We start from the raw sequence: 71,453 nt of genomic DNA, 5'->3' as shown, positions 1-71,453 counted from the left end.
AGACCCATTTGCATCCTATTAAGATCATATTGGGAGAAGGAGGCACTAATTCCCAAGTATCATTGTGAAGCAATGCAACAAATTCAGTGGCCATAGCATCCCTCCACCGGGGTTCTTTGTTGGCTTTAGTAAAGCAAGAGGGTTCAACAAAACTCATGGTCAAGGGATGAGCAGAAGCCAAGAATGACTTGGCCTTGAAAACACCAGCCTTAGCTCAAGTGATCATAGGGCGAGCATTCACAGGTACAGAAGGCATAGGCAAGGGAGGGGTAGAGGAATTACCATTAACAGTGGATGGTGACAGTGGTACAAGTGAGGATTCATCATGAGAAGGTGGATGGGGAGCTACAACGGGCCCAGGTGTTGAAGTGGCTTGCACAAGTGGGGTCGGGGAGCTCAAATGAACGGACTGAGATGAAGTTGAACCAATAGGCGAACCTGTAGTAGTCTTGACATTACAACTAGGCTGTAGCATTATGTGCTCAGTGGTAGGTGACCCTAATGGACCCAACTGATCTTGTTGTAGTGAGCTTGAACAAGTAGGTGGTTCTACAGGAGGCTGTAGATGGCAATTCTTCTGAGGCAATGACAGAACAATTGGAGGTGGCCCAACACCTGAAGTCACAGGTCCTTATGGTTGGTATGATGCCAGACGTTGTGTCTTGTATGAATAAGTATTTTCATCAAATTGCACATGCCGAGATATGAATACTCATTGAGTGGATAAATGCATGCATTTGTAGCCTTTATATTCATTATAGTAGCCTAGAAAGAGACAAGGTGCTGAGCGAAACTCCAATTTGTTAAATGTATAAGGGCGAAGCAATGGAAAGCATAAGCACCCAAATGTTCTGAGCATGGAGTAATCAGGTGGTGATCCATGTAAGATGGTCCATGGTGACTGCATGTTAAGAATAGGTGTAGGCAATCTGTTGGCAAGGAATACCACTGTATGAAAGGCTTCCCACCAAAACTCAGGGGGAAGCGAGGAACGGACTAAAAGTGTAAGGCCCATTTCCACCACTTGGCGATGGCGCCTCTCAACTGCACCATTTTGCTCTTGCATATGTAGACAAGAAAGGCGATGTTGGATGTCATACTAGGAGAGAAGTGGCTTAAGCTTCCGATATTCACCTCCACCATCGGATGCAAACATTTAATTGTGGTGCCAAATTGATTTTCAATCAGTTTCTTGAATTTAATAAAAATTGGAAGAGAATCAGACTTGTTGAACATGGGATATATTCAATGGTATTTATTGAATGCATTGATAAAAATAATGTAATACTTGAAACCATTGATGGAGGTTACAGGTGCTGCTCCCCATACATCAGTATAAATTAATTCAAGTGGACTACTAAAGGAAGAAGAGTTAGAGCTGAATGGCAATTTGTAAGCTTTGCCTAAGGCTTAAGTTCGGAAGGAGTGCAAATGCAAATGTATACAGTACAAATATATACAAAATAATATGAAATACAAGGTTTTGCACTCTACAAATTTGTATTCGTACTCCTTCCAAACTGAGCCTAAGGGACAAACATCACAGAAGGAAAACTGCTTATTTGAAGAGAGAGGAAGATCAAAATGATGCGCAAGATGCTTAATGATCCTTGGAGAGGGATGGCCCAATCTGTCATGCCATTTATTGATGCTAGTAGAGAGCTGCAGCATGTGCTTAAGGTGAACTAATTACTTCACTACAAGAGGGTGTCACCTGCAACCTGTAAATTCCATCATCACTCAGACCCTGGAGCAAGATTTGGTCATTTTGTGAATCCTTCACCAAAAATTCCTTAGGATGAAGTTCAAAGTAACAGATGTTGTCCTTAGTAAATTTATGAACAGAGAGCACGTTCTTGGCAATGTGAGGCACATACAAAATGTCTCATAAATGAAAGGAACGATTAGATGAAGAAAAAGAAGAAACCCTATTGTGTAAAATATCCAGACCTGAACCATCTCCGATTTTGATTTGTTTAGGACCAGTATAATCAGAGTGCAGCTGAAGATTTGCAAGTTTTGAGGTCATGTGATGGCTACCGCTTGAGTCCGGGTACCAACTATTGTCAAGAACTGGTGAAGAGGAAGCCATGTAAGCAGATGGTGATTCAGGTTTGAAGTCCCTGATAAATTGTGCTCTGCATTTATATGCAGTGTGATTCATCTAATGGCAGATTTGGCATTTAATGACATGATACGAGTTGGGCTTCCTAGGCTTAGAAGAATCACCGGGTTTGGATTTATCTTTGGCTGGATCAAATTTGCTGAATGTTGGCTTCCGTGTTGCCATATTGGCCTGAGGAGAAAATGATTAGAAGAGAGCTTTGGAGTGCTCCCTCCGGACCTCATGGTTCAGAAGGGATGGTTGGATCTCCTCAAAGGTGTAATCAGGTCCCAATCCACTGAGAATGGATTGAATGAGTTCAGCATCAGAAATATTTTCACCAATATGGCAAGATTATCAGAAAGCATTCTTGCCCTTTGAATGTAATCAGCCATAGGAAGATTGCCTTTCTTAAGATGAGAAAGCTCAAATCAGAACTGCATTATACGAACTCGAGATTTTCCAGCAAACAAGCGACAGAGAGCATCCCATACACCCTTGGACGTGGTGTGCCCAATAACCTAGGCTAAAACACCTTCAATGAGAAGAAAATATCCAGCTGAGAAGCAGGTGGTCTTGTTGTTCCCAGAGTGCAAAATCTGGATTCAAAGTTTGAATAGAAGAGTTCTCAGAGGAAAGAAATTCTTTGGTGGTAGTGGTGTAGAACCATCCATGTAACCCAGTGCCTTGAATCCTTTGAGAACGGCAATAAAATGTGACCTCCATAGCAGAAAATTGGAACGGTTAAGTTTCATTGAGATCGAATGGCTCACAGTAGGAGGAAGATTTAAGTTGATGACAGCAGAGGTAGTGGACAGGTCAGTAGTTTGAGAGTTTACCGTCAACATGACTGAAGAATTGAGGTGGACGTCGGTCCTTTGAAGCTCTGATACCATGAAAACAGTAAGAGTTTAAGCGAGGGAAAATAACTTTCTGAAATGATGATTTGTTTATGATTGTACAGAATATTTATACTTGTTTATACATTGAGATAACAAAGCATACAGGTGTCAGTGTATAGTAAGATTTATAATACAAATAAATTGATTGAAAGCTCATATCTATTGAAGTGGAGTTGAACTAGAGTCCTTCAGATGAAGTAGATATACATAAGGTACGAGAGTCATGCTTATCAAGCCAGAAAACTGAACACTTGGCACATGGATCAATTCTTTCAGAAGAAGAATTCATTATGGGAGGAATAGTAAAAATTGCACAACTTGCTGCGGTTTGACAATTGACAGAGTTGGAAATTGGAAATTGGAATCAGCCAACCTATGACCTGGAAATGGTGGAGCTTAGGAGCTGGAGCAGATCCAGATGGGTGCCCTTAAATTTGTCAAATATTATTCTCTGCTTAATTTGGGAGATGTAACAGAAATGTAAAACAATGCTTACAAGACAAAAATGGGTAAGAGTAAAGACAACTTAAAGTTCCGTCTTCCAAGTTGCTCCACTTCTCCTATTTGCGATTCTTCGTCATTCAACCAAGTGTGCTTTACCGTCAAGGACTCCGACTCTTGAATGTTTAATTGATGGCATTGGATCCAACTTGGCCCCCGAACTGACTGACTTCGCATGCAAGGTGCCTCCCGATCATTGCCAGTGACAGGTGATTCGGCAACCAATGGAATCGGCCGGAGCTGGTGTGCTCAACGAATTTGGCACATTAGTTGTTTCAACCCTTTTCTCAGGCATGGCTAGAGCTATTACGAGAGTATTTGCAAAGATTAAGCAAATAAGAAGCCTGGACATGTTGAGTTTTCAGAATGGGGCTTCTCGAAATGGATATATCTAGTTCTGGGTCTATACTCTCTCTTGAGCTTGAGCAATGGTGAATGGGTGAGTAACTGAGTATTATTATTATGTACAGTATATATATATATATATATATATAGGGTTCCTATTGTTGGATTTTAGGAACCGCGCGTTTTCTTAATATTTTGAATTGGGAAGGTGATATTAATAAATGTTAATTAGTTTTATGTAATTGTCGGGTGAGTAGGGAAATTAAGGGGAGATACATGCATCATTATTCCCTGTACGAAAATACAACTGGGTTTTCAAGACACATGTTTAACTCTTAACGTCAGTTTGTTTGTAGACTGTACTTGTCATACATTAATGGTTTCCCACTAATTTGTATCAAAGAGAAGGTAACAGAGAGTACTTGGTTTTATTAATAAACAGTTGGAGATTAATAAAATAGTGATACTGATGATCCTAAATGGTTCTCACTAATTTGAGCTTTTGTACGTGGTAATTTTAGATGATAAAAATAGTAATATATGTCTAAATTATTTTAAAATTTGTATATATTTTTATGTGTATAAAATAATTTTATATTAGAGATGTCCCAAATGTTTTTTACGAATATTATGTATTTTTTGTATTCTTATATTTCTTTAATTTATATTATTTAATTATGACATCATGGCTTTATCCATTTCACCCAAATGGTTGACCTTACCCACCACCTAGATAAAAGGACAGTTTCTTTTTTTTTTTTGTTCAATTGTGGAAATAAAAAGTTATATTGTTAAAAGTATTATACATATAGATCTAATAATAGAATTTATTGGTGAAAAAACATCTTAAATATATCATTTAATGAGAGAGAATGGACGTTAGCACATCAAATGTATGACTTAATGAGAGGGCTTTGAATGAGGTGAAAAATAATAGTTCAAGTAACATTTTTTACCCTCACAACTAAAAAGGGACTAAATTACATCTTTACATTTTTTATATTTTCATGTGTATAAAAATAATTCTTATTTATGACGCTTGTTTTTGTTTAATATGATGAATAGACAATATTAGAGATGCACCCAAATGTTTTTTCTTACAAAGCTTATGTATTTTTTTTATTTTTTGAGCTTTTATCATGTTTTAAATTTTTATTATTTAATTCTGACATCAAATATTGACACATTGACCTAAAAGTCGAACTGCTGACCCAAACCAGATAGGAAATCAATTTCTTTTTTTGTTGGTTTTACAATTTATATTTCATTTGCATTATCAATAAAACAATTCTTATTTATGATACTTATTTATTCTTTAATATGATTAATATAAAAATATTAGAGAAATGGTCCATTTTTTCTACATTCTTTTATTTAACTATGACATCATGGATTCACCCAATTGGCCTAGATGGTTGAATTGGCTTATCCACCACTTGGATGGAAGAATGATTTCATTTTGTTTTTGGTTAATTTAAAAAAAAAAAAAGATAAATTGCTGAAACATCCCTTAAAGTTTCTGACCCTTGCTGAAATTGGTAATTGCAATCGCCTCCCTTGATTTTTCTAATACAGTTGCAAGTAGACCTCCCTCTCTTAGAATCCTCTAACAAGAGGTACATAAATGTCTAAAACACCCATGCAATTATTATTGAAACGGAATTTTACATAACAAACAATACAAACTTTAAACAACAAAAAAAAGAAATAAATAACTACATGCAATTATTATTGAAAGGAAAATTTATAAAATAAATCAATTTCAGAAAGAATTAGAAGGGTTTCGGGTAGTAATTGATATGAAGGGAAAACTTGGAAAATAAACATTTTAGCCAAAGTAACTACATTTTCATGCCTCTTGTTAGAGGATTATAAGAGAAAGGTTCTACTTACAACTATGTTGAAGTTCAGGGGAGGTCATTGCAGTTACCAAACTTCTAGGGAGATTTTTAGCAATGGTTAGAAACTTTAGGGGATGTTTTATCATTTTACCCTTTAAATATGTGTTTCTGTATTTGATAAAGATCTAATTATTAGTATTATTAAATAAAAATACCTTGGGTAGTTTAGTAAAGTTCCACACTGTCATCGTTACTTTTAATAGTATAAATAAATATACTATATGTATATATGTATAAAATAAAAGTAAATATACACAAAAATTCATGGATTGCATATGAAAATTTTAAATTATAATAAAAACTATTATTATTAAATTTTGTATTCCATTTCCATCATAAATACAAATAAATTTTATTTTAACAATTGAGTTTCTTTATGTTGCTGCCCGGATTAGCCGAGGGCAACGAGGTAAATTCGCTCCCAAGTTCCAAAGGCAGGCTGAAGGCTTTGAGGATTCAGAGGAGGGTAGGCCGAGGCCGAGGACTATAGGCTGAGGCGAGATGCTCCCTTCTGAGTACGGTAGAAGCCGAGGACTGCGGGTCGTCGGCTTGGTGACGAGGTTCCTGGAGATCTAAGGTACTACAAAATAAGAAATGTCAGAGGCCTCGAGTGAAGACCCGAGGTGAAGGCTCCAACGCTCAAGTTAGTATGAGGTGTGAGGTGGGGGAAGGTGCAGACGAGATCTCGATGGTAGTCCTCGGATGAACTGGGTCCCCGAGAGTAAAATGCTAATGAAGCAAGGTAGGTGCAAGACTTTAATTCAAGGCACTAGAAGTAAATGCAGGAGCTAGATCAGGATTCCGGGATCTAGATCCCTTGTCAAGGGAGAATTACCTCATATTTATACTTGACCGAGCTGGAGGTAGGTGGAGATGAACGCACTAGATGAAAGTCATACGACGTCAAGTGACAGGTCCTTGCGAGTACGCCTAACTGCTCCGCGGTTGAATACATACGGAGGCAGTAGGGCTCCCCCCTACTGTGGCTAGCGCTGTTAGGCATTAGTGGGTCGGGCCTCTCAGCCCGTAATGGACTGGGCCTAGCTAGCCCACATCACTTGCCCCCCACTCTCGAGGTTAAGGTGAGGTCTTGACTTTGGCTAGTAATGATAGTCAAGGTAAGGCCTTGGCTTCCGTCGTCGGGAGTAGCGACTGTTATGCCTTCGGGTTCGTCAATTGAGGGGTACTCTGCAGTGGCGTCGCTTTCACTTCATATGCATCTTCCCTCCTCATCGGTTTGGAGATGCATGTAGCATGGATGCCTCAGGTTAGTGGGGATGGTCCCATGTCACGTACGGTCAGGTCACGTCAGGGGTCCCCCGTGAGGAGGACGATTACCCAGATAGGCGCGCATTTGTCGGGCTGAACGATTCGCCCAGTGGGTCGCAATGGGCGGACTCCGTGGTTCACCCGGCGGGTGAGCCTCACGATTCGTCCAACGTCATTTCGTCTTCTGAGGGCACGCGCCGAGAGGTGCGGTGTAGCTGGTTCGCAAAAGCGGAGGGTCCTTGTGACCATTGGATCTGTAGTGATCTGAGTCGTTGCTTGGACGTCGTTTCGTCTTTCGAGGGCGAGTGTCGAGTGGCGCATTATGGTTGGATGGTGGAAGCGGAGCTGCCTCAACCGTTGGATCCAGCGAGATCTAGGGCATCCGTTTTCCTTTAAATAGGGGCCTTAGTGGTGACTTTCCCCGTCATTTGAACTTAGGCGCTCTTGCTGTCGAGTGAACTCAGCTCCCAGGTTCTCAATTCACAATGTCTTTCTCAGACTCCAGCCCTGAGTGCCATGAACTCCCGAACACCTCGGGAGGGAGCTCTCCTCATACCCCATCCCCTCTCTCCTCGTTAGGTTCCTTGGCCATTGTCCCTCTTCAGCAGAAGATAGTTGTGCTGAGGGAAAGAGTAGCCTCTGAGGGCACCGAGGGATGCCATAGAGGCGATGACTCTCCCCGTGAAAGCGTCGCATTGGCGTCGCAGAGGGAGCCCGAAGGGTATCCTCAGGCCGAGGGGGAAGATGCTGCAGAGCTCACCATTGGACCGGTGGGAGGGAGCGCTGCCCGAAGGGTGGCTGATGTTGGTGTCCCACACTCGGAGTTTGATAGCTCCTTGGAGGTGGGCCAGGTCAAATCCTTGGCAAGGAGGTTCTACATACCTCGGTCCTACAATCTTAGGGTTCCTGACGTAGGTGATCGGCCGTGGACCCCTGACGAGGGGGGAATCTATATTTACTAGCATTTTTTAGAGTCTAGCCTTAGGTTTCCCCTCCCTCCTTTAGTCTTTGAGTTACTGGAGTGGTACGGTATCACTATCAATCAACTCGTCCCCAACGCCCTTAGGACCATAATAGCGATGTTGGTGTGGGCTCGTCTTCGGGATGTGGAGCTGACATCAAAAATGTTTCGTGCCATGTTCGCGCCGAGGAAGAACGCTTCTGAGGCCAACATGTACTACTTCCATCCTCGGAGAGGGAAGCCGGTGCACAACCCCTTGTCCGTCCATGGGTGGAAGGACAAATTTTTCTATGTCTCCTGCCCCGAAGGCTGGAGGTTCAGGTCTGAGTGGGGGAGGCCTGTATAGTTGTTGAGAAATGTCCCCCTCCGCTACGAGATGAGGAGGTCGTTGTCATGACTCATTTACTTGTGATGAGGACAGTCCAGGTGAAGCCATTGGTGGAGGAGGAGATTCCCCTAGTGTTTGCTGGGATTAGCCCTACCCCCTCGGTAGGAGAGGTTTTGTAGTTACTTTGCACGCCTTCCACGTCTTCGGCTAGTTGTGCTGACCATTTTCCTTTGTTGTTCGCAGAGATACCAATGGATGCCAAGCAGTGATTGCTTGAGAAGGCTCACGTGAATCTGGCTGGGAAGAAAGCAGGGGCATAGACGCCGAAGCGGCCCGGCGAAGTGGTTGCCCCCCTTGTTTCAGCGAAGCAGGGGCACAGACGCCGATGACCCGCAGTCCTCAGCTTCTACTGTAGTTAGAAGGGAGCATCTCTCCTCGGCCTCGACTTACCTTACTCTGAATCCTCAAAGCCTTCGGCTTGCCTTCGGAACTTGGGAGCGAATTTATCTCGTTGCCCTCGGCTAATCCGGGTAGCAACAATTTAATATGATGAATATATAACATTAGAAAAGTTTCCAAAGGTCTTAGACAAAATTCTATATTTTTACATTTTTGTGTTTTATCATTTTTTTAATTATTTATTACTCAATTATTGATACCATGGGTTCATTTAAAAAGTTGGATCATTAACCCACCATCTAGAAAGGAAAATAGCTTTACTTTTATATCAATTTTAAATTATATATTTCATCTACATTATATAAATAATTTTTACTTATTACACCTAATCTTTGTTTGATATAATTAATACATTAGAGATGTGTACAATTTTGTTATATTTTTTATATTCTTTTGATTATTTGTACTTTTTACTTTTTAAATATTTATTATTTAACTATGACATCGCCGGTTAATCAATTCCATCATTGATAAAATTAATTCTTATGTATAATACTTATTTTTTATCAATATAGTGAATGTATAATATTATATATGTACCTAATATTTTATTTTTATAAATATATAGCATTATATATTTGCCCAAATTTTTCTTTAGTTTCTTTTTTATTTTTGTGATTCTTTTTGTTTTCTATTTTTAAAAATTTTATTATTTGACTATAACATCATGTCATTTCTAGGTTGATTTTAGATTTGGCATTCCATTTTCATCATTAATAAAAACACTTCTTATACTTAATACTTACTTTGCTTAATATAATGAATATACAATATTAGAGATATGCCCAATTATTTTTGTTTTTTATATTTTATATTTTATTTATTTTAATTTTTTATTATTAAATTATGGCATTGTTGATTAACCCATTTAACCCCAAATGAATGAATTTCTTATCCACCATTGTGAGGGAAGAAAATAGTTATGTTTTCAAATTACTTTTCAAAATATTTTTATACTATTAAAATTAATGTTGTGGATTTAATTAGTAGAATTTAATGATGAGAAAAAATATATCTCAAATATAGGATTTAATGAGAGAATATAACTTGGATATAAGATTTAATGAAAGAGAATATGAAAATAGTTTTATTTCCAATTGGTTTTAAATTTTGCATTCCACTTCCATCATTAACAAAAAATATTTCCTATTTATCATAATAATTATTGTTTAATATGTTGAATATATAATATTAAAAATGTTCCTAAATTTTTCTATAATTTCTATATTTATTTTGCATTTTATCTATTTTTATTTATTTTTTATTATTTAATTGTGGCAACATGAGTAAGCCCATTTGACCCAAAACGGTTTGCTTTCTTACCACCACCTAAATGAAAGCACTATTTTTTTCATGTAGATTATAAAAGTATAAGTTTTTATGTTATTGAAATTATTAATTTATTATGTATGGATTTAATTAGTGGAATTTAGTGATGAGAATAAATAAAAATGCTTTAAATATATGATTCAATGAGGGTGAATGGGGTGAGTGGGAGTTAATACCTTTAAGTGTGTGATTTAATGAGGGAATTGGATGCATTGAATAATACTAATAGTATTCAATTTACAATTTTTACCCTTATAATAAAGGGGACATATTTTAAGAAAATGGAGTATTTTAGTCTAGAAAAATTCTAAAAAGTTTAGAGACTATTCGTACTTTTTATAATAGTATAGATATAAATATAGATCTCTTAGTTTTAAGTGTAGTTCATATGAAAATGGCTAATGGAACTGTTCAGATTTCAATCAACTGATTGCTTTGTGTTTGTCCCCTGCCTCTTTAAGGGGTCTAAGTCTAATCAATCTCCTATTAAAGGGTCGCCACTCGCCACATGGGTATGGGGCTGTATTTATAGTGTTTTAGACCTTTATTTTTTGAAATATTTTTATACTCTGTTGCTCATTTAATTAATGTACATTCCCTTAATTGCTATTGTAGAATATTCCTAAATGTTATAATCCCAACTTTTGAATTATTTGCTGCTTAAATAGATAATCAATCTGTATCGGTCTAGTCTGACTCGGGACTCGGGTCTATGCTAGGTCATCGCAATTTACATACTTATATAAATCAATCCACTGTCTCACACTTTGATTTTAGGGTCATGAAAGAAATAACCCTTGTATATGAGTATGGAGGACATATTTTCAGATTAAGAATGCCATAAAAACACTAGATGCCTGAAGGTTGCCATATCTCTTGGCATACATATATCCACACAAATTATAAAAGAAAAACAAATGCATACGATGGTGAAAATTGGGATTAGCTAATTACCAAGGATGTGTAGCAGGCATTGAAACCAATTCAAGTTTTCAACAACATACAAACTACACATCTTAATACTTTCGCTGGGCAAACATACATGCATTTTTCCATATTTAATTAACTTTGTCACAGGATTAAGGAACACCCGTCCAAGTTAATATTGATTGATTGCTTAAGATCATTGAGATGTGTACTTGAATATCATTCAAGAACGCATGACTTGAGACTAGAAGCTATATGTTTGTTTCAATATGTGAGCATTAGTGCTCCAAGAGAACCATTCAACATGGAATGCTTTGGAAAATGGAGACATAATTTTAAGTTATCATTTCTTTAAATAACAGGGTTCTTTGTTAATGTGGCGGATACCCATTTGCCCATTAGACCTAGATGGGAAAAAGGACTACATAGAATTAGAAATTGTTGATTGTCAACCAATTCAACCCAATGCTATGCATTCCTTCCTCTTTCGATGGCCAAATAGCTTTGCCTAAAAACCTCCTCTTTCCCTAATGTTGTAATGTGAGGTTTATCCAAAAACGTCCCTTCACTTTTACTGACAATGCTATCTCTCGACTCTTAGTTAATGAAGATATTTTTCTACCAAAAAGAGACTTTTACTGACAATGTTAAAACCTCCCTTCAAATAGCAAATGAACAATGTAATATCGTTTTTCTACACTTCATTTTATACAAAACGCCAACAATCTCAACTAACCATTAACAAACGAAGGAGCCAACTGACTCAGTTGGTAAGCTCTCTGACTCTGGCTGCTTGTAGCAGACTTGGGATCGGTACCAGCCTTCAACAAGCTTGGGGGGTTATGGGCCTTATGGCTATGGTGGCTATGGGCATTGCTTTAGTGCTCCCTGACAATGGAGATTCCAACCATCTTGAGTTATCTCGAGCTGCATTCCATACAAGCTCTTTACTCTGTAGTTGCGAATATATTTCTTCACTATATAATGGAAATCCAAATAAGCTACTAAAATTGAAAATTGAACAATCTATAATGTAGCTGAACATTGAACAAAGATTCAGTTGTATAACAAGCTTACATTCATATCCGAATAAATGAGAGAAAATAACGAAATTGGAAAAACAATACAGGATCAGTATTCAAAACAACTTCATCAGTCAAAGCCCCTAGAAAAATCAATAACGAAGTTCTGAGAGGCCCATCACACCGAAAGGAGACTGCATTTTCTCTTAGATTAAGAGCTTTTCAATGGCATCCTGCATTACCACAAATAAGTCATGAATATAAAGCATGGGCCTTTAATAAGAAATAAAATGGAAACGAATATAATGTAAAATTTAATGAGAATACCTTCAATTGCTGTATTTGGGATTTCAACTGGCTTCCCTCATTGCTTGTCACAGAGCAAGCAATGACAGGTCGTGTGACTCCACAAGCTCGTCCAAGGGCTTGTTTCGAAGGCACAAACACATAGGGCACATTCTGTGACGATCAGAAGTCAGTTTACTTGGTTATAACACATAGGGCACATTCATCAAACTTATTAAGTTATAACAAAGGGACTAAAAAAGAAAGTATCCACGTACACCAAAGCCATGTACAATGGGATTTACAAGCATTACTCATTAGTTACAAATTATGAACAAGTTATTTGGTTCTCCAAAACCACTGGACTTGGAATTATTTTATGGCCAACCAGGAATTGCAGAACAAACAAAAGATCCACCAAAATATACAAGAAAATTATTGAAATATTAAAAAGATAATAAATAAAAAAAGCACAGATTCAGTTATCTAGTATCTGATTTTACCAGAAAATCTTGTATGGGTTTCCAAGAACTAGTACGATGCATACTTTATAAAGGTTGGATATAATAAACAGGGATAAAAACTCTTCATTTCCTAAAATCTAAGTACCATTATTTAAATTTTGGATTTTTAAAATCAAGAATCTATACCAAGTTTTTGATCATGCAAAATTTGATTGAAATACAATTTGCTCCAAAATGCAATATTGCAATTATCAGCAATTGAGCAAAATTGAAAGTGCTTTAAGTAGCTATATTTTATCCACCAAATGGCACCTCCCAATCCCAACCTAGAGGGTTCAAGCCTGGAATTATTCAGAACTGGTGATGCACACCTTTTAGACTCTTGGCATTTCATTTTAATACATGTCCAGTTGTCCAATATTTTACCAACCCGTCCATCCCAGAACTGGTACTCTTCTTTTTCTTTTTATATTAACAACTATTGCTCTCATGTTAATTTTAACTTGTATTTTTTCTTATAGGGTCAATTTCACAACCCTATAACTATTTGGCTTCTGATTCTGACACGAGTCTCTGACAAATGAAACCTGTTTTGAAGCAGATACTCGTGCCAAGTCAGTCATTACTGAGTACACTAATGAACAGCACATGTACATTCTTGCATATGGTTTTACAAAGCATTTAATATTCTTTATTACATTTTGTCACAGTTATTTTGCTATCTGTGCATTTGGGGAGATTAAAGAATCCTTTGTATTCAGTAACTTATCTAACAGATGGAAGAAATGATGAGCCTTGATGACAACTGCGATGCAAGCCATCACAAAAATCAAAAGAAATGAGATTATATGATCAAGTCGCTAGTATTCCAAAGTTTTACATGCCAATATGATAAAGTAGATTTTAATAATACCTATATTATATCATGTATCTGATATTGTTAACTGAACTTGGTAGTAGCAACTTTCATAATCAATCATCAAGAAGATAAGAAAGGGTGAAAAATACATGTACTAAATTATAGCTTTGACATTTGAGTGACAATTACGATGTATGAAAAATATATGTTCTACCAAGGCTCAACAAATTATGCAATATCCACACCGGATATTTTTGGAAGCAAATCCTTTTCCATGACGAGGCATTCACAAAACAAAGACATGGGCTTTCTGCATTCATCCAAAAAGATAGAATCTTTGGCAAGATGTATTTAACATATCATCTTCCTGAAATAAACGAAGGAATCAAAACCACCCTGAACTTGACAAAAATTGAGAACCATCAAAAGTAAAATATCTCCATCCATTTCATTTTCTTGTTGTCAATCTTCTTAGCAATGATATATATTTCAAACAGTTTTTTTATCTTGAATGTTACTGTTGTCCAATCCTTTCCAACAGTTAAGTAAATTCTCTTCTCAGTTAATGGTATACCCATCCTTGAGAATAAACACAAAGTCAGTCTTTGTTGTCAGTTATAATCCTTTATTGACATTAGTTCTCTAATTTTGGACAGGGATTCCCATCTACTGCAAGAAATAAACAAGAAACAAGCCGTTCACATATCATACATCTAGAATACAATACTATAACAAACAATAACAATTCACCCCCACCCCCACTTCCAAGTTTTCTTTCCCACTCTGGTGGGCAAGGGATTGCGAAACTGGTACGTTAAATGGGTGAAAACATGTTTTGAACACAGGTCTGTGGGGTACCAGCATTCAAAGAACCATCAAGAGGAAAGAGAGGACCCTAATAATTTTATGATTCAGAGTAAAAGGTAATATATCCCGTCATTAGTAGTTTCAGAAGGTTAATGCATAATCATATTATATTATGAAACAATCAGACTGCTTTAGCTCATCGTCTATTCAAACGCAAATCAAACATCAACTGATTAAAGAAGAAACTAAAAAGAAACATATCGAAAAGAGAAGTTACCTTATCTTCCGCAAGCAAAGGAAGGTGTAGAAGGATTTCGAGCGGCTCTGTATCAGCGGCCATCACTATAAACTCCGAAACACCCCTGTTCAGCGTCTTCGTTGCTGAAACCAGAAGGAAGAAAGAGGGCCCATTACAACACTAAAAACACCCCAACAAACAAAGTAGAAGAAGTACGAATATAAAAAAGAATATACATTAACCTTCATTTGCACCCTTTTTGAGCTGCTTGTAGTTAGCAGCTTGCTGAATAAGGTCCAGTATTGTAATGGTGAGCTGCGCATCTGCAAGTGGGTATGCCTTTGGATTCACAGCTTCGGCAGTCTTGCATCAAACAAAAGAATAACACAAAACCAAGTAAGAACGAGACCAGTATCTGAGCCCAAGAACAATAAAAGAATATCCCAAAACACAAAGAACAGAACAGAGCAGGAATTCTAAATAGGGAGAGGGGAAGAGATACAGAGATACAGATAGAGGAGTTACCATTTTCTTTGATAGTAGAGTAAGCACCCGACAAAACTAGGGTTTTTGAGCAGCGAAAGGAAGCAACAGAAGGGTTTAAACTTTAAAGCGAGTGGAGGGTTGAAGAGAATTCGAGAGGCGACGGATTCTGCAGGAGCTGTTTGGTTACTATTATCTAGAATGGATTAATACCGTGACCAAACAGATCCCATTCTTGAAAACATTGGCTCCTGTCTCCTGAGTCCTGAGACTTGACTGACTCCCACAGTCCCTGTTGAAAAGTATGCGTAATCAAACGATTGAAAATCATCTGATCACGCTGATCTTTTTTCTGCCATATAGTTAGTGGGTCCTTCACTTAAATGTATTGAAAATATAGGGTCAATTACAAATAACACCTTGTACAAGGCTCAGTTTGAAAGGAGTATAAATATAAATACGTGAAGTGGTATCTGCATTCAATCGCTCTGTAAACATTTGAATGTAGTGTAAAACGTCATAGGGATAAAATGTTACTGTCAGTTCGATTTTGTCGGTGTTTGCATGGAGATGAGGTTTAGATCATAAATAAACGCAAAATGTCACTTATAGTAAGGTTTTACATCGATAATCACCTTTTTCGATGCTCCCCTTTTAATGGTTTAAAAAAATTCGAACGATTCCGTGTGGAAACTCCATCGACTGAATTTTACATCCATCAGGTTTACACTGCAAACAAATACTTACCCTTGAACTTTGTTTTGCAATAATGACTCTCTTAACTTCTTGATTCTAGCACTTTGCTCTTGTTGTTAGCATATTTTCAATGAACTTCATGTAATTCATTTTAAACGGGTGTTGATTTTTTAGATTTTGAGAGATGAGAAAGTTGGTAAATGTGATTTTGATTCCCATTAACCAAGATATTCATGTTTTTTTTTTTAATTTTATATGGGGTACATTTAAAAGTTGTCAACATTTGGGTGTGACAAGATACTAATTTCCCATGTGGGTTAGTTTACTTTCCCAATAGGGGGAAAGGTTGTCGACACTTAGATGGAACAAAATTGCCCCTTTTGGTAATATGTTTTTAGGGCTAAAACAGTGTTTATCTTATTTATCTTGGAAATAAAAGAATATGAGACTGTTTTATCTCTTTAACTTAATTTGTTTAAAATCCTAATTTCCATATATTTTTCTGAACTTTTTTTCAAGTTTATCTTGAAAATGATCAACTTATCAATGTTTTTGTGAACAATTGTATTATAGAATAGTTATTCTCATCATTTTGATTTTTGTTGCTATCACACCATAGGATTTCAAATAGGCACTTTGATAATTGGGTTCAACTATGATATGGGAAAGATATGATATCTGAAAAACTTCTCACCAGTTAATTGGAATCATAAGCGTGGTAGCCAATCAGGTGTTATTTATCAAAATTCATGGGTGGGTTTTGATTGGTCAAAATTCTTCCCATGCAATGTCTTTTTTGCACCATAGGTTTTCCCTTGATAATTTCATTTTTTATCAACTCCATTTAGCAGAGCCAGGACTAAGATGCAGGAATTTATAAATTAAGGGGGTGGGCCATTCCCCCGAAACAAAGTTGAGGGGGCTAAGTGTTATCACCCCCTAAGTACAATGTGGCTATCTACCATGGTGTTTTGATGCGTGGACGCTTTTTGGGACTGATTTTTAAGAAAAAACGCACATGCTTCCAAGACCTGTTTTTCACAAAAAAACGTTTCTGCCACGTAGGCAGTGAGCAATACTATGTTGTTTGGTAAGGCGATTTTCATCATCACTTTTCATGTATGTGCTCACATGTAAGCACCACATCAGTCAACCATTAGGGGAAATGGTTCACTGATGCATGAAACGCCAAATTTGACGTTTCATGCATCGGGGGGGTCCTGATTTTTGAGGCATGCCTAATTTTTTAATAATCGGCTGAACCAAACAATGAGATACATGGGCATTTGTTAAAACGCCTATGTGGATCTAACGTGGCACCATTTTTTTAAAAAACAGCCACGGTTCCAAACATCCCCTACATTTTATCCAAAAATATATTGAGAATTACTAATTTATTCCTTGTAGCTTATCAAATTCTTTTTGGATCCGTTTGGTTTGCAAGTATAAGGGTTCGAAATCAGATCCTAATTGGAATGGTCCAACTATTTGGTTGAATGGAATTGGAATCTCATTCTTATTCTGGTGGAATGGCATTCCCCCCACTTAAGGAAATGATCCTTTCCCTGGGAATGAGAATCCATTCCAGCCAATTGTGATTCCAATATGAACCAAATGGTGAGAGGAATAGACCATTCAATTTCCAAGGGATTCTAATTCCTATTCCAATTCAAATGTTAACTGTTAACAAAAGAGACCCTTATTTCTTTTTCCTTGACAACATACACAATATATCTAATGAGTAATGACTTGAGGAAAATGTATAAAAGGAAAAATTGTAGCACAAATTTAATAATAGAAAAACTGATTTTTTCTTGCAATTCTTTTTGGTAGCTTTTATTGCACCTCTTATCAAATGCCACAGTGTTTTTTTTTTTTTTTTTGGAAACGTTGCTTCCAAATAGACGTTTCCAAGAGCAACAACAACACTTTCTGTTATCCATTATAGGAAGTCCATGTCAATGCTACATCATGTCCTTGTTGGCATCAACGAGTTGCAATTTGAGAAAATGTCAAATTCGGCATTATTCCAAACCACGCCTTCTCGATTTCCAAGACGTGGCTTGAAGCACCGTTTTTTATGGAAAAATAGTTTCAAACATATTGGTGTTAGCATTGATGCTAAAAGATGATCCGGCCTTTGATTCAACAAGAGAGAGAGAGAGAGGTTATGCTTTCTAATTATTTAGCGGTTGTTTGGCATCGTTGTCGTTTCTTGGAGCAACAATGCCACATCAGTGCTACGTAGGAAAAAACGGTGCTCCAAGAAACAGCTGTCTATTTGGAACCATTTTTTCATAAAAAACGGTGCTCTAAGCCATGCCTTGGAAATCGGGAAGGCATGGCTTGGAGCAACGCCAAATTTGGCGTTTCCTAGAGCTGCAGCTCGTTGCTGCCAATAGGACAGTGATGTGGCACTGGATAATGGGTAAAAGTGCAGAAAATGTTTCTTGAAGCATTGGTACCAAACAAAAAAACTTGTTGTTGCTCCAGGAAATGTCCTACCTGGCAGCAACGATTCCAAACAAAAAAAATTTGAACCCACACATCAGCAGCACCGTTTTTACAACTGCAGCATCGATGCCAAAAGTACACTTAAAAATTTAACTAGTTTTATTAATTAAGATAATCCATACGGACAAACAGAGAGAGGTTTGAATTAAAAAAAAAAAAAAAAGTGGATGAATGAGCTTCACTACACAGATGATGTTTGCAATAAACACAGTGACATCAAGCTCTCCCCGCCATTACAATGATGAAAATATTCCACGACTATAGCGAATTTGAGAACACTTTCTTAATTGGTGGGGAGATCTGAATATATAGCAATTGGACTTCTGACCCTATGAATTCCGTCAGACCAAACCAATGATCCAAACACTGCAGGATGTTTTAATGATAGCTCACCTACACTGACAGTCACAACAAAAGACTTCTTCTCGTTCAATGCCTTAAACGACAGAACACTGGGTTCGACGCTGATTTTCATCTCAGGACCTGAAGAAGTTACTTTCGCCTTGTATGTGGAGTTTGGGAAGCCAACGTTGGTAACAGTCCGCGTAAAGTTAGTCTTGAATGGCTTCAAGTCTGGAACATAACGTCCCATTGAAGGGTAATTGAGATCCTTAGCTTCGCCTGTCCTCGCCTTGGGGCAACTGCTGTTGTCACCTGATATAAGCCTAACCTTCCTCGAATCGTAGCCCATATTGCACAGCATTTCTATGTAGTTTTCTTTATGGGCATCATAAACCAAACCAGGGTTCTTAGCTTTCACTGGATCAATATGGCCAGAACCATAAGCAAATACAGTGTCTTCATTTTTAACAGCACTCATACGCCGAGCTATACAAATAAGGAAATTTTGCGTGTGTATGTGTTAGAATTAAGTTTTAACATATATAATACATGAAGAAGCTCAGAATGAAATTAAAAGCTATATATGTTTGATTATCAAACTTAGAGAGAGAGAGAGAGAGAGAGAGAATGGGTACCAGTAGTCATAAGAGCAGATTTAAGGGCAGCAGGCGACCAATCAGGGTGGAAGCTTTTGACATAAGCAGCTGAACCAGTAACGTGTGGGCAAGCCATGGAGGTCCCAGACAATATGCTATACTCCACTGATCTTGTATCCCCATCATCATTAGATGGTGAAGCAATAGGCGAAAATGCTGCCAAAATATTTACTCCTGGGGCACTTATATCTGGCTGCAATATATTTTCCCAGGAGATCGATCGAAATTAATAGAACTGAAGACAGAGAGTGGAGAAGTGAGAGAGGGAGAGAAGAAACAATAAAATATACAAATAAAGATGAACCTTAATAATGTCTGGTATGATTACGCTTGGTCCACGAGATGAAAATGAAGCTACTACAGGAGCACTTGAATCGTGAATTGCTTCACTTTTCAAAATCTTTGCCTGAGGATTTCTGAGGATAAAACATAAAAAGTGATTGTTTGGAGTTTGGACAAGCATATTATAAGTACAATCTCAAAGATGAATTGAAAGCATTACAATGGCTTTAGTTTAATTAATTTGATTAAATTACATTAACTCCATTATTCAATTTTATTGTGAAGTTTGATGGTGATTTTGCTCTGACTTAATGACATCAAATTCAAACACAATTTTGTTCTGAAAGAGTAGTTCGCAGTTAAATTAAAAATAAGAAAAGATAAAAATATAGATGAATTGAGCTAGGGTGGCTTACCTTGTGGAATTCAGATAAAGCTTGAGCTTCTCCCCATTCTCGGAGGATAACAGTACTGCAGGAAGAGGATAAGTTAAAGCAACATCATTGAATACTCTATCTATCATGAGTACCCCAAGAGCACCGGCTCGCATAGGTTCCGCTCCTAATGAGACCTTATCACATAGCACAATCTTCCCCTTTACCAAACGCCTATCTAAACAACCATAACTGCAACGTCTGAAATGAAGCAAAACAATATCTTAGCTAGTTTCAATTAAGTAGTCTTTCTCTGAAAGAAACTTGAAATTAATTCTATCAATTTAATCCGGCCACAGATGAAATATACCGAACACTAGTAAAATCACATAGCGTTGAAGCAGTTGTGCCATACACAAGATCAACTTTACTTCTTCTTCTTGAACCAAATGAATTAACAGATCTACCCTGAACCCATTAAACCAAATGTAAGTTTGGAATTCTTGAAATAACTGATGATGACTTACAGTACTAATTGATTAAAGAAAAAACGTGATTGGTATATATGCTTAATTAATTACCACAAGCTGTGTACCATCCCCTAAAACAAGTCTGTCAATAATTTGACGGTCTATACTACTGGCTGCTACAGAAAACATCCATGGTGCAACACTTGAAGTTGACCCTCTCTCTGGACCAAAATTCCCAGCAGAACTGGAGGTTAGGATGCCTTTGGCCATGGCATGAAATGTACCAATAGCAAGGGAATCTGCAGATAACTCAGCTGCTGCACTATGTCCCAATGAAAGGGAGATTATATCTACACCATCAGCAATGGCATCGTCAAAGGCAGAGAGGATATCTTCTTCAACACAACCTATATAGCTGCAGACCTTGTACACAGCAATTCTAGCTGATGGCACTCCTCCCCTTGCATTTCCTCGAGCCATTCCATAAAAGCTCACACCCACCACTCTGTTCCCTGCTGCTGTTGAGGCTGTGTGTGTGCCATGTCCTTCCCTGTCCCTTGCAGTTTCCTCAATCTCAGTGTAAACTCGAGCGCCGATCAGCTTACTGCAATAATAATTACATTAATTAATACATTATATTCCAGATTGCTGACACGTACACTGTGAATGCATGCATGAAAGACATGATCAATGTTAATTTGACATCTCAAGATATATAAATAAATAAATGAAGAGAACATTTGCCTTCAACCTATACTCAGTATTCAATTCCTATATAAATACTAATTAACACAACAAATTTAATCTCGTTAGAAGAACCATTATATTAGGCCAGCCAGCCATGGTCCATGGAGTGAAGAAAATTACTTGTTGCAGGTGAAATTGGTGCCACCATTACAAGTACCCTTCCATTTCTTGGGAGGAGGGCCGAATCCTTTGTCACTGAAACTTTCAGACTCCGGCCAGATTCCGGTGTCAAACACACCAACTATCACATCACTCTCAGCATTCAGTTGTCTTTTCGTTGCCGCAGTTAAACCCATGAAATTCCAGGATCTCGTTGTATGAAGCTGGAGGGTTCTACTTGGAAACACCGATACAACACCATCCATGCCTGATGAGAAAGACTTAATAATATATAGTAATTTATATAGATGAGAAGAAATCAAATTTTCTTTTAATTAGCTAGCTAGGCGTAAATTAAATTAATAAAGGAAATAAAGGGTCTTGCATTACTAACGGGCAAGTTTTTGTCTCTCGCGCTCGTTTAGCTTGGCTGCAAACCCATTAAAACTTCTCTTATAGCTGCGTACGAGGGACTCAGTCGCCGAGCTTCAAAGGAAAAATATATAATAGTCCATTAATTGATCAGAAGCACGAACAGCAATTATCAGAGCAGAGCCATAAAGTTGAAGCAAGAATTAATAATACACAGCCACTGGATGTATAATACAGACCTTCCCTCAAGAACTTGTTGCAGAATGCTAAGATGCTGAGATGAAGGTGAATATCCATCCTGATCAGGATTAAGGGCGCCCATGTACACAATGTGAACCTAAACCATTATCATCATCGGCATCATCACCATGATATTAATTATATATATACAGCCACAATATTAATTATATATTGATCAATTGTTAGACGGACCAAAATAATATATATATATATTCTTTTAACTTTGCATGCATGCATGCATGAACCAAGAGAAATCCATGTATTATATATTGGAAGGTCTATGTTCTGGAATCTGAACAATATCATCAGCCATTCATCGCCAACTGAAGAAGCTAAATGGCCCATCAACATAACTAGAGAATCCATATTAGCTGCTATTCATACAGATCTATATACTCAGCATAGAATATAGCACCAGATTAACAAAAGATTAATATCGATCTAAACGCACGTAGTAGCTATATAAAAAGCGAAGATGCATGACTTGCCTTTCTATCTTCCTCATCAGTAGCATTAACGACGATGGCCATGAAAACTACTAGAATAATGTGAGAAAACGAGAGAGACTTCAAGGTAGCCATTCTTGGATGCTGATGGCTGATGAGTGAAGATGATCAGGATTCAGGAGGCCTACATTTATATGGCCGGGGCGGGAGAGATACCAAATCAAGAAACTACTCAATAATATTATATATTTACTAGAATTCTATCCAAGCACTGAGCACTTATAGAAATACAACTAATTAATCTATTACTAAAACTGAAACCATTTACAGCAAGGTAATTTGAATTTTGATTTCATTTCACACTCCACACTCCGCAGAAATGAAAACCCAAAAATGTGGGAATATCAATAATTAATTATATTAAACAAAGATGATCCAGTCAGCGGTTCAGTTTGGACTTCAAAATGATGCATTCGATAATGGGTTAGCATTTTAATTACTGCAAAATTAACCAATCCATTAATTAGGCAAAAGTATCAAACGGGGGCAATTTCTTGGGTACATACGTACAGTACACGGAAATTTTAGAACCAATACATGGATTAAGACTTATTAATGATGCTTAGAAAACAAACGTTGCTGGAAAACAACCATTCTCTCAACTTCTTTCAAGTTTCAAATAACATCAAGTCTCTTGTCTATTTGTCTAAAGTCTCCTCTCTAATTTCTCAATTCTAACTAATTGGGTTCAATCTCACTTAATTAAGGTTGTGTTTGGTTTGAAAGAACAGGTAGGGAAAGGTAGCGAAACCTGATCTTATTCCTTTAATTTATTATATAAAAACAAATTTTTTAAAGAGCCCATAGGGTTATTTATAACAAATCCTTTAAGGCTCAGTTTGGAAGGAATACAAATGCAAATATGTACAATACAAATACATACAAAATAATTTAATATATAACTACTAAATTAGTACTAATACAAAATATAAAGTTTTGCACTCTACATATTTGCATTTGTACTCCTTCCAAACTGAGCCTAAAGGAAAACCACTGAAATGTTTAACAATTAAATAAGTGCATTATTTTAATGGCTTATAATTATATAATTAATAATTTAATATATAACTACTAAATTAGTAATAGTATTATATCGAATAATATTGCATTTATTAAGTTATTTTTGGTAATTTATTTAGCCGTTAATTAATACATTGATAATAATTTTTGTTATGCATTAATATTACCAAACAAGGAATGACACTCACCTAATTAATACTCTCATATATTTACTATTATGTTTCTGGACTATTTTACCATTATTATTTACCTCCCAGCTTTATTTCATAAAAAATTAGAAATTTTAATTCCCATGTATATATAGGATCAATAAACAAGTAGCCTAATATATCTAAAATTAGAACTGCATTTAAAATAGTAATTAGCAATATAACTGAATATCTACAATTATTAAAATATTAATTAATTTTTAGGATAAATTACAGTACTTTGGGGGTAGTGACACATGTCTGCCCCAAACTTTTTTTTTATATATATAGAGGAGAAAAATAAGGAAAATCTAAAAAGACGACCTTCGTTCAGTAAAATGACCCTAAGTATCAAAGAAACAAATAAAGTTGCAATAAATAACCACTTAAACTTTTGGATTTCACGCTTTGCCCCTGACGTTAGCATTCTGTTTAGCTTCATAAAATATTTTGTTAAATATTTCTAAAACCCAAATTACCCTTATGAAAATTTATGAGACCATTTTGCCTTTTAATTTAGTTTTTTTTTTTTAAATCCTATCTTTCACATGTTTCTCTCAATTTTCTATAGACAATGTTGATCTTGAGACTGCCATGATTCCGATTCATCAATGCCTTTAGAACAATTTGTATTTTTTATCTTCTTTTTTCGTTGAAACAATTTATTCTTTAAAATAGTTGTTTTTCCCATAGAATTTTGAATGAATAATTTAGTAATTTTACTTTCACTATCAACCCTTTAATAAGTCATGGAAAAAATTGTCGACACCTAAAAATTAGAGGGGTGGTCTGTGTAAAATTGGGATTAGCTGAATGTGATAGCCAGCTGTGGAAATGCCTCACACTAACCATATGCTAAGGGGCGGTTTCATGATGCTCAACTTAAAAGTCTATTGCTTTGTCTTTTAATGAATAAATTTTTAAGAGGATTATGGGTTCTTTAACGGTTGAAACTTAAATTGGGAAGATCACTATACCCTTGAAAATTTTGTTATTTAATTATTATTTTGATAACTAAAAGATAAAACAATAATTCTTTCAGTTCAACAACTTCAGCCGTTATAGGAGTGAGTGATTATGGGCCATATGCATTAATAAGTAGTGTGCGGCGTTATCATTGGTTCAACATCCCACTACACAGCCATTGCATTTAGTAGGGATGATAACGGGCGGGTTTGGAGAAGGTTTTGTAAATTCTAGACCCTATTCGCCTCCCTAAACCTCTCAACTCGTACCCACCCTAAAACCTGTAATGGATTGGATTTTGAGAATCCAAACCCTCCCCACACATGAAAGTGCAAAACTCTCCCTAACCCCACTCTCCCCGCATTCAAGGGTAGGGGCAGGTTGGGTTTGAAACCTGCATCTAATTTCCTATTATTTCTTATGATATATAAGCAATAAATAAGTAAAATAACACAAATAAACATCAAGTTTTCTACTTATTTCATAAAGACATGTAAAAAACACATAAACTAGCAATTATCCTTCACATAAAATTAAATATTATTAAATTCAACACATAGTACATAAAGTTTATATGCTTTCTAACAATATGCGGGTCAGGGAGGGTTAGGTTTAGCCTAATACCGTACCCTACTCATACCCATACAGGTTGTAGAATGCCAAAACTCGTGCTCGCCCCAAAACCCATCATTTAAGCAAAAAAAAAACTGGCCCGTTGAGGAGTATAGGGGCGGTTACCCACCAGGTAGGGTAGAAAATGTCATCCCTACATTCAGCTAATATGATCTCATATTTATGTTGTTTGATTAGATATTTTATTTATGGTAAAAATAAAATTTTGTTTTCATGTTTATGAGGCAATGCTACCTTTAAAACTTTGCTGTTGAAGTCTCTTTTTGTTTTTATTAAATGATGTTTAAAGAAAATAAAGGACTTTTTTTTTCTTTCAAAATTTCCTATGTTTTTGAGCATTGAGTATTTTCTTCTTTTTTTTTTTCTTTCACTTCAGTCATTTCACATAGCATGACCACTTTACCATAAAACTAGTGAAGGGAGCCCTACGTTGTAGGGTTCCGCTCATAAACTATCAGGCTTGAGCTTGATTCGAATTAGAATCTTGAGCTCGAGCTCGAACTCGGCTCGAATCAAAAGCTTAAAAGTTCGAGCTCGACTACCTATGATTGCAAGTCTCTCAAGCAGCCAAGGTCCCCCTCAATTGTCAAGGTGCTAAATCGAGGTCTCCCTCAGCTACTGAAGTGTCAAGTTGAGGTTCCCCTACCAGGCAAGGTGTCGAGCTAAGGTCTCCCTTAGTTGACAAGGTGTTGAGTTGAGGTCTCCCTCAGTTGTCGAGGTGCTGAGCCGAGATCTCCCTCAATGACTGAGGTGCGGAGCCGAGGTCTCCCTTAGTAGTTGAAGTGTTGTCTAGCTCAAGCTCGATTCGATTTAGAGACTTGAGCTCGAGCTCAAGCTCGGCTTGAGTCAAAAGCTCAGAAGTTTGAGTTCGGCTACCTTCGACTACACGTCTCTTAAACAGTCGAGGTGCCAAGCCGAGGTCTCCCTCAATTGCCGAGGTGCCAAATTGAGGTCTCCCTCAACTGCCGAAGTGTCGAGTTGAGGTTTTCCTAGCAGGCAAGGTATCGAGCTAAGGTCTCCCTTAGTTGACAAGGTGCCAAACTGAGGTTTCCCTCAATTGTCGAGGTGCTGAGTCGAGATCTTCCTCAGTGACCAAGGTGCCAAGTCGAGGTCTCCCTCAGTGGTCGAGGTGTCGTCTAGCTCGATCTCGATTCGAATTAGAGACTTGAGCTTGAGCTCAAAAGTTTGAGTTCGGCTTGGCTCGAACTCGACTACCTTTGTATGCAAGTCCCTTAGCAGCCGAGATGCCGAGCTAAGGTCTCCCTCAGTTGGAAAGAGAGTGACATTCATGTAAATTATAAGGAGAGAGAGATGGCATTCTTGTAATTTGTAAGAAAGATTGAGAGAGAAAGAGAGAGAGAGAGAGAGAGAGATGATAGGAAAGAGTGGCATTCTTGTAATTTAAAAGAAAAAAAAACAAGAGAGAGAGAGAGAGAAAGAGTTGGTAGGAGAGAGTAGCATTCTTATAAATTGAAAGAAAAAAGCAGAAGAGAGAGAGAGTTGGTAGAGAGTGGAATTCTTGTAATTTCTATGAAAAATAGGCCAAAAACACTGTTAGATTCCATTTGTCTCTTCCTTAGACCTTCTTACATACACATTTCAGCTTAATATATTTATATAGATGCTATTTTTTCTACCTTTTTTTATAGAATTTCATAGCTAAAAATTAAAATTAAGGGGGTTTTCGAAGACAATACATTTGTTTTTGTTTTCAAAAATAAAACCAATCATTTTATCAAACACCCTCTAAATCATTCTATTTAAATTCACACCCATATGTGAGTAGTCTGTAGTCGTAGCACCCAATATAATGGGTTTAACCTAGGCCATAGCCTAGCCTAGTTTACACCCCATGCTTGAAATCGCGGTTGTAGCAATTTATTTTTTACCCAAAAAATAGTAGTTTATGTAAAATTGAAAATGCAATTGATGTACTTTTACATTGATTCATTGTGGATATGAAGGTGTGAGAGCTCACAATCTAAATCTATATCTATACTATATATAAAAGTGTGGATATAAAGTGAAGGTTTTTTTTTTTGGGACTAAAATTACCCCCTATTTCTTTGTTTGAGAAAATGTATAAAAATCATTTTATTATAATTTTAATGTTAACTTTAATAGCTACTACAATGCCCATATTTAAGGGTTAGAAATGCAACTTAAATTATTACTTTCCACCATATTTAATTAAATGCTACTAATTAGATCCATGTCAATATTTAACAATATAAGCCCATATATTTTAAAAATGACTAAAAAACAAAACCATTATTTATCCAAGTTGTAGCTAAGCAATTCAACATCTGAATCAAATTGATCAACTTATGAAGTCATAGTTAGGTAATAAAATTTTTAAAATAGAAATAAATATATAAAATGTAAAAAATGTAAAAAAAAATTAAACATGTTTATGATATTTTTATTAATCAATTTAAAAAAAATAAGTGTAATAAATAAGAATTATTTTTATTGATAATAAAAATAAAAAGCATAATTTAGAACTGACAAAAAATGAAATTATTTTACTGTTTAGCAAAGATCAATAGTTCAATTTTTGGGTCAAATATGTTAACATTTAATGTCATAAATAAATATAAAATTATTAAAACATAAAATAAAAAAAATACATAAATTTTACAAAAAAAAACTTTCATGCATATGTATAATATCATATATTTACCATATTAAACAAAAAGTAAGTGTGACATACTAGAATTATTTTTACACATAGAAATACAAAAAAAAGTTATAGAAAAAAATTGAACACATATATAATTCTATATTTACACAACTATTAAAATATGAATAAGATTTTGGAACTTTTTTTTAACTAAATTACTCATTTGTGAATTTAATCCCTATTTAATTATAAGGTTTAAATTGTAAATTAAAATACTACTTTTTACCTCATCCAATTCCCTCCATTTAAATCTTACATTTATTTTATAAATAAACAAAAGAAAAGATACACCAAAAAGATAAAGCATTAAAAAAAAAGAAGAATCTATCCAAGCAAGTAGGCCAATAAGTGATACTTGAAACTTCATAACTCAATCCTTGTTTTGTTTTTTTTTGGTAAAACTCATAACTCAATCTGATTATCACATATTTGGATAATGTATTTATGTAATTAGATTTAGATTTTGCAATATGCATATGATTAATAATAAAAATAAAAAAATAAAAATACATAAAGTTTATAGAAATTTTTGGATGCATTATTATTATCATTATCATCATCTAAAATTGCTACATGCAAAAGCACGTATACACTTACTAGTAAAAAAAGTCAAAGGCATGATGAAAAGTAAGTGAGGAAAAACCATCGTCAAGGCTATGCTTTATTTAATAGAAAATAAGAAAAAAAATAGAAAGTTGAGGATATTTTCTTAACAAATTAGTATTGAAATACCTTATGAACTCTTATTTCTTATTAAACCAAGCACAACCAAGAGGGGAAGAGCGTATCTAGTCTAACAACCTCTTCTTTAAATATGTCAAGGTAATAAATACCCTCATACAACATTTAGAGGACTTTTTTTTTTGGTAAAAATGATAATCCATTGAACAAATAAAAACAAGGGGAACAAAAGGAAAACACAGAGACAACAAACAAACAGCAAAAAGAAAAAAAAAAAAACTAAATCAAAGAAAAGAGCATCAACTGCACTACAACAGATCAAAATAGGTGGAGTTTGAAGATTTCAATAGATCAACACTTAGAGCCTCCTAAATGCAACTCGAAGGAGACCAAAATAGATCTTCAAGGCCGCTCATAGGTGGCGTTGGGACATTTGCTTCTCTTCTAACAAACTGAAACTCAAAGGAAGTACCACAAAAGCATATAAATATCGTCAATAATAAGCCATATATTTGGAGGACCATCAAAAAAAGTTTTTTTAGGGCCTTTCATTTTTTTGGATTTTGAGAAGAGGAAGTTGGTAAATGGAATTTTGGTTTCCATCTACTAAGATATTCATCTTCTTTTTTCAGATTTTGTCGGGTCTATAAAAAATTTATTGTCCTTGGGTATAGGAAATAAAACAACATACGTAAATGCACTTACTCCATGTAAGCATTTCTTAACAGGGCCTTAATACCCCTGTGGAGGGGAATCAAACGAACCTGCTTTAAGAGTTTTAACTACAGAGCTTGATCCAAATTCCGCTATTAGATTTGAGAGGCCCAAACAACACTCACGAATTGCAAAAAGTTCAGCATAAAATGAGAAGGAAGGCAGTTCTACAATCCTCAGCCGTCCGATCTAAAAGCAAAACCAAAGCCTCCTAAACCATTGGTTCATTGGTTTTGTTTTGGACGTTTCCAGGATTCTGCTTCCATCTGTGTTTGCTTTTTTAACAAACTTGATCTTGGAATGTCCAAAAAGCCTGAGAAGAAGCAGAATCCTCAAAAAGGAGAGAAGCCTATCGAGTCTTGTTTAAAAGCTTTCTTCACTTCATCATGATCATGTTGGCAAGAGTGACAGGGACATTAGGACTATGAATAATATCATAAAAGATAAAGTCAGTTTTTGCTTTCCAAAATGCCATAATAGTATAGCTGAAAATTCAATAAAATTGAAAGGTTACACCACAATGCTCCAGCCACCATATCCACCAATCATCAAGCAAAGATATTAAAACTACAGCCACCAAGAAGCTCTCCCATGATCACAGTTTAACAAAGCATGAGTAATGAATTTAGCTTCTTTATGACAAAGAGGACACTGATTATTCAAGGCCATTCCCCGATGAGAAAGAACATCCTAAACAGCTGTATATGCTATTCAAGCAGCATTTATAGACAAAAGCTTTAATTTTTGGAGGGATTTCTAGGGCCTAATTCTTTTTCAATTTTTAGACTCCAACCTGTTATCAGACTTAGAATGGTTCTTCGCATGCTGATATGCCAAAGGATCAACTGATTTAACTGACAACTGTCCGTTAGCAAATGGAATTCAGTCAGTGCTAAGCCCGTTCAAACAACCATCATAGCATTCTATTGGGAATATCTCCCATGAAATAAAACTTAGAAGTATGGAGATGTTTCCAATGCAAGGCCGAACGGGCCTTGCACTGACTGAAGCCAATCTCGTCCATTAGGGTCAGGTACTTGAGGACTTTTACATATAATAATTATTCCCCTACCTCCAGTCTTAAATGAAACTTCACACATGATGAGACCAGATCTGCTCCTTACACAGGGCGCCTCACATGCACATCCCATCATCTATTAGGGACATCTCCCATACTTATACATTATTATTCACGGGAGATGTACCCAATGCATGGTGAGATGTGCCTGTGAGGTTGGTGTGAGGAGCAGATCCCAATTCACACATGATGCATGGAATAGGTACCACCTACAATTAGCGAATTGGGATCTGCTCCTCACAGATTGAAACTCACACCGATCTCACAGTTACACCTCTGTACCCTCTATTGGGAACATCTCCTCATGAATAATAAATATAAATACAGGGCCAAGACATGCTGTGAGGTCAATGTGAGATGCACTCTGTGAAGAGAAGATTGGCCTGAGAATAAAAGTGGGACTGTCTGACGTGATTGGACACCTGGTTTGTTAGACATGTACCAATCAAATTGTTGGACTAGTGTTTCAAATTGTTGTCGAATTGGCCAATTGGTCCCAAAGATTTAAAAACCGGATCGGACATGGAATCATTTTGGCCACCGATTTTTGAGTCGAATGGTCCAACCGTATGATTCGAATGGATGGCCCATTCTGATTTAAAATTTTTAAAACAGCCAAAAACCATTGTTTGGGTCAACAGTTTGACCACCCAAGTCAGTGGGTAGCTGACCAAATAACAGTTTTTGGCCCAAGAATAGTTTTAGGGTGAAACAGAATCCATTGCCCGACCAATTCCCAGGTCAACCGGTCCAATTTTCAAAACCATGGTTAGTCCTATGACTTTGATAGCAGTTTTGGTTTAGTTAACCTCTAACCTGCTATATTACAAAGAAAGTAATTGATTGGTTAATGGTGGTAGATGATCGAAACATTGATCCATTTGACTTGTTTAATGAGTTATCGGTTTATAAAGGCAATTAAGTAGGGATGGCAATTTCTACCCTACCCTCCCTGATGGAGTGGGTTTTTTACCTGAAGAATGGGTTTTGGGATTCTAGTATTCTACAACTCATATGGGTATAGGTAGGGTATGGTATTTTAGACTAAACCCAACCCTCCCCAACCCATATTTTGTTGAATCTTATGTGAAGGATAATTGATAACTTATATATTTTTTACACATCTTAATCAAATAATTGAAAACTTTATCGTTTATTTGTATTATTTTAATTATTTATTGGTTATATATGATAAAAAAATATTAAGAGATTAGATATAGAGTCTAAACCCAACCTACCTCTACCCTTTAAATGCAGGAAAGGTTATGTATTTTTATGCATGAGAAGAATTTGAATTCCAAAATCTAAACCACTATGGGTTCCGTTGCCATACTTAAAGCCGCCAGGATGGGTTTTGAATTATTGTGGTGGACAGTGGACTGTTAGAACTGAGAATGGGCAGCCAAGACGTTTTTTGGTCCCATTATTTTTAGATATGTTGACATGGTAAAATTTATAATAAATATATGTTTTAAAAAGGGATACAATGACTTATATTTATCATTTTAAACTTATCGTGATGTAAAACAATTTTAAAAGATATTTTAGAACATCAGCTGTTTTTTTTTCATAATTTCAACTTAATACAATAATCAAATCTGATTATTAAATTATTTAACTCGTGATTTAGCTGGAGCTATCATTTTCAGCTCAGCACAACCTGGCCCCAGGCCCACATCATGCATATAAATTTCTAGCCTGGGCTGGGCTAATACTTCAGGCCCGACCCACATATACATATTGTTATGACTTTATGATATAAGTCCTAAATCGGGCCCCGGTTGCTATAAGCCTATAACCCTATTATTGGTGCTAAGCTTTCCCGGCCTGGCCCAGGATCATCCCTTAGATTCAATGACCAAAATGATTTTACATTGGACCTAAGTCTAACAACATTGTTTGGCACCATGCCTCGAAAGGAAAGGGAGTCTGGATCACCTGTCAATAAAATATATTTTAACACCCTATCAACATCACCAGACACCGGATATATCATATGATCTCACTTTTACGGTGGGATCCGGTTTTATAGTAAAATATGAGGTGCCAAAACAAGTTGATAAGATATTGGAACATATTTTATTGGCAGGAGATCCCAACTCAAGGAAAGGACTAGAGTTCGACATAAATATAGGAACTAATACCAAGAGTATTCCAACTTTTGTTCCTTCAATGGTCCTATTACCCCACTGTATTGTAGTTACAAGCGTCAAACCCTGCATCTGCATGGGTTCAGACTTTGTCCCAGGCACTATGCCTATTACAATGCACTCCAAATTTGGGTAAACACGGTTAGTCGCTTATTTTTATCTCTTTTAAAAGGGCTCTTTCTCCCTCTGGCATCGTTCTTTTGTTGGGAATAGACAACAGATGAACAGAGGTGTCAATGTCCCCGTGTTAGTTTTTAATGTTTTATTCTTTTATGGAAATTTTCTGATTAATATCCTGTAATTTTGGCCTATATGCCTAATGCCATTTTAGTTCTTGAATTTTGAAAAGTAACAATTCAATACCCGAATTTCAAAATGTGTCAATTCAGTACCTGTCGTTAACTAGCTTGTTAATCAGTCATTAAGTTATATTTAAAAAGACACAAATGTTCTTCAAGTGTCATCTAATTCTCTTTATCAACCATCTAAATGTTGATAAAAAATGAACAGTTCCAAATTTTTGTCTGTTCTATTCAACAAAGTTTTGGTGACTCCAACTTTCTTAAATAGTGGCAAGGATTTGGGTATTTTTAGACACAAATGTCTTTCAAGTGTCATCTAATTCTTTTTTATCAACCATCCAAAAGTTCACAAAAAATGTATAGTCCCATATTCTTGTATCTTCTATTCAAGAAAGTTTTGGTGATTCCACCTTTCTTGAATAGAAGAGGCAAGGATTTGGGACTGTTGTTTTTTATCAATATTTGGATGGTTGATAAAAAAATAGATGACACTTGAAGGGCATTTGTGTTTTTTTAAATGACACTTAATGGCTGATTAACGGGCTGATTAATGACAGGTACTAAATTGACACGCTTTGAAAATTCGAATACTAAATTATTGCATTTTAAAATTCAGAGACTAAAATAACACTAAGCCTAAAATATAAGATACTAATCGAGAGTTTTCCCTTTTTTTATATATAAAATTGTAAGATATATGGAAAATGCAGCCTTAAGTAAATTTTTGGGCACTTCTCTAGGTAAGATAAGAGTAAATGCAACATACACATGTACACACACAAGGCACTCGTCTCTCACATTTTTCCCCCATGCTAACAACCAAAGTGGTTGATTCAGTTTGATTTCTATTTATTAGGAATTGTTGGTTTGGGATTTATTCCCACGGTTCAGTTACTATATCTTATACAGGAATATGCTCCCAGATTTGGTTGGATACATTATGCTGAATACATCATCAAAGGCAGGAAGTCTCCCAAACTAGGAATGGCCAATTTCAGCATGTCTTGCACACACACACGCATATATATATATATATATATATATGCATATAATAATAAATATATGGTATTTTATGCACAAGACACATAGGCCTGACCCAAGCCCAGCCTATTTTCCTCGTCACTTGTGCAAAGCATGACCTAAAAATAATCTGTTTCTAATAAAAGAATTATAACTTTTTATAAGTGCTTATTGTATTTCTTGCCTGTCTTGTCCCACCACCTAATTATCAAAATAGATATACTACAACTAGCCTGAGAATTTATCTATACACCCATGAGTGGGAATGTGGGGTAAACACTTATTAAAAAAATACTAATTTAAACAATCCCAAACATCCTCCAAGTTTCTGTTACAACTTACAACCAGCCAGCAAAGTACCAATTTAACGACAACGTTAGTTCACAGACTCCTTATAAAAGTATATGTGTTGGATGAACGTGGCACGCAAAAAAGTGCCAACATTTTTCTACCTTAAGGTTTATTGAAAAGTTTGGGACTCGGTGTTTTAATTTAAGACGTGGATTGGATTAAAAACCAGAATACTCTTCGTTCCTGATTTTACTGGTTAATGAAATGCTTTGTCCGTTCAACTTCAACCCACCAAAATTGTCATTTAGGATTCGAGCCGATTTTTAAAACACATGAGGTTAGGGGGATGGGCTACCACCGAATCTGCTGACCAATAGTGACAATACTAGTACACAACGCTGGCCAGATCCTCAATAAAGAACATTGTTAAATAGTAAATGTTAGCCTGTTAGGTGAAGGGGTCGCCACTTGTCAATCCACGGTGTCAGCTTCACATGGGTTTTTTAGATGATTGGTGGAGCTACGCCTTCTTTATTTCTTATTTGCAGAGTTGACACACACAAGGCTGTCTCACGTAAGGCCACTGCCTGGTGGCCTTAATAACTATTTCCCTGCACCATTGTAGAATTGTAGATTACCTGCTCTGACTCTGATCGGGTGCTCTACAGTCGGACGAGGGACGGACGACTCAGACCCGTTGCAAATTGCAAATAATCATCCAATAATGCCTTGCTGCTTCATATTTCCTACCTACCCAGTACCCAGTACCCAGTACCCAATACCCACCCACCGAATTACCTAAAAACACAACTCAGAAGGCCCTGACCTCAAGGTCCTCAACTGAATGTAAAGATTTTCACTCTTGAAGAGCAGCTCGGTGGACCCCATTCCAATGATCACTATTCACTACAACATCTCTGCTGATCATCAGTCCACTTCATTCGATCTGTGATTGCATTCATCTTTCTATCATGCTCCAAGCCATATGTTAACAAAAAGAAAAATTAAAAACTCCCTGCCCTAGAGCAGAATATCTCGCCCGTCCAGTTGTCGATTATTGGACCTCGCTATTCTTTGACGTATTTTCCTAGTTGTCCCTGGGGCCCTCTGCAGTCGATGAGTCGAGGATGTAAAATAAAATGCTGAAATTATAGTCAAGGGGGACTGAGTAATGTGCATATCCTAAAAGACAAAAATACCCCTTTACGTTAGAAACAACTTCATGATTTGTCTTTTCTTTTAGTCTTCTTACCAGGGGCATGCTAAGGTTCGTAAAAAAATTGTTGTCAATTCACTGAATTCAGCACCAAAAATCAATCCGCCCAAAGAAAAATTGAAAATCTCCGAAATTTGCTCATTTTAATCTCCCGATAGGCAAGGCCGTTTCAAATGCCTTTTCGTCGGTTTTTCTGTTTCCTCTCATTGGCTATGCTAAGCAAAGAGGGAATACCTTCGTCAATGGCTCCCTTGTCGTAACCATCGCCTCTGCAACTCAACTCATCGGAATCTCCCTCTCTTTCAGAAAAAAAAAATATATCTATTTTGAATTCGAAACCTAATGTTTCTCTTCTTCTTTTAGACGGAACGTACCATTTTCAACACGATCTCCTCTGTTTCATCTCGATTGGTTTGTCTTCATTTTAGGGTAAGTTATCCATCCATCTTCGGTGGTCCGATCCCTCAGCATGTAGAGAAAAGCTTTCCTTCGCTTTTGCTTTTCGCTCGAATTCTTCTCTTTGATGTTTTGTCTGAATTTGAAATGGATCTATCTGGTAGGGTGGATAGTACCAAAAATAAATCATGGCTCACAAGGTTGATCACGAGTATGATTATCTTTTCAAGATCGTCTTGATCGGCGATTCAGGTGTCGGCAAATCCAATATCCTTTCCAGGTTCACTCGGAATGAGTTCTGTCTGGAGTCTAAATCGACAATTGGAGTTGAATTTGCGACGAGAACGTTGCAGGTGAGTTTTAACAGCTCTGATCTGTAGATTTTGTTTCCTCCTTGATTTCCTCTTCTTTTATTCTTCTTTTGGGTGGTTTTTTGGTCACCCTATCTCTTTTCATTTGGTCAACTAGAAACCTTTCTATTAATTAACATCATCATATTAGTACTTCTCGTTAGTTCATGAAATACTATTAATACTTTTCATACTTATTGTTTTTGAGAATCTGTAAGCGCTAAGGTAATTTTTACTTCGGGGTTTTCTTCCGTACACTCATCGTAGATAACTAGTGGATTTCTGACACTTTTTTTTTTCCATAGAAAAAAGCTAAAATTCTAATGTATATTTTCCTGGCAATGGAACTAGTTTGTATGTTTTGTGCTTCTTTAACTATTGTGTTTTTTTTCTTACCTGGGACTTCAATCATTACGGTTATTTTATCTTTAAAAGAAACTATCTAGTGTAACCAATACTTGAATCGAGGTTTTGAACGGGCAGCATTTACTGACGGTCCCGGATTTGTTGTGAAATGGTGAAACGAGAAAAGCTATTAACTGAAGTTTAAATACTACTGATGTGGCAAATCATGGATTTATCTTTGTATAGTGGCTGCGGTATTTATTGCAAAACAAAGATAGAGGACAGAGATGCCGACGGTCGACGGACACATAGGATTTTCTGTTTGAAAGGGATCATCTTGTCCTTTATCCAGATTACCAGTTGTATCTTGCAGGGCAGCAACCTTACAAGGTGTCTCATTCTTTTGAATGGCCATAACAGTGGGGGCCACTTTTACTAATCTCTGATGGATCAAATGGTAAGGCCATCCGGTTCATGTGATTCCAGATGGTCAATCTTACTGCTAGCCAATTATTTTCACAGTATGGGTTAAAAGACTACTGCCAACTGTATTACTCATGAGACTCTCATGTCAGTTTTGCATGGACATGCCCACGAGAGCAAGAGTCAGATGCATTGTGGGTAGTTCAAAAAACAAGGATTTGAATACCCATGCAAGAAAGTATGTACTGTCCAATAATTGGATATCTTGTGAATGTGAAGTTTAACATTTGGCTAGCTAGAGGAAAGGGCATAGGCATACTGCATGGTAAATGCAGAAACCTACGTACTTAAAAAGAATTGGATCTCTTGTGAATTTTAACATTCAATTACCTAAGAAAGGTCATTACAAATGTTAAAGTTTATTATTTTTGTTTTTATCTTGGAATGTTTAATGAGAAAAATTGGTTTTCATAATTTATGTTAGTTGTCCATTTATGTGAAACAATCAAGAGAAAAGGATAAAGGAAAAAAATGAAAACAATACATACAAGTTCCCCTTAAGAATCCATTTGCTGTAAGATTTCAATGTTTGTGCTACATGGATCCTTCATCCATTTAGGAGATTCCATGCCATACAACAGTGAATCGTGTATGGTGCAATGGAACTAATGTTTTTACAGTGAAACAGAGTTGAACAGTTTAAATTTACATCAACACTGTGCATCTTGAATGATTCACAACAGAGACTCCCTATTGATTTTAGCAGTGGAGTGAAGATATCAACTACACTGTACCAGTGTGTAATCTTACTAGTTTCTGCTGATAAATCTATGATTTCAAAAATAATTAGCATCTGTTTAACAAGAATGCATTGTATGTGGCCTTGTTTGGCCTGCTTTTCTTTTCTTCTTTGTTCTGTTCTATTCTCTTTATTTTTTTCCTCATCCCTTTTATGTTCAAGAAAACTCTACAAGTGACTGCCATTACATGAAATAAAACAAGGGTATTTGTCCAACCAGTATATGTAGACTGTCTACATTATATACGTTCAGCTCAAGGTTTTCCGTTCTCTTTCTTGGGCACTTTCAAGCTACAGTCAGTTTTTCTTTTCCTGATTATTTGGGCCTTAGGGAGGGACCATGTAATGGATTCTAATTGTCCATCTGATGAGAGATCCTTTAAATCAGCCATGCCTATATTGTCCTTGTCCAAGCATCTCCACACCTGTTTGCATTTCACTTGGATTATAACCCTAATCTTCTCTTGAATGTTTTGTTACAAACAATAGTGAGAAAATGAATCTTTTACACTGCAATTATGGGGAGTTAGGTGCAAATATAGTGGTGATCCAGTTTTTCTACTTCTGTTTTATTGTAGGTATTCTACATAAGTGAGAACTGAGAAGACAACTAGTGGTGTCCTTATACAAACACATGGAACGCATGCAAGTAGGATGAACCTTCTATTGAACGGGTTCTACATGATATATCTACTATTTGAGAAATCACCAGATTTGATAATTGGAATCTTCTCAAGATTACATTCTTTGGAATGCCAGAAATAAAATAGGAGGATACATCGTTTAGTCATAAAATAGATTGTAATCATCCTGTGGTTGGACTTTTTTTTTTCCCTTTGATAGCATTCTTCTTAGTTGTATAAATCATTTACATGGATCATAACTTCATAATCAGGGAAGATATGATTTTTTTAATTTTTTTTATCACTGAAAACATGAAACTTCAAAAGACATGTGGGTCTCTCATTTGTAGATTCTTCTTGTCAATCATCACTCAGAAATAAAAGTTAATGGAACAACACATTTGGTTTTCTGAAACAGGTTGATGGAAAGACAGTAAAGGCACAGATATGGGATACTGCTGGTCAAGAGAGGTATCGAGCCATCACCAGTGCTTACTACAGGGGAGCTGTTGGTGCACTCTTGGTCTATGACATAACCAAGAGGCAAACATTTGACAATGTTCAAAGGTGGCTCCGTGAACTAAGGGATCATGCAGACTCCAATATTGTTATCATGATGGCTGGGAACAAGTCTGACCTAAACCACCTAAGAGCTGTTCCCGAGGAGGATGCCCAAGCTTTGGCTGAGAAGGAAGGGCTCTCATTTCTTGAAACATCAGCATTGGAGGCATTGAATGTTGACAAAGCATTCCAGACTATATTGACAGAGATTTACCACATCATAAGCAAGAAGGCACTGGCAGCCCAGGAAGCAGCCTCTACAACTGGTGTCCCTGGTCATGGGACCACCATCAACGTTGCTGATTCATCGGGGAATTTGCCCAAGAGGAACTGTTGTTCTACTTAATGTGGAAATCTCCTGAGAGAGAGAGAGAGAGAGAGAGAGAAAGAGAAGGCACGCACAAATCCTTCTTTCTTTTGTGCAAGAGTCCTGTAGAATATTTTCTACTTCTTTGAGATATTTCCCATTTAGTGGCTGTGAAAAGCAGATCAGAAATGAATATTGATAGTGTTAGTAGTGTAGGAGATTGTGCTTTTGCTTTCTGCTCCGTTTCTTTGTTTTTGAGGTGGAACTGACCGGTAAGAAGAGTGAATATGGCCCTGGGTTTCTCAGCAGGGGGAAGAAATGGATAAAGAAAGAAACAATGTAAGTTAGTGTCTCCTTTTGTTTCACGAATTCATCCTAACTTGTAATAATTTTTTTTTCTTTAATTACCATTTGAGTTTTGACATGTTACCTTTGGTGCCTTTTTTTTTCGTCGGAATCCAACTAAAGGTGGTTGTCAACTTGTCAATTGTCATAGTGCTTTAGTCTGGTCCACTCAATGCGACCGGAAAATTCTAACCACCCAACTTGAAAAGCTAACTAATGAGTCCTACTAAAGCATTTGCCCTAGTTCTTTTCATTACTTCTTAAAAAGGGTAGAAAAGAATGAACGGAACGACGAATCCAACTCAAGAAAGTGTCTTTTCCTTCTGCAATTCTTTTTTGAGTCTTTTGACCATCCAAACTTAGCCTTTTGATTATAAAGTCTGTGATTCCTCCAATTGTATCATTTATTGGATATGCCCCGAGCAAAAGGTGGTTGTTTAGCTGTATGTCTGATAGCTGCATGGCGGAATGGTTCATTAGGATTGTCTTATTAAAAGATACTGCTTTTCTTTTGAGAAAATAATAGAAAAGAGGTGGTTAACCAGATTTGGATTAGTTGGAATTGTATCCTGCTTTTGGCAAGTGTCTGTTTTGTTTTGAGGAATGTGATCTTTTTTTTTTGATGAGTAAATGAAGGAGGAATGTGATCTGCTTTCATGGTTAGCACTATGTAAATACCTAATATTAATGTGTAATCTGTCGTTATTTTTGAATTAAACCCTGAGGCCCCGCCGCCCCGCCCCCATAAAGATTGAGGGGTTCCAGTTAAATAAGAAACATAACTTGAGAAAGATCAACAAAATACCCAGTCTTCTTCTGTGCAGTTATATGATGCATTTTATCTGTTGGGCAGCAGCTTCTAATTTTGATATAAGTTTGCTTAGAGAAGTCGTGGACATCAGTCATCACGAACACCTTTGATACAACCGAGCTCTGTTTTAAGTTTATAGGTATCAATCCCATCTGGTGTGCTCTCTAATATATATATATATATATATATATATATATATATATATATTGGAATTTTGATAGGCAATAATTACCCGGGAGATGAGCTGGGCTCCTCCAGTTGTGGCTGTACCCACACAGAAACCAGAGTAACATTTGCTTCTTTTGAAATTGTAGAGCAAACCAGCACCTTGACATGCAGATGCAAGTATGCAACATAACATGGTAAAGCTGATATGTAGAGTACAATTAGTTTCTGAAAGGGTGGAAACTGTAAATGGTAGCAGAATCAGAATTTAGATGGACGCTTGATTCTTTAACAGAACATGACTATCCCAGATTGAGCAAATTAAGCAGCAATATATTAATTCTTAATCTTCTCATTTTACAAGTCTTTCAGTAAAGTGGATTCACTTTTCTTATCACAAAAAAATGTCCCTGCAAAATGAATACCTTATTCTTGCTCAGGCTTTCAAACCAGAAGATCCAATTGCGTAGGAATTTTGTCTGTGAAGAAGAGCTGCAAACAGGTTCTAATCAAGCAACTGTAAGCAAGCATCCACCACATGTGTAATCAAGCAGAAATTTCAACCAAGCATGAGGAATAGATCAAACTGGCATTAAACAAAGAATACCCATCTAATTTAAAATTTTAAATAATAGGCAGAGAGGATGAAATCGGGAAAGAAAGAAGAAATGTCAAACATGAGCGTGTGCAGATTAGTTTGCCGGGCTTGTTGGTTGGTTTACTAATACTAGGAGAAGACAGAAACCAGATAACCTCTAAATAATGGATCCTCACAGTTACGCCATGGAACCATTCTTATCGTTTGAGAATTCACATCTACTGTGTTAGATCCAATTGGCCATGGCAAGCCCATTTAAATTGTTTCTGAAGACTTTATCAATTTACTATAAGACAAGTGTAGGATGTTTGTAAATATGAGAGAAATATAATTATTACCCTGAGTAGTGTCAATTTAGTATCCAAACTTTCAAATGTGTCATTGAAGTACCCAAACTTTTAAAAAGTGTTAAGTTGGTCCCTGCTGTAATGACATGTGCAACTTAATTTTTTTTTTTAAAATGTCAAAACTAACTTTCAAAAGAAGATACTGTTCATTTTCTTCTACCTTGAGACTGAATCGGTTGAGGTGTTTGAGATTCTAGAGTAATAAAGACAATGTTCATTATCTACTACCTTTAGGCCAAACGTCACTCTTCTCATTCCCCACCTCATTCTTGTTTCCTATTACAGTGATTATTGGTTTCAGTTCATAACAAGATCATGGACAGCCAACGTAGCTCTCCTCTTGGTCGAGATCCCAATACAGTTGCAAAGTAGCAGAAACCATGAAACACCCGTTACAAAAGAAAAAGAGAGAAACAAGAAAGAAATTATCTAGCTAGTTTTGATAGAATCAAGTCAGGAAAGGAACAGATGAAGGAAATGCAACTGGAACTTGCCCAAAAAAAGCTAATGGGTTATTGACGTTTCTCTCTCTAGATTGATTTACAACAGGGTTCTTCTCTTTTCTATATATTGCGGAATCTGATTCTGTTAAAGGGTGTGGGGAAGAAGACATTGCTAGCTAATTGGCAATGTTTTGCTCAATGTCTTAGTTTCTAGCCCATTTGATTTTTCTTGGAAGTTGGAACTGCAAAGGGGAAAGCATCTTTTTCTTGTCTATACGTTACTGTTCTAGCCGAAGGCAAGGCATATGTGACGTATCTCCCTTCGTACGAGACCAATTCTCTAACAGGAAACTACACTCTCCTCCCTTTCGAGTCCTACAAGAACTCTGTCCACATTTATCGCAGCCAGAACATCTCATCCTCTGCATAGTATTATGCAGGGAGAGATGTTCCCAATTCATAGGAGATAGTGTATTGTGGGTAGGTGTGGGCATAGTTCTCGTGGGCAGGAGATCCGAAGTCCCTCCTTCCCCTCCTCTGCTTGACCATTCCTTCACCACCTCTATTACCGCCACCTGCTCTCCTGCACCACCAGGATTATCAATGCCATCCGTGATTTCTATCTTGAATGAATGAGATTCTCTTCATGGTTGTTAATAAAAACAATATTTGTTCATTTTTGTATTTTTATCGTTGACGTGAATACCTGAATCCATAGAGGTGGTTATCGTTGACGTGAATACCTGTATTAGATGATAGATGAAGGACATTTTTGTCCTTTTACGTGATACTTAACGTTCATTAATGACTTTGGATCAACTTGATTCTTTTTGAAAGCTCGGATAGACAGGTTTGAAAGTTGGGATACTGAATTAATGCTACCCCCAATGTTCAGGTACTAGAGTGAAAATTTCCCTAAACATAATATAAAATATTAAGTAGTATCATGTTAGTAGGTTTGATTGAGCTTGGTCTGACACAAAATGGAGATATTCAGATTGTGCTTGGTCTGGATCTGAATCTTACAACTTCGGCTTGACTTAAATTCAGGTTGTGCTTGGTGGAAGCATTTTGTGGAATTAGGATATGCTCCACCGTGTATTGAGAACATCTTTCATACTTATACGTTATTATTCATGAAAGATATTTCAAATGCATGATGATGAGATATGCATGTGAGGCGCCCTTGTGTGGAGCATATCCAATTCCACAAAAAGATTCCATCCAAGCGCAACCTGAATTTAAGTCAAGCCGAAGTTATCAGATTCAGATCCAGATCCAGGCCCAGCCCAGAGCCTGAAAATCGAAGGCTTAACTCGTTCGAATAACTTCGAATTGGGCTTTGGCTCGGTGGGCTGCATTTTAGACATAATGCTCGGAGATAATTGTCAGGCCCGAGAGAAATCCTTCCCACTTCCCACAATTGTCACTTCTCTTCTACTTGTGTTAGCGCTCTTGCGCGCGATTTGCTCCTCTCGTTGCAGACTTCGTTTGTGGCTGTATTTGAGTCTTTAAGGTTTTGATCTCCGGCAGACTGCAGACATTTAGGGCTTAAAATTTTCATTGGTCTTGCCTCATCCAGTGAGACCGACTACTCGAGTAGGGCAAAGAAAATGTCGATTATTCAAATGTCTCCACCGGTTGCAGCACCTCCTCGAAACCACCTGTCGTCTCTTAGGGTTTTAACTGGTTCAGATCAACAATGTCTTCTTTTGAGGATTTCTCAGCTTTCAATTCACACGGTTGCCTTTCCCCCGAGACAGACAATTATCCGAATGGGTGGCGGTCCTCGAACGTACCCCGGTGGGGTATCGAAGTGGCAGTGGAAACGAATGCAAGCGAAAAAGGCGAAGCAACTCCTGAAGGCTCGACTCTGCCGGGAGCGCCAGATATACGAAATGCGTAAGCGGGCGGAGTTGAGAGCGGCAGTTTCGGAGCTCGAGCGGCCGTGGGAAGTCGTCGAGAGGGCTCCAACGTTATTCTCGGTTAGTGCCGACGAACAATTGAAGGTTTTAGCTGATAGGTTCCAGAAGCCCGGTGGGTTCGACCTGTGGACGGAGAAGGATGGACCGCAGCTGTTTCAGACTCCTGATGGACTCCCTTCTGCGAGATTTTTCCCCAAGGGTGTTGTTCACAGCATCAAACCATATGGGGGCATTGCGGGTTCGTCTGGTTCTAGAAGTTTGTATGCTGCGGAGGATGAAAAGGACTCGAATTTGTCGGGTTCTGTTGTAGAAGCTCGAACTGGAGGGTCTACAGTGAGAAGAGGAAATGGGTCCAGGAAATCAAAGAGGTTATCTAAACAGAGAAGCCGAGGTGGCCTTGGCAGTGAAGGGGCGGCCCGTAGCAAAGATTTAGCTTCAAGGAAAGATGATAGTTTAGTGGATAATTTTTCTTACGTGAAGCATTCAGTGCTTCAAATTAGTTCGGAAGCAAGGGAGGTAATTAGAGAAGCATCAAGTAATGGAGATGGAAGGCAGCAGTCAGGGAATATCAATGGAGGCAGAGCTGGAAAGGGTTCTTCTCATGGAATCTTGAGTAAGGGAAATAGACAAAATATTGGTTATAGGGACTTTTATGGGTCGAATTCAGGAGAAACTGCATTCTGCACCGACAGAAGAGGAAGGATTCCTTTAGCAAGCAGTGGCAGATATAAGATAGGTGGTCAGCAGTTTAGTTCTGAAAAGACTTCAAGAAAATCTAAAGCTTCTTATACTGAAGAAGTCTACAATATGAGTTTACAACAAGATGGAAGTTATGGATTGCAAACCAACAGCCAAGAGAATCAATGATAATGAGAAATGAAGAAATTATTTAGTTGACAGTAGCTGGTTCAGTAGCAGTTAAGCTAGTTACATATCTGGAGACTGCCAGGTGAGCCTCAAATGCCATATAGGTAATGAATTCGAACTTAATCTTGTAAAGTTTTAATCAAATATATTTATCATGATGATCCTTGGCAACTGATCTTTAATGATCAGGGACAGGAGTAATGTGCATAAATAAGAAATTAGCTGATTTATTCATAAAAAAAGAATTAGCTAATTTTGTATGAAATCACCCAATGATCGTGAGATTTTTATAACTAAGGTATGTGGGAGATTAATTCCATTCAAAGATATTTCAACTCTTCATTGCCCATAATACAAGGTGTATGATTGTAACTTAAATTTCAAACTGGGAGTGGAAGAAACCAATTTAATATATAAATTGATTTTGAAGCCATCATGTGTTGTAGTTGAGTTGTGTTAACTTCTTCTTTTTTTTTTTGTGTTTCCATTGCAATTAAAACAGGAATGTATGCATGTATCAACTGTTTTAAGAACTAGGACTGTCAAGTCTCGATTGATTGGACACTGGATTCTATCTGATTTTGGATTCAGTTTTCCAGATATGGATCTAAATAATCAGATTAATCCAGATCCATCCCAATCCGAGCTGATAATATTTTTATGAGTATATAGATTTTTGTTTTTTTTTTATAATAAAGTAGAAAAATCATTAAAGAAAGATGGATCAAGTACAGATTCAGGTAATAAGAAATCACCAAAATAAGAAAGCAAAAGAACTGAATCACCACCTGACGAAAAAAGCAAATCCAACTGCACTTACTCTATATCTCCCTCCCCAAGGCATCATCTTTATACTCCACATTCAAGCTCCTTGATAAAATAGACATTATAATGATGAAACAAACTAACTTGTTCATTTTCTGGGCTCAAAGTGAATTTGGGGAAGAGTGTTCTATTTTCAGTGGGCCAAGTTGACTGTTTGGATGAGTTGGCTGAGGTTCTTGCCTGCCAAGTGGATCATCTCCCTTGGAAATACCTAGGGCTCCCTCTTGGGGCCAAGTGTACCTCGAGTGCTATCTGGGACCCAGTGGTAGAAAGGATGGAAAGGAAACTAGCCTCCTGGAAAGCTAAGTATCTTTCCTCGGGGGGGGGGGGGGGGTAGAGTTACTCTCCTAAAAAGTACTCTCTCAAACCTACCCACCTATTTCTTATTGCTCTTTCCCATCCCTTCCAAAATAGCAAAGAATCTGGAGACCCTTCAGAGAACTTTTCTGTGGAGAGATTGGGAGGAAGAAAGAAAAGTCCATCTTGTTAAGTGGGATCAGGTTTGTCTCCCTGTGGAGGATGGAGGCTTGGAAATAAGGAAGTTGAAGGTTTTTAACTCCTCTTCACAGCAAATGGCTTTGGAGGTTTGGTGTTGCTTGGTGGAAGACCCTTATTGCATCTAAATATGGGGTGGACTGGGGTAATTGGAAATCTTTGGATCCTTTTCAGAGCTGGGGGTGCTCCCTTTGGAAAGGATTTATGAAATCCTTTTCAGCTTTCTCTGATGGCCTAGCTCTCAAGTTTGGTAAGGGAGATAGGTTGAAGTTTTGGAAGGACTCCTGGTGTTTAGACTTCCCCCTGGCTGAAGCCTTTCCTCTGCTCTTTCAATGTGCCCTCAGTCCTGAGGCCACAGTGGCTGATTCCTATGATGTGGTTGGGGACTCAATCTCCTGGTGCCCCCTCTTCAGACAAAATCTTTTTGATTGGGAGATGGATCAGCTGTTGGACCTTCTGCAACTGTTACAGAGGCAATCTATCTCTGTTAATCTGGAGGATGAATGGAGGTGGAGATAGAGTGCTAATGGTGTTTTTTTCTTCTAAATCCTTGGCCTCAAAATTGAGTAGAACAAATATTTCTGATTTCCCAAGTAAGCAGGTGTGGAATCTTGTAAGCCCATCTAAACATAATTTTCTTGTTTGGGTGCATTCATAAAAAAAAAAAAAAATTCTTGTTTGGGTGATGGCACTAAATAAGTGCTTGTTGAGAACGAACTTGGTTAGGAGAGGGGTTCAGATTTCAGATCTTAACTGTGGCCTTTGTGGGCTCTTGCCAGAGACAGTTGATCACCTTGGCATCCATTGTTTGATCTCTGCAAGAGTTTGGGCACACTTTCTCAAGGCGGCTGGGGTTTGCTGGGTCATGCATGGTTCTGTCAAGGACCTTTTATACTGCTGGAGATTACCCTGGCCTGAAGAAAAAAGGGTAATCTGATCTGGAGAACCATTCCTGTGGCTGTTTTAGTGACTTTATGGACTTAAAGAAACAACAGGGTTTTCTGCAACAAAGTGACAAATCTGGAGGACTTAATTCAGACTGCAGTGTTTAAACTTGCTTCTGGGATGTCTGTTTCCCCTGAGTTTAAATCTCAGAATCTGTTTCAGTTGCTTTGTACTCAATCTATTTGGAGTCTGTAATATGTCTTCTTCCTGTTTGTGGGGCTTTAGGAAGTTGTTGTAACATTTTCATCTTTCACCGATAAAACTTTTGTTCCTTACCCTCTCAAAAAAAAAAAAAAACATATTAGCTTCTTTATTATCACTTTCTTATCTGTTAGGGTTTAGTCAACACATTTAAACCCTCAAAAACCTCAAAAGTGACCAATAAGTAAGGAAGACCTTGAAATTTTGTCCAATCAACACATTTTTATTCTTCCACCATTTCTTTTCTTCTTTTTCTATGATAGTGATGATGCGCCTTTCGGTAGCTCCCGGCTGGCAGGTGACTCGGATGCCTAGCTGAATGGTGACGAACTGGAGAGGTGGCTCTGATGCGACCTGCAAGGACATAGTGTCAGAGTGCCTGGGTCGCTTTACCCGGGGTGGGCACTCTGATGCTTAAGTTAGCGAATAAGAGATTTTAAGATAGCTAAATGTGAGAGAGCTGAAGAGCTGCGAGAACTAAATTGCACATCTCTTCCCTAGAGTTGGAGGTAAGGCCTTTATATAGGCATTGTTTGGCGCGATCATCACGCAACACGTCCGGGATCTCCGGGTGGACATGCCTAACTGCTTCGAAATCCTCGGAGGTAGTCGTGCACGTAGGCCAATCTTTGCGCCTTACTTGGTTTCTCCCAAAACATTCGATGTGAGAGCTGACTTCCGAGAGACCCAAGAGTGATGGGATGCATGCAGAAATCGACGGCAAGCACGTCGCGTCGGTCGCCACCTGGACCTCAATCAGGTCAGCAAGCCCTCGAGGGAAGTCGCTCCCCACGTCGAGGTCGTTTCAGCCGATACTTACGAGGTACCACAGGTCGGCCCTGGACGAGGTGTTGCTAGCCGCCCTAAGTCATGGACGAGGTCGCTGACTAGGTTTCTACTAGGTTAGGGGTGGAGGCAGGTCGCCAGGTCGGCGCTAGAGGCAGGTCGCCAAGTTGGCAGTGGAGGCAGGTCGCTAGGTTGGCAACAGGGGCAGGTCGCCAGGTCGGCACTAGAGGCAGGTTGCCAGGTCGGCGACAGTGTCAGGTCGCCTAGGTGGTTCTGGGTGTCACCTAGTTGTTCCGAGATGCCATGTGTTATGATGTTAGTGGAGGGCCAAATCTGCCCTCATCAATTGCCCCCCACTCCCGAGCTGAGATCAGCTTAGCGAAGGGAGTAGATTTGTGCTTCGTTGTAGGTCCTTAGGCCTGTTGCCAACATACCTTGAGGTTGGCTTAGGAGTCCTTGATGCTGAAGGCAGTTTGGCTTCCCCTTGTGATATGCGCGTCGATGTTGGAATTTAAATAACGGGTTGGTGCCACGACTGTGCTATATTAGTCCTTTAAGGTGCTAGTCGCCTACTCCTACGATAAGCCACACGGAGCTCAACCTGCGGGGGTAGCTTTACAAACTGCAAGTTGCCAGCTCGCATGGGAACCTTGAAAGGCTTAACCCACAAGGGTGATTGTAGTCTATTGGCCACCGACTCTTGCGGGAGCCACAAAGGGCTCGACCTGTAGGGGCGACCTCGCAAACAGGGCTGACAAGGCCCATCCAGGCTGATTATGTGTGTCACCAGGTCGGCGGAAGTAGGTCGCCAGTTTGGAGGCAGGTCTCTAGGTCATCAGAATTTTGATAGTCTAGTTTTTCTCTGGTTACTTCAGCCTAGAAACACCTCGTCACCTCGGCAGGACTGACCTGCGAGGGCGGCTCCACAACCTGCAGGCCATCAACTCCCACGTAAAGCATGGAGAGCTTGATCTGCAACGCAACCTCACAGTTTGTTGGCTATCAACTCCCACGGGAACCACAGAGGGCTCAACCTGTGGGGTGGCCTCACATTCTATTGGTCGTCAACTCTCGCAGAGAGCACGTAGAACTCGACATATGGGGGTGACCTCACAGTTAGGGAGATTCTGTCAGGGCAAGACTGCGAGAACTCATCTAGGCTAATCATTTTGCTTCTGCCCCCCCTAGGGGGTTCTTTCAATCAAGCGTTGTTGTTGTTGCTTGAAGATGTTATTACTTGAGGCTCAGAGAATCGGGTGAGAAAATAGCGTTTCCCACAGACGGTGCCAATTGATGATGCGCCTTTCGGCAGCTCCCGGCTGGCAGGTGACTCGGATGCCTGGCTGAATGGTGACGAGCTGGAGAGGTGGCTCTGATGTCTAGCTGAGTGGTGATGAGCTAGAGAGGTGGCTCTGATGCGACCTGCAAGGACACAGTGTCAGAGTGCCCGGGTTGCTTTACCCGGGGCGGGCACTCCAATGCTTAAGTTAGCGAATCGGAGATTTTAAGATAGCTAAATGTGAGAGAGTTGGAGAGTTGCACGAACTAAATTGCGCATCTCTTCCCTATTGTTGGAGGTAAGGCCTTTATATAGGCATTGTTTGGCGTGAGCATCACACAACACGTTCGGGATCTCCGGGAGGACGTGCCTAACTGCTCCGAAGTCCTCGGAGGTAGTCGTGCACGTAGGCCAATCTTTGCGCCTTACTCGGTTTCTCCCAAAACGTTCGGTGTGAGAGTTGACTTCCGAGAGACCGGATGGTGAGCACGTCTCGTAGGTCGCCACTTGGACCTCAATCAGGTCGGCAAGCCCTCAAGGGAGGTCACTCCCTACGTCGAGGTTGCTTAAGCCGATACTGACGAGGTACCACAAGTCGGCCCTGGACGAGGTGCTGCTAGCTACCTTGAGTCGTGGACGAGGTTGCTAGCTAGGTTTCTACTAGGTTGGGGGTGGAGGCAGGTAGCCAGGTTGGTGCTAGAGGCAGGTCGCCAAGTCGGCGGTGGAGGTAGGTCGCCAGGTCGGCAACAGGGGTAGGTCGCCAGGTTAGCGCTAGAGGCAGGTCGCCAGGTTGGCACCAGAGGCAGGTTGCCAGGTCGGCGACAGTGCCAGGTCGCTAGTTGGGACTCCATCATTTTGGCTAAGGCAAGTTGTCGCCTAGGTGGTTCTAGGTGTCACCCAGTTGTTCCGAGATGCCATGTGTCATGATGTTAGTGGAGGGTCAAATCTGCCCTCATCAAATAGAAATAGGGGCTCAGCCCCTATTTTTTTTTTTTTTTTTCTAAATTTTCTTTTCTTTCTTGCTTGTCTTCTCACGAACATGTTGTTTGTTATGTTTTAATATAAAGTTTATACTTTTTAATGAAGATTATAGATAATTACTAGTGAAAGATGGTTGCCGATTGCTATGGAATCTAAGGTATTACCCTAGGAATCATGGTTTTTATTTAGAAAACTCCGACACCTAAGCAACTAGGCGACAAGGCACCCCTTGTCACCTAGTTGGTGTCTTGAAAACTATGCTGTTGAAGTCCCCCTAATTACTCTATTGACCAATGGACTTTCCAACCCAAGAGGTCCCCACCCACCTCCAAAGATGAGAGCCCTGCATATTTACCGCATACCATCAGAATCTACTCCCCTTCCTTACCTTCATAACCATTCTCATTTCTTTTTCCAATGTTCTTCCCATCTCCCAACTAAACTTTCTTCATACTGCATGTTGTACCCTCTATATTGGATTTAGGAACTTCTACTTCTTTCTCTTCTAATACCAAGAACATTTTCTTGGAAATTCTTCACCTCCTAGGAAGAACAAACCATTTTTTTTTTGCTAATCTTTACTTCTTTATGGTCGAATTGGTTCAAGTTATATTTTGATGGTTTAAGTTTCATGAAAATAATTTTTAATTGGTTTATCAGGACTGCAAATATCTGAATGTGTTTGGGTTCTGATTATTCAGATTCAAATCATATCTGAGTAGAGCCAGGATCTTTTTAGTCAAATTAACACTGTACTGGCAATGGTGCCCCATCAAAAAATATGTAAATTTAGAGCTTCTTTCTTTTTTTTCGTTGATGGAAATCAATTTCCTGGATATAGCTGGGCATGGCATCAAGTATGAAATTTGCACTAGAAATCGAAGAATTTGACACGCACCCTTGTACAGGTAAGTGGGTATCATAGTTGGAAATGGTATATCATGCTGTGCAGTAAATACTTCTAATTGGAGATGCAATTTATCCTTTACTTTCTCAATTTCTTGGTATACTTCCAAACTTGTCAGGTAAAAGAAAGAGGTGCATTGGTGTCATCCCAAAGAGGGAGAGATGCACTATCCTTAGATCAGAGTTGCAGAAACTTTTTTTCTTTGGTGATAATCTGGGAGTTAGCAACTCTTTATTGATCCAAGAAATGTAAAAGTAGCTTTTATTGAAGATAGAACTGTACTAAAATGTAATGGTAGAGACATGTACAATGAGAATCTATACAATAGTGAAATTCAAGCAGTCCTAGAAAAGAAGTTAAAAGTATGTAAAAATAGTAATGTTTTTGCACAGAGAGTCATAAGAAAAAAAGGACCAGGGTTCTACGTCCCTGTAATCCTTTAGGATAGAGAGTTGTCAATGCACAAGACCATCTTTCTATGTACTAGATTGGTGAGGCTGCTTTTATTGTTGAAAATCCGGGCACTTCTCTTTGCCCATATTGACTACATGATAGCAAGGTATAATCTTTAAGCCTACTAGACTCGCCATTGCTGCAACATGTCCTTGATAGGTAGTTAGGTACACCAAGTCACCCCAAATAAGCCTAGTAAATGGGCCCAAGGGAGTGTGCTGGACTTGCAGTTTATAAACGAATGGCTAATTGATTCATCTATATTATCATTAGAGAAGAGACGGCTTGAAGCTATTACTATTCCTATTTTCACTGACTTCTTTTACCCTAGATTACTACCCATAACTACAATCTTGGATCAGAGTAGAATGCCAGATCAATTCACGAGGAAAATTCTAGTGCATGTTTGTAAAAAGATGGTAAGGATAAGTAGAACAAGAGGAGATTGTGAGATAGTGCCGGTTTCAGGCAGAAGCAGAATTGTGGAAAATTGTTAACTAAGGGTAAGCTCATCTGCTTTTATTTTATGATGTGGTCCTAACCCTAGAAGCCTAGTGAATTGTAGACTAATTAGTTTGATAGAGTTGGCAAAACAGGGTTTGTGGTAGCTCATATCCTTAGGCATGTCCATAATTTAAGGGAGCTCAAATTTGTCAATCTCCTTATAGAACTTTGACTTTGAATGGTGAACAGAGGAGGTTCTGGATACGAAATGAAAGATAATACGAAATGACCTTGTTTAGTTATTTCGGCCCTCGGCCATTTACAGCCTTTTCTTTCAGTTTCAGGAGTGGATCATGTTTTAAAATTGCAGAAACCCTGAATGATCCTATCATTGCTTTTGCACCGGGATTTTTAGACTATCTTTGGCTATCCAAGGTTTTAAGTAGATACATATTCGACATTATTTTAAGTATCAAGATTTTTAGACATTATTTTTTGTACCATTACAGTATTGATATACGCAATTTTATTCTTTGGCTATCCAATGTTACTGATATTTGGCACAGGTGGAATTGCTAAAACTTTAACTTCGTTTCACTCAAGGATTAAGGCATCGATATCGGGTATCGTACTAGACAGATTTGATGCAAATACGAATACAGATACGTTTTGGAAACACATGGATATGGACGAAAGATATGAAAACATATAGATATGCTAGAAAAATAATACAAATTTCATAAATACATCAATTACAGTAACTTTAAAAAATCAAAATAACCACAAATAAAACATTAATACATAAAAATGTATATTTTAATGATAATGAAATATATTACTAATATAACAAGATACATAAATATCATACAATTTTGTTGATAACATATTAATCAAAAGTTCAAGACTCATATTATATAGTTTTTACAAAATAAAACATGCACAAAGTCATTATTATGTTAAATTTTATTTATAAGTCCAAGACACAAAATATATGCAATTATTATATTCTAATTACTATAGCAATTATTTTTTAATTTTACTTTTTAACATTAACAAAAAAGTCAATTAAATATTAAATTTTAAAATGTTTGATAATATCAAAATTATTTCATATGAAATTTATAATTTTCCTAAGATACATATATTACTACTATTTTTACTTTAATCTTAATTAAAAATAAATCAAAATTATTAAAATTTCTAAGATACATATCATATGAAATTGATAATTTTTAATTACTAAAGTAATGATTCTATTATTAACATTTTTATTTCTATAAATTTTCTAAAATAACAAGTAATTTTTTATATAAATTTAAATTAGTGGATTTGACAAATTTAATTTAATATTATATTTTTGAATATTTTGTAATTTTTGTATTTTATAAATAATAAATATTTTATTTTTTAGTCTATCAATGAATAATTTATAAAAAAATATGTTAAAATTTTAAGATACATATAATGTACAAATTTATGAATTTTAAGTACTAAAATAATTATTCAATTATTTATATTTTTATTTGTCCCACATTGTAGGTTAAAGTGTCCTATCTACGCTCTAACCCCTCTACGACTATACCTACCCTATTCTCTTGGTGGAGAAACCAGACATACCTGAGGCCCGAAGGCATCCAAACTACACATTACATTAGTGTTTTAATAGTGTAGGCAGCCAAGCCCTGAAACTACTTTTCATCTCCATTACCTAATCCATTAGAGTAAGTGGGCTTAGGTGGACATTAGCGAGTTGGTGGATATTTCTTTGATTCACTCTTCGAAGGTTTATTACACCATAAAAGAGAGGACCAATAATTAAGTGGTATTAATCAAAATTCGGGGGGGGGGGGGGTGCTTTGATTTCTCCCTTTATGGACGACTGGACCTTAACTTTGAAGGTAAATGATTTTCTCGTAAATGGGTAAGAATGAATAATATTAGTGTTTGGTTTTAAAATTCTCGTCATGAGTCATTCTTTAAATTGAAGTACCTTGTAGCATGAAAAATAATCATGTCCCATTTTGCTCATTTTCATTCTTTAGAGAAACTCTATATTGGCAGTTGTAAACCGCCGGCTTAGGTCTACAAAACTGTTATAGATGTTTATTGGCAGGCTGCCATGGAAACTTGTGCCAATAAACATTGACCTCAGCCATCCACTAGTAAACATGTACTATGCTGACAGTTTTGGAATCCTAGGCCAACAGTTTGACTGAGGGCACAGTTTTTTTGTAGAATGAAAATGAGCAACATATGACACTTGTCAGTCTGAAAAAAATCATATTTAAAGAAAAAAGTGTTTGGTTCATAGCAATATTTTTTCATTCTATGCCCCACATGTACATCTCAGTGTGCATTGGGAACATCTCCCAAAGTTGCCGGTGGGAGATGTTTCCAATACACGGTTAGGATATGCTGTGGGGTGCAAATGTGAATTCCATTTTGACCCAATCTTGTTCATTTTAAAATTTCATCTTGATTAAGAATGAATGAAAAAAGAATGAAAATTGAACCAAACATGGCTTAAGCGACTCATTGGTGCTCTTCCATATTCGGCCCTCATAGATTGAGGCTGGGGTGAGGGTCAAGGCTTTGGTTGTTTTATATGCCCTGCTTTCGTACTGGCTGCATTCAAAGTTAGACCAGGTTTGCAACAGAAGTTTTTTTACCTACATCATGGTTTGCAACACGATGCATACAGAAAACAGGCGTATCAATTCATGATAGGTTACCAACCCACTGTGTATGATTTGATTGTCTTCAGCCAATCCCGACTCAAGATGGAATCCATCTACACTATGGTTTTGGGTGAGAAATGCAAACCCAATTGGCATGGTTTCAGTATTCTCATTGGTTCCTGGACTCATTTCCACAATTTGGACATTAGATTAAGACCCAAATCGCATGGAGAATAGTCAAAACCATGATCCACACCCAGTTCAACTATGTTCGTACCTATTAAAATTAGATGCCATAAAAGTCAGCGTGGACCAGAAGAATTTAGCCCATGTGATTTTAATGAGTTTAATTAGATGGTTCCAACTTCCAAGGCTACAGAGAAGCCCATTTGATGGTGGGTCCTTATCCTCTGAAGATGAGAGACATCGAAAGTTATGAAGGCCCCACCATGAACCAGCTAAAATCACGAGGGAAAAAGATTGTTAGTTGAAGTAGTAAAAAGGTAACAACATTGAAGAGTAGTAGTAACTAACAACACTCAACACATTTTCTGTTCTTGGACCTTTCCTTTGATATTCTTACTTGATGCCTGATAACAAAAGCATGGAACCATATAAGATTGCTACTTATTAATTTACTAGTAATATTTCTGTCAGTTAATTAATTGTAGATTTTATCATCTGAAAATTGGGTTCGTCATTTGCCAATGGGCCTTCAGACCCAGTAGGATGTTCAATTAAGATGCTCACTGGGTTGGGCTTTGGATATTGTCAATTGATCAATTCCCCTCTCTGATTTTGTAAACTTGCAACCCACCATGGACATGGTTCATCCAGAAACGTTCATTATCCACCCGAAACTCCCCTTGCTCTTGGTTCGCAAATCAAATTGATCCAAATCCCAGCATGTGTTCATCCAAATCACCAATTAAGTCGATTGGAATGGTGCTACATGCGTAACGATGCACTGAAGATAATGGCCCACAAATCCACCCATTTGTTCGCTTAATTAAAAATAAATTACATGTGATCAAAGTCTAAAACATGTACAAGAAGCAAAGTATGAAGGGTAGGAGGAGAGGGAGGATTTGGGGTTTTGGTCTTATCAGCTTTGTTTCATTCTCAAGGTACGCAGCCGATGTTATATATATCGTTGAAGAGCAACGTAAGATTCCAAAGCGAATAAATCTTAACGAAATATATTGGCCACTTGGGCACGGCAGTCGGCAGTCGGCAGTCGGCAGCGGCTAACAAAAACGGAGTCGTCCAGAGTCCAAAGTCCAAATTGGAGAATGAAAGCTCACCTAACAACTAACTAGTTCAAGTCCTAATCCTATTAAAGTTGTTTAAAGCATATTATGTGACATGCGATTTACATGATACCCTCCTTTCCTTCACTACTTTTGAATACATGCTCTCTCTGGAAGCCTTACAATATTAATATTACCAACTTTAATATGCAAAACACAGTTTATTTACATTCCGCACATAATAAGGGAGGGGAAAAGGAGAAGTAACATGTTGTTTCATGATGAACAAAGGATTTTGCCATCACAAATCTCGTGGTAAATCTTATAGGATGATTCCTAGTAAAAAACTAATAAAATTAACAAGGAGGCACGACACATCCATTACCATAAGTTCTTTCTTTTTTCGGAAAGAAGTCCATTACCATAAGATGCATGGTTATTCACATTGGCAACCACACATTCAATTTGCTTTCTTTTTGGTTGAAGAAAACACTTTTTTTTTTTTTTGTTTTTGTTTTTGTTGCCAATATATACAAACAACCAAACAAAACCCATATGGTATTGTTCACATTTTCTTGGACATATTTATGATGGCGTAATGAAGAGTGCTCAGGCCACCATGAAAAGTTGTGGCTTCCATTAGTCACAGCCATTACAGCCTCAATTGATAGGTCCTATCTCTCCAAAACTACATGAGGCTAGGAACTGAGCTTACATTGTTATCAAATTGTAGTTTATGATTAAGGTTTGAAGTCAATACTTGGAGATTTTCTTTCACGGCGTTTGGGTTGAATTTTGCTGCATCTATTTCCATCTATTCTTTATATTCCCCACCCAAAAAACAAAATAAAATACTCTATCTATTTAAAGCACAGTTGTCCTCGTCAGCTTACTTCATATTTATTTCTAACCCGGCCCCTTAGGAATTTGTTATGTTTTGAATAAAAAAAAAAAAAATCAAAATGGGTCCATTTAAATTCACTGACAATCAGAGAGACCCATTTGATGCACATGCTGATGTTAAAAAGATGTCCACGTTTAACTCTAGGAACTGAATTCATTGAGGAAAATAAATGTAACTAGTCCAATTTCCCATGTCTGATTTTATTAAATAGCTACATGCTTGAGTACACTCAGTTTCCTAGTAAAAGGAAAATGAATTAATTGTGGTTGAATTTAAATAATTCCTTTTAAAAAAATCAAAATGCCCCATGTTTTATTTTTTAATATTTAATTCAAATAATCCAAGAAAAATCTAAGGGCATTGAAAAACTGTGAACCAGGTTGAGGTGGATAACTGTATTTTAATTCAAGGGAAAAGTATACTACAGCCCACTTGTGAAAATTTCAGAATCCCTATAGTCTATTAGTAGCCCCCCCCCCCCCCCCCCCCCCCCCCTTCCCCCCCTTAAACTGTATTCTGCCCATCAATTTAGTATCAATCCACGGTGAGAATTCATCCCACTGTACGGTACAATAGGACTAAGAATTCTAAAGTGGCTGAATCCCTTTTAATTTATGATTAAGGAAATAGTTGACTAAGGAATTAAACACGTGGATTAATTAGCTCCGGTATCAGAAAATGGCCCACTAAGCATAGCAATGATTGTCGCTTTTTTTTTTTCTGATTTAATTTTCAAAGAAATCAAGTTGGAATGGACCTGTGACCCATTATCAAATGAGTGCTTAAAAAACAACATTATCACAGTTAATAATATATATATATATATATATATATATAGTTTCCACCTATTCTCACCTAGATACCACATGTATAGTACTTACATGCACCGCGCTTAAATTAATTATGGTAAGTATGAATCGTACTGAGAGAATGTTGGATCTAGATTGACAGCTCCAGATCGATACCCTTTTTCACTGAATCAAGTGAAAATGTTGATGAATTTGTGCCAAGTATAAACAAACGATAATGCGTCACTGAGAAAGAGAGACAGAATAGATAAAAGTTAGGGAAAAAGCACTTACTTCTTAATTGGAGATACCAACTTCCTTTACAACAATCAAAGCAAAGGAACAAGCATTTGGGTGCTTGTAAATTGTAATGCTCCGCAACCGGGATTCCTCTGGCCTTATAGCTAGGGTTCGATTTGCCTGCTTAATGGTGATTCAGCCCTTAGCTTAGGCCTCCCAATTCCCACACCATTTTAGGTGGGAATGGCCGGCGTCAAACCATCAATCAATGACGATCATAATTACGATTGGACACACCATGCACCCTTGATCTTTTCCAATAAAAGATGTAGAATCAAGTTTATGGGTTTGGTGCAGTTCAACTTGCCACTTTTCAATCTTTCAGCTCAGCTGTACCTTATTAATTCCTCATCAGTTTCCTCTCCTCACATGTAATAATAAACATCATATAAAACGCAGCTTCACTCTTTATTTTTGGGATCCAAAGTTTCAGCAGTGACGACCCAGACTCATACGGGATTCAAAAGCAAAAGATGGAAGCTCTACACTCCCATCTAAGTGAGATATAGGCGTTATTTAATTGGATTTATTAAAGTATAAACAACATTATTGCCCTATGGAGCAAAAAAATATATACATATATTTATACCACCATTCACCTCCCGTTACATGAAAATTACTTTTAGAAACACCTTTTAAATGTTTTTTCTACAACCAGCACTACAAATATCTTATTATCTGGTGCTTAATGGCATCTTATGTATATAATAAGGGTAAAATAATTGCAGACTAGTATTCTATACTTTGGGATTAATCTCACTTTAGTACTCAAACTTCAAAATATGTCATTGGAGTATCTAAGCTGTTGGAAATTGCAAATTTAGTATCTATCGTTAGCAATTCATTAGCTATCTGTATACATAACGACATGTACAACTTAAATTTGAAAATACAAAAACTACCCTTTTTAGTATTTTTTAAACCCTTTTACCTTGATCTTCTTCCCTGACGACAACAGGAATTACTTGTCTTCTTTGGCTTCTTTGGCAACAATAACAATCTAAGCCCCTCTTCGTTATGGATTGAGTAATTAAAAAAAAAAAAAAAGAAAGATTGCAATAACAAGAGTCTAATCCCCTCTTCCCCAACAACGACATCGTCCTCTCTGGCATTAATGTTTTTTCATATAGCTTCATCAACAGGAAGAAAAGGTTAGGGCATAAAATGATCAAATAATAGTGAAAAAGGGATTTAAACACGGCTATTTTGGCCATTTCAAAATTATACTTCTGATACCTATTCAAAACTCAAAGGTATTTATTTGTACTATTTCCCATGCCATCTAAAATACTAAATGGATAGTTTTTAAGAGTTTTAAGTGTTATAATAGCAGGTTTTGAAAAGCTGGTAGTATAGTAAAAATAGTCTCAAAATACAAGATATTAATCTGCAATTTAACTATATAATAAAAAATATGCCTTGTATTCTGTGCGAAAAGACCACCCTAGACATTTTAAAATTCCAAAGCTCTAAAACAAATGGAAAGGATGCAACCTAGTACCGAGCACTGTCTGCAATTACAGGTGACGTGGGATGAAGGCTGGGAGCAACCTTTTCGCAAGAACCAAGGCGTCTTTAATGGTTTTCATTCATAGCTGATGGTGGTGGTGGTAGTGGATAGGTTATAGTCAATAGTGAAGTTCAATTTATGCTTTAAGAAGCATTGCATATTTGCATATTGGCCGGCATAGCTGGTCACAACCAAGATGTCATGTGATCAACTTATCCTGCCTAAAACAAAGTCCAACTTAATCATCCACGCAAAAATTTACAACATAAAAACATGTGCACCCTCTCACTGACTAAGCACTAACTCCACTGCATTCATATAGCTAGAAAGAAAATAGTAAATGCAAGCATTAAACTCGTGATCGAAACATAACTCTTTGATTGACACAAAGTGTTGCCACCCACCACCCACCACCACCGGTAAATTAATGGATCCCAAATAAGAGATCACCATGGCCAGAACTCACCATATATGTATATATATATTCCGATGATTTCAGCCATGCATGTTTATCTCAAAGCAAGGTTTACAAGACAACCATTAACGCTAAGTCCAAAATAAAAGGATCAAATAGATACAAATCATCTAACCATCCTTTAATCAACTTGATGTTTGGTATGTGGACATTGTCCTACTTGAGGCACCCTTATAAGGAGACATATGGCCCAAAAGGTTTCGTGCATTTGAGTCATCTTATGCACAGCCAGCGCAGCTATTGATAATTCAAATAGCTTTTTCTGGGACCATATATATATCATAAGAGAGAAGTACTACTACTATCAAGGTTCAATGTATTGGCCTGTATCGGTATTTCTTTTTTTTTAAGTTTTATTTGTTCTTTTCAAAATCGGTTCAGAGGGATCTGTTTAAGGCCAGGTTACCCTCTGAATCATGGTCTAACTCGATACAATCCTTGGAAGGGTGTATCAAGAAGCCATTGGCACGATACATATGAATCAATAGTATCGATACTTTGAACCTTCCTACTACTACTATTACTCATACACCTTTATACAAAAACACATGCAACGGTATCTCCTGCAATTAAAATCTCTGTACATACTCTAAAAGTATATGCATCATTGATAACATCTCCCTGTGAATTTAACAAACATGTATTAAAGTTTTTTACTTGCGGGACATCCAGGCTCACAATACACAGTATCACCAAGTATCAACAACATTATCATCGAAGAATTATCAAAATTACATGCTGCGTGCTTTGATAAATGACAATTAATGATTCCCCCTCAAGCACCCGAGAAGAAAAATAAAGAAAAGAACTTTTGATAAATTACAAACCGTCACCCTGTACTTTGAGGGTAGTGATACTTAGTATCTGGAATTTTCATTTGTGATAAAGACCCACCATGAACTTATAGATTCCAACACTTTGCCGCACCATTAGCATTCTATCCAATAATTTCAAAAAATATTTTCATGAGACAATTTTGTTGAAAATTGATAAAATACAACAAAAAATGTAAAATAAAACAAAAGTAGGAAATTGTATAAAATATAGGAAATACAACAAAAATAAAGAAAATTAAAAGAGGAAAATACAATAGAAAAACATAAAATTACAGAAAATACAATAAAGTAAAAAACGAAAATACAAAGAAAAACACTATAGATTTGCAATAATAAAAAAAAAAAAACTAAAAATACAGCAAAAGATACAATGCTTCGACATGCTCGTTTTTGTTATTTTGATATTTTCTTTGCTCATCCTGTGGAATTTTGAATGAACATTTTAGTAAGTGTGGCAATCTGTAATTTATCCAAGAACTTTGTTTTTTCCGTGATATTCACGGAAGATTTTAGCCTGTATGAAGTATGAACACACAAAGAGGGAAACACGCACATTGTGTGTTGTTGCTGTCAGTTACACCATTTTCACTTATTTCAAATGCTTCAAGCAAGACAACAGCTACGTTGATTATGTAGTAATGTCTAAATATCGATACGATCATCTTTTGACCTTGGACCATGAAAAGAACCCCCTATCACCCAAGTTGGCAAAGAATACAATTCCTCACTATCCTTAATGGTGACTGACATCTGGCCTAAGTGGAAGAAAACAAAGTTTTCTCTGTAACAATCATGGCCGAGCCAATTTTCTCTCAGTACTCTAAACTAAAATTCCGCCCTGATAGAAAGGGAAACTTACATTGACCAAATAAAGGTATTCTTCCTATATAAGCAGTACGAATCCATCCCCCATCCAGCCATCCTCTTAATACGGTCTCTGCCTTTCCCTTTCAGCTTAGGTTAGTGAGAATACTGTCTCTGTTACCTGGGTCGTAAGAGATGGATAATGGAATGGAGAAAAGAAGAGCAGGAGAGTCTGAAGAAGTCGATGAGGAGAAATGGGTTTACGATTCGTCTGTGGATCACAAGGGAAGAATTCCTCTCCGAGCTTCAACTGGTGTTTGGAAAGCTGCTCTGTTTATTATAGGTAAGGGTTGGTATAATCAACAACTCATCATCATATGGAAATTGATTCACCCACTAACATTTGGTTATATATGCTTTCAGTTTCACTGCTTACTTAAACTATTCTAACCAGAATAGTTGGACTAATAAGCAGCCACTAACTTTTCTTCTTCTCTGCAGAATAGTTGGACTAAGCAGCCATGAATATCTGTCTTGATTAAGATTTTTTTTTTTTTTGGTCCTTAGTTGAACTCATAGTAAGCAGCCATTAATGGAATGCTTTTAAGATTTTCATTGCATTTGGACCCATACCTCATCATCCAAATTGAGCTCTCTCCATTTTATTTTTTGTTAACATTCCTAGAATAGATCTGATTTATATGTTAAATTTCTGAACTCAGTTGCAATGGAAACCAAATTAGCTCTCTCCATTTTTGACTTTTTGAATTCCAGATGCTCCATTTGCGTTACTGTTACTGCCATAACTTAGGGGTACAAGGTATAAACACCTGAAAGTAGGGTCGGGATTTGTACTAAAAATTGATGTCTACAAAACCTAGGCTGAGCGATGCGATAGAAAAGGCTTTTGTAGCTTAACCCAAAATTGTCGGAACTCACAACCCTTTGCTGGCCAAGGTACTGGTAATGATGAAATACTTAGTTATACGAGTACAGATCTAGTACTAAAGGCTTTATAGCTAAAGACTGAAAATTTTATTGTAGTCCTATTTATTTCAAACCCATCTCTAACTATTTCCTGAATCGATGCTTGCTCCGTAGATTAGCTCCTTTAATCTCATTGTTCTCTAGACTTCTGAGAGAGAGAGAGAGAGAGAGAGATTTCCACCACCAACCCCACCACGAAAACCTACTATCGTTTTCAAGATCTTATCCGGTTATTCCCCACATTGTAGGTATCTCCTCTTCTTTCGAAAGGGAGGAATGTTAATTTTATATACAACCACAAGTGGGCAAGGAAAAGCACTGATTCTGTCTAATGGATCAGTGGGCCATCCTAAAGAATGGCAAACCTTAGTCCTACACTACTTTTAGAATTAAAAGGCCTAAATAACCATGTTTACTGCTCGGACTCTGGTAATTGGATTACATCATTTTCCGCTAACTCAGTTTGGAAGGAGTACAAATACAAATATGTAGAGTGTATTTTGTATCATTTTGTATGTATTTGCACTGTACATATTTGTATTTGTACTCCTTTCAAACTAAGCATAATAGAACTGATATTGAACGAGTTCCTGAGTGAGATGTATCTAATTCGTTTGGCTAACACTGTCAACATAATCCTTGGCTTCTTTTTTGTCTAAATCAAGTTTTGTATTCTGTAACTATTTCTAAATCTAAATATTAAACTTTGTTAATTGGTCCTTTTTATTTTTCTGGGCTAGCCATTGAGTTCAGTGAGAGGTTGAGCTACTTTGGAATTGCTACAAATCTCATCATATACCTCACCAAGGTGCTTCATCAAGATCTCGAAACGGCAGCAAAGAACGTAAATTACTGGTCGGGTGTGACAACCCTGATGCCTTTGATAGGAGGATTCATCGCAGATGCGTACATGGGGAGATTCTCCACTGTATTGGTTTCATCCTTCATATATCTCTTTGTAAGTTCATCTCCTTTACTCCTTCGCATGCCGTATTAATTAACTGCCTAGAGATCAAAGCAGCATTTCCAAGAGAGATTTGGGATTGGAGCGAGGTTGACCCGGTTGGTTGATCGCCCAGTTGGTTCAATCCAGTCCAACTGGCAGACTGACTAGGCAACCTAGGTGATGAAAGTTTACCTTTAATTTAAACGCACAAAAAAGAAGAACAAAAGTTAGGGGAGGGAGATCCCCTTCATTGTCAATTGGTTCTCTTTGACTTAATTGGTCGGTTCAAATCGGACTTTTTCATGGTTAACCCTTTCTGGTGATTAGTAAAGTTGGGTTATTTGGGTGTTCCGGCCATGGTGTTTATTTTATGACTCTAGTCTATTTGAGTGGTTTTAAAGTGTCTGTCGATGCTGGAAACAGGGCCTGATCCTTTTGACAATGTCGGTTCTCATACCAAGCTTGAAGGCCTGCAACGCAGATCCATGTGGTAATCCGAAAAGGCTTCATGAAGTGATCTTTTTCATCTCCATGTACATGATCTCTGTGGGAACTGGAGGTCACAAGCCTTCACTCGAGAGCTTTGGAGCTGACCAGTTTGATGATGATCATTCAGAAGAAAGAAAAAAGAAGATGTCTTACTTCAATTGGTGGAACTCTGCTCTTTGCTTCGGTCTCGTTCTCGGTGTAACTCTGATCGTTTACGTACAAGACAACGTTAGCTGGGCTAGTGCAGATATTATTCTCACTGTGATCATGGCGATTACAATTGTAGTCTTCTACGTTGGAAGGCCGTTTTACCGATATAAGGTGCCCGAAGGGAGCCCCTTAACACCCATGTTGCAGGTACTTGTAGCAGCCATAAGCAAGAGAAATCTTCCTTATCCTTCCAATCCTTCTGAATTGTACGAGATTCCGAAGTCGGAGAAAACTCAAGGAAGGCTTCTTTTCCATACCGATAACCTTAGGTAAGTAAATGGATTTCCATCAACAGCAGTCTGTGTTTTCCAAAAAGCAAGCTTTTTCTCGCACTCTGCTGATTGCATCTCTGTTATTTGGATTCACAGATTTCTTGACAAAGCTGCAATCGTTGAAGATGGTAACAGGACCACATTAACTCAGAACCAGCAACCTAATTCATGGAAACTATCCACAGTTACCAAAGTAGAGGAAGTGAAGTTAGTGGTCAACATGATCCCAATTTGGTTGGCCACCTTGACATTCGGAATAGGCGTAGCACAGGCCACAACATTTTTCATTAAACAAGCAAGTAGCATGAACAGAAAGATTGGTCATGGCTTTGAGATCCCTCCAGCTTCAATCTATTCTGTGGCAGCTATAGGAATGATCGTTTCTGTGACTGTCTATGAAAAGATACTGGAACCTGCACTGAGAAAGGCTACAGGCAACGAGAGAGGGATTAAGATACTACAGAGGATCGGCATCGGAATGGCGTTTTCGTGTGTAGCCATGGTTGCTGCCGCCTTGGTTGAGAGGAGGAGGCTAGAAATTGTACAAGGAGGAACCGGTGGTGGGATGTCAATGAGCGTCTTCTGGCTAACCCCGCAGTTCGTGATTATTGGCATAGGAGATGGGTTTACTCTGGTTGGCTTGCAAGAGTACTTCTATGACCAAGTTCCTGATTCTATGCGAAGTCTTGGAATAGCATTCTACCTGAGTGTGATCGGAGCTGGAAACTTCCTCAGTAGTCTACTGATAACTGTGGTTGATATTTTGACGGAAAAGAAGGGAAGAAGTTGGTTTGCTAAGGATTTAAACCACAGCCGCTTGGACAATTTTTACTGGTTGCTTGTAGTCATGCAAGCAGTGAACTTGTGCGTCTATGTCTTCATAGCTAGAAGGTATTCTTACAAAAACGTAAAGAGAAGGGTGGCTGTCGTTGATTGTTACGAGGGCGATGTGTCAGTTTCAGTTTAGACTATGCATGAGATGAGATGAAATTTATTACTACTAATTGGTGTAGCTGATCGATGCATGGTTACGTTGTCTCTTGCCACTCTCATCATGATCCTACATGTGTTAGTTATTGCTAGCTAGGGATCGAAGACTAGTATATAGATATATAGATATATAGATATATATTGCTTGTCTTTTTTAATTAGTAGATAATTAATTAATATAGAGCTCTTGAATGAACAGTTAGTTAGAAGCATTAATTGTAATCGTATTGCATTAGATCGATGTACCAGAAATTAAAGCAATGCAAGTTTCTTCTCTTGTGATCGGCGATCTCTTCTGGAATTCTTGGCCTCTTGGGTGTAGTTGATATTTTTCTCTTATGGGATCTCTGTTTGTGTTTGTTATCCCATAAATAATAAAGGCGAAGAAGGGAGTAACTCTCTTGCCCTCTTGGGCCGGGCCTTCTAATTAATTAAGTTCTGGTCATGCATTATGCTACTACGTACACGTGGAAGATATGGAGGAGTTAGGGGGGTAGTTAACTTCAGATATCCAACCCATACCCATTAGATTAAAGTAATAAATTAACCAGGTCATTTTACTTGGTGGGCCGGGGGTGCAGTGGATTCAAATTCGAAGATGTACTTTTCCGATCGAGATCCATATGTGATTCGATTATTGGGATATCTGGATGATGAGTGATGACCCAAGATAATGGCATCCCTAAATCCATTAATAATTGGGTTGGGATGAATTGATTAGCTAGCTGAAGCCTGAAGCTAACTGCCGACGAAAATTAATTAAGCCCAAAACCCAAAATCCAAAACAAAGAGCAGATTCACCGGGGATTCAAAGAATTAATCGTCATCCTAATTCCCAAAACATAGAGTGAAGCGAAGTGGGTCATTGGGGAATCTCCACCAAGTACATGCATCATCTTAAAGTACAGAAAAAATAGAAGGAATTTCTTTATTGCTTTTCTCCCTTTAACTTTGGTGCTGCCAAGTTTGCAACAGGAGATTGCTTCAAAAGGCGCAAAAGTAATATAAAGTAGTGGTTCTCCGTTCGCAGTGGAGAAGACTACTTACTACTAGTGATGATCCCATGCACAACAGCGTTACTCCAATTAACTGAAATTTATTGGATTGCGTGCACGGATATCCTTAATTTTGGGATTCATCTTATATCATTATTGTTGCTCGACCCTTTCATTATTCCTAACGTTTCGATTCTTCTGCAGACCTTTTCTCGCTCTCCAATCAGCATATATAGGACTTTGATTCAACGATGAGCTAGCTACGCATTTGAAATGAAGGGATACCATAAAATTTTGTGGGATCGCACGTACTACAGTACCCCATAGCTCAGCCGTGTTGACACTAAATCCATTATAGACTAAAGTATTCCTTCAAAAAGAGGGACGTCCCCTTAGTGCTTACTGCTTAGCCAAAATAAACAAATAATTATGAACATAAGAATCATCCAAAGTCATTATACCTGAACTATATATATATGGATCCAACGTAATTGACACGCACCATGGAACATCTACGGCAAATATAGGTACCTCCTTCGACCAGGAGAAATGTTTTGGTTTCAGTTGTATTCGAAGAAAAATGTTACAGAGACTGCCCTTCCTTTAAAGGTCAGTCTCTTCATCAGCACTGTTCTTCAAAGACAGAAATTAAATGGCTTTCCTCTAAAATCTTGAGTGCTAAATTAGATTTGAGCTTAGGGTGAAAAAACCAAAATTTGGGCTTAAGAAGCAAACAATGCTCATGGCTTTGCACCTCGACTTCCTTTTTTTTTGTTTTCTATTCCAGCTCAAAGCCAGAAATCTTCACAGTACTAATTAATTGTTGGGCAAATAGGATATCTGTTAGTGAAAGTGTCAAGGTGGTTGATAAACTGTGATAAAGTTCTGTTTTGGACTCATAATTGGATGACAACAAATGCAGAAGTGAGCTAGCTCTCTCCCTCTCATTTGTGTATGTGTTAGCTAGAGGCAACACAACTGATCATCAGGATATAGCCAGCCCATCATATTCTCACACATATTGTAGAAAAGGTTGGAGCTGATAATTTACTAATTGCCAATCAAGAGCATATGCTTTGGAAGGTAAAAGGTTCTCCATATATATGGTAAATTTACAATGAAATAAGCAACATGACTAAACTCGGAAACAAAACTAGCTAGGTTAATTTCCAGTGGTTTCAGAAAGAATTAAGGGGAAAAAATTAAAAAGAAAGAAAGAAAGATTCCAAATCCAATAGGCTTTTTCAGTAAAGATATGTATTCAAATTAAAACTTTGTTGAATTAATATCGGTTTGATGTTTAGAACTTGTGGAGAGCATATGTAAAGAGGATAAGGCTGGTGTTGCAGAGTGCAGTTCATCTGGACTCTGAAAAAATAAAGATGAGACTTTCTTATCTGGACCATGTGGACCTAAGACCGTATATGATATGTTTCCCAAACAAGGAACCAAGGAATATAGTTGAAATTCATTGAAAGGTTTGGAATCGCTACCTACTGTTGAACTTGAAAGTAAAGCAAATGACCGGCCACTACTACTTAAAGTAGTGAACAGTCTAACACATCAATCAATCAGGACTCAGGAGCATCATGGGAGTGAGTATGGAGTCAGCAGATTCCGAACTCATCATCACTGACTGACTGGTGTGCACGACTGCATCCGGGAGCTGAGGGGAGGCGGAGGCCCCATTTAACATTAAACATGGATTCCCCCCTTATCATCATTGATGTCAACTGTGCCACAAGTTCAGTATCCGAGATACGGAAACCAAGCCCAAGCCCAACCAGAAGTGGGCCATTAAATTCAATGGGATGGGATATGGAATGTCTCCTGCTCTCTACCTAAAATCGCCCGAGCAATATTATCGGAAGATTTATCATTTATGGGGTCGCACTAGCACTACCCCCAGACCAGACAAATATAGCTAGTGCTCTGTGTCCTTCCTCCCCTGTTGGCTGTTGTACCAAGACGCACCAAATTGCATTTCGTGCGCCGTGTTGGACTGGACATGACTCCCACACAAGTCAGAACGTCGAGCGAGGGCCGAGGGGCTTCTCTGTGCAACTGCAATCCAAAAAAGCGAGGTTGGCGCTTGCTAGGGGTGTCCATGAAAAACCGAAAAACTGAATCTAACTGCAAAATGTGATTAACCGAATCAGTTGGTTTGGTTTCAGTTTGGAATTTTTGAAAAACCGAAGGACCGGTACGATTTTCGGTTAACCTATAAAAAAACCGACGGTTAACTGAATCGACCGGTATATATATTTATATGTATATTTTATATATATATTTTTTAATATATGTCACATATTTTTTATGTATTTTATATAAATATATATATTCATTATATAGAAATATATACTTATATTGTATTTATAATGATCTATTTACAAATATATTATATATTTTTAAAATATTTATAATATATTATATATCATTTATTATTTATAATATAATATTATACACATATTTATATAATATATATTATAAATATAAAAAACCAAAAAATTGAAGAGCCGAAGAACCAAACTGATCAAAAACTGAAACCAACGAACCGATTAACTAGTGATACCGGTTCGATTTTGGTTTAACAAAATGAAAAAACCGTTACCACCGATTTGATTTACAAAAGGGGCTATGGTTCGATTAACCGAACCGTGGACACCCCTAGGGCTTGCTAGGATGATAGGAATAAGGAAATTTTGGGCGGGGAGAGGAATAAGCCGTAAGCTTGACTAGCCAGTTCCGTGGTTGTGCTTGAACAAGTCCCCGACTTTGTGGATGCATGGAGACATGGAGTAGGGTTCCTCCCCAATCCCCAATCCCCATCTGGTCACGAGTCTACATGCACGAATTCTTGCTCCAGCTCATTCCGCCATTTAAGGAGACCTAGAACAAGCCTATACCAGGAGCTCAGAACCTAGACCCAACCTGCTCCGCAATCTTGTCTGAGCCAGAGCCAGCATTTTCATTTGGGTTGGACTATCTTGGTTTGAATAATTTTACCTATTAGCTCCAATTGGCCTGCCTAACCCAATAATCCCTTTTTGGAAAATGTCAATTTGTACTGGAATTATATTAGAACCTTGAGTTGGCGATTGACATGGTTTTAAGTGTTGGTTGAAATTTGTAAATCAGTACATAGCCATAAACAAGCAAAAATATTAAACAAAACCAATGGGTGGACTTGTTTCACACAAAATTTCGTCCAGAATTTTATGTATAATATTAAAAATAAAAATTTAAACTGTAACAAAAAAAAACTAACCAAGTATCCAAAATATCAAAAATTCCCAACTTTAAAACATCGAGCGAGATCACAAAAAAAGCCTTAACCCACAGAAAAAACAAAGGTGGCTATCAATTATCAAGGCACCATGATACTTGCCAAGTCAAAATATGGCCTATCCAAGTTAGGGCTACCGTAGAGAATTAGTAGTGCAAAATGGATTTCATCTCCATCAATAAATTCTTTAACAGAGCTTGAACTGAGCAGTGGTAGCTTTTTTTCTTTTCTTTTTTCCTTTTTTTGTTTTGTATCTATTACCTTTGTTTAGCATTGGATTTTGTTTTTGAGTATCATAAATAAAATAAATATAAAAAAAGCAGAGCTCGAGCCTTTATCGAAGTTTGTTTGGCTAAATGAGTTTGACAGAGCATAGGATGGGCTTGGCCTGGCTTGAATTCATTTGAGTTAGATATTATGAAGTATTTTATACAAATAGTAGGTAATAATGATATGGTTTTTTTTGTTACTTTTTATTTTATATTTTAGGGCAAATTTCTTAAACTATCCTTATTGTTTAGTTAATTGACTAATTATATCCTTACTGTTTAATTATTGTCTTCCACTGCCTTATTGTTTCTGACAATTGCCTAAAACCTTCTTTTCCATTAACATTCTGTCATAAACCATTCACGTGTAACATCAGTAACCGTTATATTTTTCAAAAATCTTGAACCTACCCTTTTATAATGAAAAAAGCCCATTCACGTGTGACATCAGCAACCATTCTATTAGAAATCTCCAAGAATATTCCTGGTTAAAAATGTAGAACAAAATGAGAGATCAGAGGTCGAACAACCCCTGTATCTGGTTACCACCCTATATTTTCTGATCGCCCTTTCAGACCTGCAAGGATTCAATGCCGTAGAATATCAAACCTTTAGCTACGCTTCTGAAACCATTGGTGGAACCCGATTTGACCCATAGAGAGAAAATGAAATCCGCGTCGGAAGAAGCACGAATTCACAAACTTATTCTATTGGGAATTTAGAATTAAGTAAATAAATTTTCAAGTTCAATGCTTACATTTTATAAAAGAAAAAGAGGAAAAAGGGCGAAGCCCTCTGTTTTCTACTTTTTTACCCAGGAGAATAAAGGAGGAGGCCGCCTCCCATTTTCTTCAACATAGAAGAAGCACGAATTCACATCAAGACAGACTCTTTGGAGCCTTGGACTCTCTCTCTCTCGGGTCCTAGTTGGCCAACTTTGGAGTTGGGCGAAATGAATATCTAGAAAGAAAATGCATCCTAAGATAGACGAGTCTCGCCCCATCTTCTCCGACTAGATCCCCTCGGAGGCCTGTCTACTACGTGCAAAGCCCATCACGAGATTCCCAGGATGGCGAGAAGACAACATCTTTCCATTCTACGTCGGTACCCAGCCCCATGGGCTCATCCCCTCACTCCCACTCCTTTGTCCTTTGTCAGTAGCCATTCTCATGAGTCCTCCAGCAGCCGTTCAAGTGAAATCCCAGCTTACCTTTCGGGTGAAATCCCAACTACCTCACAGCTGCTATTTCCCAGGAGCAAGTCATGGAGGCCGTTTGCTCTAAAGTTTGACATTTGAAAATGCAATAATTACGTTAATAGGTATATTGGTATTGGTGAATTTTTCTTTCCTTTGAATTCTGAATGTAGAGAATGTTGAAAATTATCAAATATCTATTTTGACTCCATATATAAGAGTTT

The 71,453-nt window shown here is 37.5% G+C and overlaps 5 protein-coding genes across 15 annotated transcripts; 3 read left to right on the top strand and 2 right to left on the bottom strand.

Annotated features, from left to right (window-relative positions):
* Positions 1-12,036: 12,036 nt before the first annotated feature.
* On the bottom strand, positions 12,037-15,368 carry LOC104601142 (uncharacterized). The gene is made up of 5 exons (XM_010264369.3): positions 15,227-15,368; positions 14,944-15,064; positions 14,741-14,844; positions 12,376-12,507; positions 12,037-12,281 (listed from the first exon to the last, which is right to left on the bottom strand). Exons 1-5 carry the CDS (start codon positions 15,227-15,229, stop codon positions 12,255-12,257), a joined length of 387 nt encoding a protein of 128 aa, XP_010262671.1. The 5' UTR covers positions 15,230-15,368; the 3' UTR covers positions 12,037-12,254.
* A 3,102-nt stretch (positions 15,369-18,470) lies between these two features.
* On the bottom strand, positions 18,471-22,672 carry LOC104601316 (subtilisin-like protease SBT4.3). Its single transcript, XM_010264603.3, has 10 exons — positions 22,465-22,672; positions 21,976-22,073; positions 21,759-21,850; positions 21,386-21,632; positions 20,630-21,122; positions 20,419-20,516; positions 20,091-20,309; positions 19,697-19,808; positions 19,372-19,585; positions 18,471-19,222 (listed from the first exon to the last, which is right to left on the bottom strand). The coding sequence occupies exons 1-10, from the start codon at positions 22,555-22,557 to the stop codon at positions 18,678-18,680; spliced, it is 2,211 nt and encodes a 736-aa protein (XP_010262905.2). The 5' UTR covers positions 22,558-22,672; the 3' UTR covers positions 18,471-18,677.
* A 12,839-nt stretch (positions 22,673-35,511) lies between these two features.
* Positions 35,512-39,638, top strand: LOC104601140 (ras-related protein Rab2BV). Of its 3 annotated transcripts, none has more exons than XM_010264368.3 (3): positions 35,512-35,853; positions 35,985-36,173; positions 38,779-39,638. In XM_010264368.3, exons 2-3 carry the CDS (start codon positions 36,009-36,011, stop codon positions 39,265-39,267), a joined length of 654 nt encoding a protein of 217 aa, XP_010262670.1. In that variant the 5' UTR covers positions 35,512-35,853; positions 35,985-36,008; the 3' UTR covers positions 39,268-39,638. The 3 variants fall into 3 exon arrangements, with proteins under 3 accessions (XP_010262670.1, XP_088755362.1, XP_088755361.1); XM_088899236.1 differs by lacking the exon at positions 35,512-35,853 and adding an exon at positions 36,762-36,972 and having other exon boundaries at positions 36,032-36,173; XM_088899235.1 differs by lacking the exon at positions 35,512-35,853 and adding an exon at positions 38,316-38,386 and having other exon boundaries at positions 36,036-36,173.
* A 3,690-nt stretch (positions 39,639-43,328) lies between these two features.
* EMB1513 (copper ion transmembrane transporter) lies at positions 43,329-52,597 on the top strand. Of its 9 annotated transcripts, none has more exons than XM_010264367.3 (3): positions 43,329-44,811; positions 51,083-51,149; positions 51,267-51,500. In XM_010264367.3, exon 1 carries the CDS (start codon positions 43,551-43,553, stop codon positions 44,727-44,729), a length of 1,179 nt encoding a protein of 392 aa, XP_010262669.1. In that variant the 5' UTR covers positions 43,329-43,550; the 3' UTR covers positions 44,730-44,811; positions 51,083-51,149; positions 51,267-51,500. The 9 variants fall into 9 exon arrangements, with proteins under 9 accessions (XP_010262669.1, XP_010262665.1, XP_088755344.1 ...); XM_010264363.3 differs by having other exon boundaries at positions 43,329-44,833; XM_088899218.1 differs by having other exon boundaries at positions 43,329-44,833; positions 50,943-51,149.
* Positions 52,598-61,603: 9,006 nt separating this feature from the next.
* LOC104601138 (protein NRT1/ PTR FAMILY 5.6) lies at positions 61,604-65,785 on the top strand. Its single transcript, XM_010264360.3, has 4 exons — positions 61,604-61,933; positions 63,318-63,535; positions 63,947-64,491; positions 64,591-65,785. The coding sequence occupies exons 1-4, from the start codon at positions 61,786-61,788 to the stop codon at positions 65,459-65,461; spliced, it is 1,782 nt and encodes a 593-aa protein (XP_010262662.1). The 5' UTR covers positions 61,604-61,785; the 3' UTR covers positions 65,462-65,785.
* The last annotated feature ends 5,668 nt before the right edge of the window (positions 65,786-71,453 follow it).

This window comes from Nelumbo nucifera, chromosome 2, assembly GCF_055504915.1.
Source record: "Nelumbo nucifera cultivar China Antique chromosome 2, China Antique-T2T, whole genome shotgun sequence".
Lineage (NCBI taxonomy): Eukaryota > Viridiplantae > Streptophyta > Magnoliopsida > Proteales > Nelumbonaceae > Nelumbo > Nelumbo nucifera.
The sequence above is the reverse complement of the archived record's forward strand: the minus strand, read 5'-3'. Positions and strand labels throughout refer to the sequence as shown.

What these genes read in the sequence shown, in the direction of transcription:
- EMB1513 (XM_088899219.1), top strand. Translation starts at nt 43,551, where the DNA reads ATGTCGATTATTCAAATGTCTCCACCGGTTGCAGCACCTCCTCGAAAC.
- LOC104601140 (XM_010264368.3), top strand. Translation starts at nt 36,009, where the DNA reads ATGGCTCACAAGGTTGATCACGAGTATGATTATCTTTTCAAGATCGTC. An exon ending in TTGCGACGAGAACGTTGCAG is followed by an intron (nt 36,174 to 38,778) that starts GTGAGTTTTAAC and finishes TTTCTGAAACAG; the next exon opens with GTTGATGGAAAGACAGTAAA.
- LOC104601142 (XM_010264369.3), bottom strand. An exon ending in CTTTGCTTGCGGAAGATAAG is followed by an intron (nt 12,508 to 14,740) that starts GTAACTTCTCTT and finishes TGATCGTCACAG; the next exon opens with AATGTGCCCTATGTGTTTGT. An exon ending in CCCAAATACAGCAATTGAAG is followed by an intron (nt 12,282 to 12,375) that starts GTATTCTCATTA and finishes GTGGTAATGCAG; the next exon opens with GATGCCATTGAAAAGCTCTT.
- LOC104601138 (XM_010264360.3), top strand. Translation starts at nt 61,786, where the DNA reads ATGGATAATGGAATGGAGAAAAGAAGAGCAGGAGAGTCTGAAGAAGTC. An exon ending in CATCCTTCATATATCTCTTT is followed by an intron (nt 63,536 to 63,946) that starts GTAAGTTCATCT and finishes TGCTGGAAACAG; the next exon opens with GGCCTGATCCTTTTGACAAT. An exon ending in TTCCATACCGATAACCTTAG is followed by an intron (nt 64,492 to 64,590) that starts GTAAGTAAATGG and finishes TTGGATTCACAG; the next exon opens with ATTTCTTGACAAAGCTGCAA.
- LOC104601316 (XM_010264603.3), bottom strand. Translation starts at nt 22,557, where the DNA reads ATGGCTACCTTGAAGTCTCTCTCGTTTTCTCACATTATTCTAGTAGTT. An exon ending in CAACAAGTTCTTGAGGGAAG is followed by an intron (nt 21,851 to 21,975) that starts GTCTGTATTATA and finishes TTTCCTTTGAAG; the next exon opens with CTCGGCGACTGAGTCCCTCG. An exon ending in ACCAATTTCACCTGCAACAA is followed by an intron (nt 21,123 to 21,385) that starts GTAATTTTCTTC and finishes TTATTATTGCAG; the next exon opens with TAAGCTGATCGGCGCTCGAG.